Below are 72,089 nucleotides of genomic sequence, written 5' to 3' on the forward strand. Positions count from 1 at the left end.
ATTTTTGTACCAATTATAATGATTTTCCAAAAACAGAACAGGGGATTTCGGAGTCATTCCGACACTGTCCCGCACAACATTAAATATCGCTTTATAGGAAATTTCTTTGCTTCCACGGTCTCTTTTATAAGAAACTAGACCAACTAAGCTTTGATTACATATTTTATTCAGCCTATAATTCCACACCAAAAATTTATAGTGATTTTCTAAAATCACCTTACTGCTGCTGTCCAAGCAATTTATTACAATTTGCTCTTAAATTTCCAAGTCCAAACACTTATGAACTTACCATTTGGGTTTAAGACATATCATGGCCACATCATATCTTATCAAATCAACTCATTATGCCCTATTATGATTGAATTTACTCAACGATTTATCGCTTAAAACTTACCTCGAAAGTGGTCGACGACTAGATATCCACGGGTATTCGTTTACTTCCTCTTTTCCCTTATCCGACTTTGATCCTCTAGGCTCTTGAGCTAAATCAAACAATTTACTTCCCAATCAAACACCATCACACGGCATCCATATACATTTTAGAACCATTCTTAACATATTTACTACTCAAGCATGTAACTTAACAACTTAACCATTAGTTGTCGAACCACAAACAAAACATATTCATACGTCGATATCTCAAACCTTACCATAACAACCAATATGCAAGATATCACATATACATAACTTAGCCTATGAGAACATATGTATTACATCATAAACACATCTTTTACCAATTACCTCACTTAAGCCAAATTTTTTATAATCAATCACAAAGAAAATATACCACAATCACACTTCCAAAATGAGCTACCTCCATGGCCGATTATACTTCATCATTGACATATCTCATTTTCGAATCATATAATCAACATTTGTTCAAGACATCAAACCTCTTTAATTTCGCTATTACTAATATAAACATTCATAAATATTTTCTTAGGAAGACCGATTTCTTTCCATAACACATTCATCATCAATACACCATCACATGCACCATTACAAAGCTTCACTTTTAGCATGCAAATGATATCAACACAATCTTACCTTAGCCGAATATCATCTCCATGACATAGTAAGGATTGGAACCATGGCTAGTTAGAACTCAAGCTAACTACTAAAATATACATGAATCTCATGGCAAAACATCAAACTTACCTTAATAGTGACCTAGGATAGCCGAATGCTTCACTCCCTTCTTCCCTTTTTCCTTCAAATTTTCGCCAAAAGATGAATCAAAGGATGAACATTTTTTTTCTTCTTTGTTTTCTTTCTTCCATTCACGGCAAGGGGGGGGAGCATGGATGAGACCATTTTTTTTCTTTCTTTGCCCATGCTCTTTAATTTATTTTTCCACCCATGATGCACCAACAAAACATGTCTATGACATGTTTTGCCCATCATCCTTTGTCATGGGCAGCCACTAGCAATTAAAAGGGGAATTTGACATGCAAGTCCTCCTTTTGTTTACATGCACTATTAGATCCTTGTAGATTAGCCTATCACATTTCAAAAGTGTCACACAAGTCTTTTGACTAAATTCACATGCAATTTACTAAATCGAAGCTTAAGATTTTCGCACATTCATATTCACATATTTTAGACCATAAATATCACATCCAAATAATTTGGTTACTCGGTTTAGCGGTCCCAAACCGCTTTCCGACTAGGGTCACTTTAGGCTGTCACAACTCTCCCCACTTAAGAAATTTTCGTCCCTAAAATTTCTACCGATGCATAGTTTAGAATAACGTCCTCTTATTGAATTATATTCATATAAACATTAGCTCATCGATAGCAATTGTAATTCATTATTGATTTCACATCGATCTGTAAAATCATTTTCTTATCTCAAAACAAATACATAAACATTTCTACAAGTATTCACATATATCTCATTTCCTTGATTTCATAAGCAATAATCACTTAATTTAATTCACAATTGCATTTCAAACACATATCAAGCACATACTAACATGTATAATTCACATCATCAACCCACATATTTGTAACCCACATTTTCATCCATGTATAAGCTGTAACCTGGCCGAAAATACACATATACTCAAACATCCCAATAAATATCCTTTATAACTCCGTCGTATCTCAATATTCAACTTCCACACACCTGAACATTTAATTCATTCAGCACATACGAACATACCTCATTGCTGGAATTTTTGCAAGCGTATTAACTGAAATTTTTACAGCAAGATTGCTCATTTCCGAATCACGTACCTTCGGGATTTAACCGGATATAGCGACTCACTCGATTGTCCTCGGGACATAGCCCGGTTATAGTTATTCGCACAATTGCCTTCGGGAATTAGCCCGGATTTAGTAACTTAGCACAAAAGCCTTCGGGACTTAGCCCGGATACCATTTGAATAACCAAGCACATATATCAACAAATCAATACACATTCTTATTACATTCTCATTACCAAAGCTCAAACACAAGACACTCATCATATTTACAATTTCGGCTCAATAGCCACACACCAAGAGCGTGATTTCGATTTGCTTAAAACATGATCTAATCAAATCATAATTTAAGCTCTATTCACTCAAGAACTTACTTCACATTACCAACCCTTATGTTCATACACAAAGATCAATTTAGCCAAAGGCGGTGGCTCGTTTATCAACTGGCGAATACTTACTTGTAAAGGCTCAACTAATTCAAGCACATATAGCTTTACAATGCCATATCCTAGATATGGTCTTACATATTCTCACATCTCGAGCCGATGCCATGTCCTGCATGGTCTTACACATTATCTCAAATCAATGCCTTCGTCCCAGACGAGGTCTTACATGAGTCTCATTTCACACACTTAGTGCTCTGTTGAAAACTCGCACACACAAGGCCTCAATTCTCGATCTCGCACACATAGTGCCTCAACCATCGATCTCGCACACATAGTGCCTCAATTCGATCTCGCACACATAGTGCCTCGACATCGATCTCGCACACATGGTGCCTCGACATCGATCTCGCACACATGGTGCATCGACATCGATCTCGCACACATGGTGCCTCGACATCGATCTCACACACATAGTGCCTCGACATCGATCTCGCACACATAGTGCCTCGATTCATCGATCTCGCACACATAGTGCCTCGACATCGATCCGCACACATAGTGCCTCGACATCGATCTCGCACACATAGTGCCTCAATCATTCGCACACGTAATGCCCATATTCATTCGTTATTACCCATTGAAAGGACTTAACCAAGTCTATAAAACATCATATATGTACACTTTTAAACATATCATCTCATTTAAGTTTGAATTCAGATAGAAATGAACACTTAAACTTTGCTCAAATTACCGCACGAAGCCTACTAGGCACGAAGGCTGAATACACATCACTAGTATGATTGCTCTTGGGGCCTAGCAGGATACATCACTAGCACGAATGCTCTTTGGAACTTAGTCCGGATACATCACTCTCAATTCTCATGTACATATACACATATAGCAATACACATTTGTATATCATTTACATTACTTGAATACAAACACAACATGCTTATCGACCACTCAACTTCGGTTCCATAGCCACATACAAAAATCACATTTATAGTCATAACACTCTTTCAACATTGCATCGATTATACCCTTAGTTCAATCCAAATCGAAATTCAAATACGAGTACATGATACGTGCACTGATCAACTTAATAATTTAGGCGTATCTAAGTGAAGTTACATCACAAATTCTCATAGTCGAAGCTTGCTACAGCTCGATCGGGATCAAGATTCATTACAATACAAACAACCACATTTTAATAGTAAAAATCATCACACTATCATTTTATCACTTTATGGCATGTATAAATAGACTCACGCGTGCTACGTTAGTCCTAGAATCGACTAAACCGTAGCTCGATACCAATAAAATTGTAACACCCGTGCCGAGTCCGCTGCCGGAATCGGACACGAGGTTAACGGCTTAAACCATTCACTTTCACAGTCCATTTTAAAATTTTCCAGGCAGTTAGCTAACTGCGTCACTATCACTTTAAAAATCATATCTTGAGTTCCAAAACTCGAAAACCAGTTTTGTAATTTTTCCTGAAACTAGACTCATATATGCATCTACAAATTTTTTCTAGAATTATTGGTCAGGCCAATTAGTACAGTTTATTAGTTAAAGTCTCCCCTATTGCAGGGATCGACTACACTGACCTTCGAGCGTTACGAATTGGATATCTCCCTGTACAGGGCTTCAATACTGATGCCGTTTGTTTCTATAGAAACTAGACTCAAATAGGAATCTATACATATATTGCATGACTCCTAATTATCTCTGGTTAATTTACAAAGAATTTCCAAAGTCGGAACAGGAAATCCAGAAACCGTTTTGGCCCTGTCTCACGAAAACTTAAATATCTCTTAACATATTGTTCATCTGATTGTTTCGTTACTTTCCTACGAAAATAGATTCATCAAGGTTAGACTACATAATTTATTCACTATTTAATTCCCTTTCTACTATTTTTAGTGATTTTTCACATTCACGTCACTGCTGCTACCAGCATCTATTTTTAAGGTAAACTTTACCTATTTCATGATCCTCTATGGATCAACTAGAGTTTGTCATACATATACCAAAAGTGATCATGAATGACCATTCCCATGGCTAACCGTTACCAACATTTCCATACCTCTTGACAACCAACATACAACGATTATAATGCTGTGATCAAAGTATATCTAAGCCATTTTCGCATGGCTATCCGAATTTACACAAAACCGAAGGGTACATGACCTACACCAAAAGGGTAGTCCTATACATTAACCAAGATATCCTCTCACTAGTAGTCTATTCTATACATGCCATAAGATATTCCAAAACATAGCAGTACCAAACAGTGGATAGTGATAGTGTGACTAGTTCTTCGACGATCCCCGAGCCTGTAGCTTCCAAATGAGATCTATAAAACAGAGGAAACAAAGTACACGAAGTAAGCATTACAATGCTTAGTAAGTTTCAAGCAGTGTCAACAGATAACAATCAAGTTATAACATAGTTGTTTGTATTTTTATTTCACTCTTCCTTGGGCATACCACCCTTTATCCAAATATGCACATCTCATCATAATCATAGGAATAGTCTCATAGATTGCTCTCAGATACATCACATAACTACCTTATGGTTTAGTTTAAATCAAGCTCACATATAAGCTTGGAATACATACCTGTTTAACCTTTCGCATTGCGTAATTTTATAAGCAATTCTTATAAAAGAAGTCTTACCCGGACATAATCTCCACACGTAGTCATCGGGTCTTACCCGGTCATAATCTCCACACGTAGTCATCGGGTCTCACCCGGAACATATTCCAAGTTTCATGTACATTTAATTACATGTTACAACATTCACATTAGCCATTCGGCTTTACCACATATGCATATCACACATATATTTTACATTAGCCATTAGGCCTTATCACATATACATACACTTTCACATTCACCACATCGGCCATTAGGCCTCATCACATATACATACACTTTCACATTCACCACATCGGCCATTAGGCCTCATCACATATACATACACTTTCATATTCACCACATCGGCCATTAGGCCTTATCACATATACATACACTTTCACATTCACCACATCGGCCATTAGTCCTCATCACATATACATACACTTTCACATTCATCACATCGGCCATTAGGCCTCATCACATATACATCCACTTTCACATTCATCGCATTGGCCATTCGGCCTTATCACACATATATGTATATCATACATATTTCATATTTTCTTGTACATCAATTTCAGCAATAGCTTATAAGCAACTCAAATAGTTTCATCAAAGTTTACAACAAAATCACATATTCGCTACAAGCAGTTTTTCTGACCAACAGTCACTAAGTTGTTTATAACTGGAGCTACAAAATTCAAAATCAATTGCCGTTAATTTTCCCCGAATGTAGACTCATGTATCTTCAACCCATAAAATTTTCAGAATTTTAGGTTTGGCCAATCAATACCAGATTTTTCTTAAAGTTTCCCCTGCTTCACTGTTTGACTAATCTGACCACTCTTCACTACGAATCAAATTTTTCATTGTACAGAATTCATAATGTGTTCTATTTGACTCCATTTGAAACTAGACTCATTAAGGAGTCTAAGCATATAAATCTTATCTCATAACCATTTTTGTACCAATTATAATGATTTTCCAAAAACAGAACAGGGGATTTCGGAGTCATTCCGACACTGTCCCGCACAACATTAAATATCTCTTTATAGGAAATTTCTTTGCTTCCACGGTCTCTTTTATAAGAAACTAGACCAACTAAGCTTTGATTACATATTTTATTCAGCCTATAATTCCACACCAACAATTTATAGTGATTTTCTAAAATCACCTTACTGCTGCTGTCCAAGCAATTTATTACAATTTGCTCTTAAATTTCCAAGTCCAAACACTTATGAACTTACCATTTGGGTTTAAGACATATCATGGCCACATCATATCTTATCAAATCAACTCATTATGCCCTATTATGATTGAATTTACTCAACGATTTATCGCTAAAACTTACCTCGAAAGTGGTCGACGACTAGATATCCACGGGTATTCGTTTACTTCCTCTTTTCCCTTATCCGACTTTGATCCTCTAGGCTCTTGAGCTAAATCAAACAATTTACTTCCCAATCAAACACCATCACACGGCATCCATATACATTTTAGAACCATTCTTAACATATTTACTACTCAAGTATGTAACTTAACAACTTAACCATTAGTTGTCGAACCACAAACAAAACATATTCATACGTCGATATCTCAAACCTTACCATAACAACCAATATGCAAGATATCACATATACATAACTTAGCCTATGAGAACATATGTATTACATCATAAACACATCTTTTACCAATTACCTCACTTAAGCCAAATTTTTATAATCAATCACAAAGAAAATATACCACAATCACACTTCCAAAATGAGCTACCTCCATGGCCGATTATACTTCATCATTGACATATCTCATTTTGAATCATATAATCAACATTTGTTCAAGACATCAAACCTCTTTAATTTCGGCTATTACTAATATAAACATTCATAAATATTTTCTTAGGAAGACCGATTTCTTTCCATAACACATTCATCATCAATACACCATCACATGCACCATTACAAAGCTTCACTTTTAGCATGCAAATGATATCAACACAATCTTACCTTAGCGAATATCATCTCCATGACATAGTAAGGATTGGAACCATGGCTAGTTAGAACTCAAGCTAACTACTAAAATATACATGAATCTCATGGAAAAACATCAAACTTACCTTAATAGTGACCTAGGATAGCCGAATGCTTCACTCCTTCTTCCCTTTTTCCTTCAAATTTTCGGCCAAAAGATGAATCAAAGGATGAACATTTTTTTTCTTCTTTGTTTTCTTTCTTCCATTCACGGCAAGGGAAGGGGAGCATGGATGAGACCATTTTTTTTCTTTCTTTGCCCATGCTCTTTAATTTATTTTTCCACCCATGATGCACCAACAAAACATGTCTATGACATGTTTTGCCCATCATCCTTTGTCATGGCCACCACTAGCAATTAAAAGGGGAATTTGACATGCAAGTCCTCCTTTTGTTTACATGCACTATTAGATCCTTGTAGATTAGCCTATCACATTTCAAAAGTGTCACACAAGTCCTTTTGACTAAATTCACATGCAATTTACTAAATCGAAGCTTAAGATTTTCGCACATTCATATTCACATATTTTAGACCATAAATATCACATCCAAATAATTTGGTTACTCGGTTTAGCGGTCCCGAAACCGCTTTCCGACTAGGGTCACTTTAGGGCTGTCACACGGTTGGCCAATACATAGCCAAAGCCCATGGAATCGCTCATGGGTCCTCTGATAACCTATCAGTTTCCCTCTTATGAGTGTTCACGCACTCGCAAGACTATTGTAGCCAAACTTCAAGCTTTTCGACATTTTGGCTGTTCAACATTTCGGGATTTTGCCGATCTACTATGTGTGTGCAGTGTATGTACACAGCTGGTACTAAACGTGCTGTGATCTCCTTAGCCACGAACCTACAAATGATATCACTCAATGATTAATCACGCACTTATCAAATACAATCACCAAAAGCCGAAAATCTCACATTTGCCTTACCTTGAATGACAAGCATTAACAGCCCTTCCTTGATCACTAATGACGAGTATTCTTTAAGCCTGCATCAATCATAATCATCAAGAACTAACCAACAAGTGACTCACAATCATCTTAAGTCACTCTTAAAATATCCATGTCCATTCGACCAACCTTAACCAATAAAAGAGGAACACTTACAAAAACCCCAAAACGCCTAAGGAGCAATTCGGCATAGATTTGAAATCTGAGATTCAATACTAATCCCCTACCAAAACCGATTTAGAAAGAGTGAGGGAGAGAAGAAATTGGTACCAGGAAAATTGACTGAAAGAGCAAAGCACTTACACAAGAATCGGGCGAAGTAGACGGAGTAGTAGTGACACAGAGGGTCTTCAACCAAAGAGGAATTTAGCTTTTGAGATTTTTATGGTGAAAGGGGTTATTCGACACAGATAAGAAGAAAAGAAGAAGGAATCGGCTAAAACCATAGGTGAATCAAAAAGGAATTTGACAAGAGAAAGAATGGAAAATCGACAAGCAAGGAATAAGGAATTTGACTTCTGAGCACTTAGAGAGAAAAGTGTTTCGGCAACACAAAGAAAAAAAATGAGGAATTTGACTAAAGGAAGAGAAGCAATTTCGGCACCTATATATACTATAGCCGAATTTACCTATCCCCCAAATTCCCTATTCGGTTCCACTTCTCTGTACCCCTCATCTCCTAACTTTTCTCCCTGATAACTTCTTAATCCCTTCCTTAAATTTCTCTCTGATCACTCCCTTCAAAGTTCACATCCAACACCACTACTAGCCATTTATTGAGTAAAAATAAATCCTTCTTTTGAGCAAGGAGGGATTCGAACCCCAAACCTCCTTGCCATGCATGTGACGCCACCTCTAAGCCCTACACGTGACGCTACTTGCCACTCCAACACAAGGCTCCTTGTGTCCATTTCCTCCTTCATTTATTTAAAACCCAAACTACTTGCCATCAAGGTTCTTTTAATTATTAAACTATAACTTTCTTCACCCCAAAGTTTGAACTCTAAACTTAACCAAGGCCTAATATCACATAAATAACACTTGACTAGGAATATTAAGCACAACTTTTTATCAAAACCATCATAAAAAGAAAGTTCAGGATTTTTGGGGCGTTACAACTCTACCCCCCTAAAATAAATTTCGTCCTCAAAATTTCCAACTATCAGTATAGCTGCATAACACAGACTACCACACCACGCTCCCACTGTGCACTCTAATTCCAAACTAAGTAAATAACACACTCTGGGTAAAGTACACACCAGTATTCGCCTCTGGAGTGTCTCCGTCCTCTCGACGACATGCTGCATAAACCAACATTGGCTGTCTTGCCTCAGCATGAACAGTGCCTCTACCCGGTGCTCTCAACCCAAACCGTTTCCACCCCCGGCCTGACCATGGCCTCGAGGCAGCTATGACCACCCCTCGGTGGCTGTCAATTACCTCTACAAAATACTTGCCTCTGATTCGGTCTTCTGGGACATTCTCTGAGATGATGCACCATGGAACCACAACTCAGACAGGCTCCTGTTTTCCTCCAGCATTCTCCTGCATGACTTTTTCCACAAGTAGCACAAGGCGGCACCCCTAGATTGATATTAGAGGACATAACCAAATCAACAAGAACAACAACCACATTCTTTGTTATCTACCATGACCGAAACCCATATTCATTCACCAAATATCAAAAATTTATCATCAATTTGACATATAAGGACATAACCAAATGTTTCTTGCAACACAAACTCAAAAATTAACACATGGGTCATGTTATGAGCACCAAAACAAACTCAACTTCACAAAAATTCCAAAAGAATCACTTGATATCATACCTTAATTCCCCCCACACAAGATGGCCGAATGCCTTAGTTGTGCTTCCTTCCATTTCTTGGTTAATTTCGGCTTGAGAGAGGTAGGAGGAGAAGATGAACATTTTTTTTTCTTTTCTTTTGTTTTCTTTCTTCCATTCACAGCAATGGAGGGGGGAGAAACAATCTCTCCATTCTTTTCTTTTTTTCCATTTCTTTATTACTAACTTTAGTTTATTGTTTCCTCCCATGATGCACCAACACAACATGTCTATGACATGTTTTGCCCATCATCCTTTGTCCACCCTAATGTCATGGCCGGCCACTACTAGATGGGGGGGAAATTGACATGCAAGTCCCCCCTTTTTCAACATGCACTAATAGGTCCTTATGTTTTGATCTATCACATTTCAAAAGTGTCACACATAAGTCCTATTGACTAAATTCACATGCAATTTACTAAATCGAAGCTTAAAATTTTCACACATTTATTTTAGACAATAAATATCATATTCAAATAATTTAGTGACTCGGTTTAGCGGTCCCTAAACCGCTTTCCTACTAGGGTCACTTTAGGGCTGTCACACCATGTTCTACCTCTAACAAATATAAAGCATAAAAATAATAATAATCCTAATTTGAAATAATAACCATAGGAAAGGCCTTATTACATTCTAGACTGAAATAACTTTAAATACTAGAAATTTTATGTTTAAGAAAACAAGTCCAAGTCGTCTTGCTAGCTGGCCACCTCAAAGTCCCTCCAACCGTCGAACCACCTACTGAGGATCACCTGAGAAAAATAAAAGAGGGGGTGAGTTTTCGAAAACTCTGTGTGTACAACCATCGACAAGTAGAAAAGCACGCAATAGCAAGTCTTTTTGGGCCTGAGCCCAATTCAATTTCAGAACAAATGTAAAGCAATCAAATATGTACGGATCCCACCTATCCAACCGCCACACACCATCTCCATCCCCAGATACACACCATGTAGGGATATAAATATCGACCCACCCATCTGATACACTCCAATGGCAGCCCAGTTGCAGTACTACCTTCATTACAGCAAGCTGCTAATCAAATATTGGGCTTAATAGCCATCGGTGGATCCACGGTTGTCAAGCAACCATGCGATACTCATATACTTTCTCCATTCCATAATTCCCAACCCATATGCAACCTAAACAGAATATCATATGAATGCAGCAGATATATATGTAACATCCATAAATCTTACATTCCACATAGGGGTATTTTAGTCATTTCCGTCCTTAGGGGCATTTTCGATAATTTCTCTTTATTAGGGGTTCATTACTTACCTTGGCCCGTTAACAAGTCCTCACTGGCTAAAGTGACCAGATACCATGCACCAGGTAGGATTCTAGAGAAAAGGAGGTGAGTCATTAAGACTGCTTAAGTACCAAGCCCTCCCTAGATCCAATGTTAGACATGCATATACCCATTGCCACACCTTAACCTTATGACTCATCCACGGTTGCAATTAATTAATTATTTAAGTTTTATGCCTGGTTGAGTAGTTACCAAAAAATGGGTCCAGAACCCCTTACTAAACACTAACAAATCCATACTTTTTCATTTATTCATTTCGCCCCTTTAGGCCCAATCTCATTCATATGGCCCATTAGGCCTAAATCACTTTCATATGAACCATCGGCCCCAATCACATTCATATGACCCTTCAGCCCCAATCACATTCATAGTCATGCAATCATACAATTTTTCATCACTTAGTATCAAATTACCAATTTTGCCTACTATGGGACCTACAGCCCATCGGGCCCATTTAGCCCATTTTGGCCCGATTAGGCAAAACACAACCCAAGCCCATGGAATCGCTCATAGGGCCTCTGATAACCTATCAGTTTCCCCCTTATGAGTGTTCGCGCACTTGCAAGACTATTTGATGCAATCTCGGTCGCATCATGTTTCGATACATCTCGACGACATCGAGATTGGCCTAAACTCGAGGGGCCCAAATGCAAAATGAGACCTTTAAATTCATTTATGCTGTTGGAATAAATACTTGATTTATTTTAGTTACTTTAGTCTTTAATTATGTCTTATTTATTAAATACATATTTTAATTATGACATGCATTATGTGTTCGCATTTAATAAAGTCATACATTATGTGACTCGATGTTAGTTTAAGTCACTTCATTAAATTAAGTCTTGCATTAAGTAACTCATTTGTTCATTTAGTTTGCATTTTAAACCATGCATTTAAGCATCTTAGTTTAATAAATGAGTTGCTGGACATTTATTCAACTCATCTTAGTTTAATTAATAAGTGTTTTTGTTGAACTTTATTTAATAGTTGCTTCTTTAAATAATCTAGTTACTAGGATAATTTATTGATGCATGAATTTAAGTTCATTTAACAATGCTTCTCTTAATTAAACTAGTTGCCGAAATAAATGATGCATAAGTGTTAGTTCATTTATTTAAGTTAGTTGTTAATTTGTTTTAAGCTTAATAAATGAATAAATGTAACGGTTACATGTGTTAATTGCAGGTGACTTTTTAGCTCCCATCTATTATTATTAAAGGCTGTTATGCATTCAATAAGGTGACTTTTCAAGAGATTTCAGTTCCAAAAGAGAGGGCTGTTACAAAGAGGCTTTAAATATCATTAAGAAGTTGTTTCTATCAATTAAAGGAGAGCACTATTCTTCTTTCAATTGGGTAGCAACTTTGTTTCATCTTCCATAACCATTTGCTTCATGAGTAATCACTACATGCATTCAATTCTCCATCAAAGAAGCTGGTGTCTTTTCGGTTGCTCATGGAGACTTCAAAAGACTTTGAAAGCAACTTAATTGAAGAAGTAAATCACACTGAAGGCTGGAGTTACTTGGAATAGAATTTCTATAGTTGTGACTTTTCATTAGTCCTCATTATTAGCTTCATTAAAAGTGACCTTTTAGCTAGCTTTCCTTTTGACACTATAAATTCATGTAACCAGCCTTTTGAAGAAACACTTTAACACTTTTTGGAATATTTTTGTTAATGATATTCTGCCAAATTTGTGAGGCAACTTTTCTCTGTTTTCATTCAAAGATTTGTTGGCTACCTAGTGTTCTAGTTGTGTCATCCATTTTCTTTGTTGAAAACCGAACTTATCACTACCCGTAGTGTGGCGTTCAAACATACCAAGGTTCCTACTGTGCTAAGTAGCGGGTCGAGGTTCTCATATTCTCCATTCGACCACCTTAAAAACTTATAAACATTTGGGTCAATATTTTCTAATATTGGCTCGTGTTTGTTTTTGAGAACATTTTCATTTCCATTCCATTCCATCTTTTCGTTTCATTATAACCAAACCTACAAAATCTTTATATCCATAAACCCATCTACATAAACTTCATATCCATAAACCCATCTTTGAATCCTTTTACATAGCTTCCGCCATTATTTACGTTAAAACATCCTTTTGAACAAATCAAATGCTACTTCTTCGTAGACGATCGGGCAAACTCACATACGACTCGACTCACCTCGAGGCGGATCGTATCACTATTGTAGCCAAACTTCCAGCATTCTGGCATTTTGACTTTTCGGCATTTTGCGATTTTACCGATCTACTGTGTGTTTGTAGTGTATGTACATAGCTGGTACTAAACGAGCTACGATCTCCATAGCCACGAACCTACAAATGATATCACTCAATGATTAATAACACACTTATCAAATACGATCACCAAAAGCCAAAAATCTCACCTTTGCCTTACCTTGAACGACAAGCCTTAACAACCCTTCCTTGATCACTAATCACGAGTATTCCTTAAGCCTGCATCAATCTTAATCATTAAGAACTAACCAACAAGTGGCTTGCAATCATCTTAAGTCACTCTTAAAACATCCATGACCATTCGACCAACCTTAACCAATAAAAGAGGAACACTTACCCAAACCCCAAAATGTCTAAGGAGCAATTTGGCATAGATCAGAAATCCGAGATTCGATACTAATCCCCTACCAAAACCAATTTAGAAAGTGTGAGGGAGAGAAGAAAATGATACAGGAAAATTGACTGAAAGAGCAAAGCACTTACACAAGAATCTGGCGAAGTAGACAGAGTAGTGGTGATACAGAGGGTCTTCAACCAAAGAGGTATTTGGCTTTTGAGATTTGTATGGTGAAAGGGGTTATTCGGCACAAATAAGAAGAAGAGAAGAAGGAATCGGCTAAAACCAAAGGTGAATCAAAAGAGAATTTGAGAAGAGAAAGAATGGAAAATCGGCAGGCAAGGAATAAGGAATTCGACTTCTGAGCACTTAGAGAGAAAAGTGTTTCAGCAACACAAAAAAAATGAGGAATTCGACTAAAGGAAGAGAAGCAATTTCGGCACCTATATATACTATAGCTGATTTACCTATCCCCCAAATTCCCTATTTGGCTCCACTTCTCTGCACCCCTCATCTCCTAACTTTTCTCCCTGATAACTCCTTAATCCCTTCCTTAAGTTTCTCCTCTGAACACTCCCTTTAGAGTTCACGTCCAATGCCACTACTAGTCATTTATTGAGCAAAAATAAATCTTTCTTTTGAGCAAGGAGGGATTCGAACCCCAAACCTCCTTGCCATGCATGTGACGCCACCTCTGAGCCCCATATGTGACGCTACTTGCCACTCCAACATAAGGCTCCTTGTGTCCAATTCCTCCTTCATTTATTTAAAACCCAAACTACTTGCCATCAAGGTTCTTTTAATTATTAAACTATAACTTCCTTCACCCCAAAGTTTGAACTCTAAACTTAACCAAGGCCTAATATCACATAAATAACACTTGACTAGGAATATTAAGCACACCTTTTATCAAAACCATCATAAAAAGAAAGTTTGAGATTTTTGGGGCGTTACATTTTCTTTGTTACCCAATCCTAGCCGAATTTTACTTGTACTCATAATAGCCCATATTTTTCATAAAAATCAAATTTTATCACTTATTTTACACCTTTTACAAAATGGTCATTTTCAGATGTTTTCATGGAAAATCACTTTGTAAAAGATGTTTATCGCATACCAAACTTTCATATTCCTCCATTAAACATTAAAATACATGCATTTCATACATAGGTTTTAAACATAAACCTACTTTAAAATGAGGGTAGAAATAGGTAAATCAAGCTACGAGGATTTGAAAAATGTAAAGAACATTAAAAAAGGGGCTAATGAGCACTTACTATTGAGCTTGAAAATGTCAAAAACACTAGCTATGGAGAGCTTAGAAATTTCGGCAGCCACATGAAGAAGATGAGCCAATTTTTTTACCTTGGTTTTCCCTTTTTATTCTTTTAATTGCCAAATGACTAAACTGCCCCTAAGGCCTTTTTTTCAAATTTTCCTATGCATGTCCTTTTTGTCTAAAATTATAAAAATTGGTCAAATTGCTAGTTAGGACCTTCTAATTTATAATCTAAAGCAATTTCATGCTGAAAGCTTCTAGTACTCATATTTTGCAACTTGTTCAATTTGGTCCTTAAAGTTCAATTGGACATTTTATGCATAAAATTTCTTTATGAAATTTTCGCACAAGCATGAATACATATCATGGACCTTATAATAATCATAAAATAATTATTTCTATCTTGGATTTGTGATTTCAAAACCACTGTTCCGACTAGACCCTAATTCGGGATGTTATAGTGGCGATGATCTTAGACAACACGATAGAAGTGGAGAAATCGAAAAAAGATAGAGGGATGCCTTGGTGGGTTAAGTTTAGATCATTTAGAGGAGATAATAGGATTGAAGAATTTTATACTTTGCCTTTTAATCTTAATAGGTTTTTTCCACCAACCTAAATTTCCCAAAATTAGGCTTGGTAATTGTATATATTTTACCTGTATTTCCTTTGATAAATATAAGTAGTAGGAGACGACAATTTGTGTAATTTTTCAAAATAATTTATGAATTATTCAAACAAAGTATGATTTTCTTTTGTAATTCATTTTGTATTTACATCTTATTCGTACATTTATCTCGAGATTTGATCCTCACTTGTAATTTCTTTCATTGAATGGATATTATTTAAAAAAAAACCTTACCATTAAATTGAAATAAAATAAAAGCATACTTGCATATTATGCTTATTCTTTAAAAAACGAAAAACAAATAAACTTAGTAGCATTATAACTACACTTGTATACCATTGCTGATACATTAAATAATTATGTGAAATTGCAATGAGACTTTGAGTTCAAGTAATCTACCCAACAGAGTTGGTGCCCCTTGGCTTGTGATACCAACTCAATCAAGGTAGGCTCTATTTGTTTCATTGAAAATGGTTTTTGAAAAATATTTTCTACATTTTCTTGTATTTGTTTCACGGAAAATAGTTTGGTCAATGAAAAAATAACTTACAAGTCAACAAAAAATAAGCCCTTTTTTCTTTTCCTTTAGAATGACTTACCCTTTATGGGTGATTTTATTTTTATATCAAACTTAACTTAACTCAAGCTTAATATTATTATATTATTAATAAATTTTATTTTTAAAAATATTTAAAATTAATAAAATATTATAATTTTCAATATTATTAAACATACATATTTAATTATCTATATCTAACCATATAACAAATTATTAATATAATATAGAAAAGAAATTAATAATGGATAATTTTATTCATCGCTTTTTTTAAACAATGCCTAGAAGTACTCATAACTCCTCCCCAACCCTTAATATAAGAGAGCATTAATGCCCTTTAACATGCTCGAACCCACGGTCTCTTGCGTGTGCAACAAGGTCGATGCCAATCGAGCTAAGTCGACAATTTTATTCATCATTTTCATTTATACATAGAAACCTTAAATAGTTATATTGAGTCATGTGTTAGTTAATTATTTTTACTATATCAAGTTTGTTGGCAAATTAACAAGTTAATTCCTTCCAAAAAGAAAAAGAAGTGGTAATTATACTAAGTAAAACTTGGTCATATTATTTACCTACGCTAATTAAAATAGAAAATGTTTAGTTGGTTGTAATTTGGACTTACTCTATCTATATAAGATGGTTTGAAACAAAACAAAAGACAGAAATCATTCTCTCATTGAAGTAAATAAAAATAAAGTATGGCTATTCAAATTAATTTTGTTTCATCCATGTTAATACTACTACTTCTGTCCATATCATCCGTTGAAGGTCAAGGAGGAGGAGGTGGTGGTGTTATTGATGTTGTTGCAAAGTTTGGTGCAATGGCAGACGAGAAAACAGATTTGAGTAAGGTAAGCAAAATATCATATAACTTCATAGTTAGCAGATAAAAGTATGCATAACTATTTTCCAAATATCTTATCTTTATATGTATCTTTTTTATTTTTATTTTTATTTGGTTTTAGCCATTGTTGGATGTTTGGAAAGAAGCATGTGCCTCGACATCTCTGTCAAAAATTGTTATTCCTAAAGGGATATATTTTTTTAAGTACAGCTACCTTAGATGGTCCTTGTAAGGCTCCTATTGAGCTTCAAGTTGAAGGCACTGTGAAGGCTTTAGCAGACCCTGGTGCTTTCGAGGAGCCTAAATAGATTGCCTTCAATAGAATTGAAAATTTCAAATTGTCTGGCAGAGGATTTTTCAACGGCTGGGGAATCACTGCTTATAAAAGGGAAGGTTACAAATGTAACACTCCTAACCCGTATCAGTCACTGATTAGGGTTATGAGGCGATACCGATCATCCCAGTTCAAACCAATATGCATTATTACATTTTACAATTCAGTATTGTAACCACATCAATACTCATATCATTTTCAAATATCAAATCTTAAACTTCATATCATTCATTTGATAACATGATTAAAAATAATTCAGATATATATACCAAACAAATTAAAAATTAAAATATATAGAGAGAACATATAATGATCATCAATTTCATTAATTGAATATCGAACCCATTTTAATTATTATTATTATTTTCCTTATCTATTCGGCTAACTTATTTCCTTTCCACCTTTTACTAAACTCACAAGTAACTAACACTTTTGTATAATCATACACATGTACATATCAACCACAATATAAGCACACATAATTATATGTAATAACCAATAAGTACTCAACTAATATATCATGAACAAATACCAAGGTATACATCAAATACACACCATGCATAAGTCTTGAATTTTTACCTAACAAACACATGATCTACTTTAGCTCAATTAACAACCATTAAATACCATATGGTCTAATCATATGACAAGCTTCATAACCATCATACAAATTGGATACACTTTCGATATAAACTCAAACCAAGATCAAATATATATAACATAACTAATTCATCCATACCACCTCCGAATACAAGCATATAACACAACTTATAATCAACCATGGCACACAACATGATAATCGAAATAAACTAAAACTACAATTTGACCAACACCAAAACTCAAGCATAGAAATTAAGCCATTTTCGCATGGCTTCCATTAAAACACAAACCAAAATACAATATTCCAAAACATAATCTAGTCTATACATGCCATAGGTTCAAAAGCTCACTTATTAAAATATTGAAGAAAGCCGATAGTGTGATAGGCTTGACTGACGATCCCCAAGCTCGTAACTCGAAACCAAAATCTATAAAACAGAAACACACATATACACAGAGTAAGCTTTTATAGCTTAGTAAGTCGTAAGCAAATATCAACTCAATAATTTATTCAACTCCTTAAAATTTAAACTAAACTAATTTACTATATCAATGTCTCGTTTAATTTCAACTTATTCAATCCATAACCACACATGTTTAACATAACTATCCCTTTGGCTAAATACTTATAAGGTTAACATTTTACAAATTGTTATTCAACTTTCAAAGCCAAATATCATTATACATTCAAATATACTTCCACACATTTACACAGGCTCACAAAACAAAATTTAACTTCATATATCAACATTACTCATTTGGCCGAATACATAAAATCAAATATATAACATCACATATGTACATATCTATATGGCCGAATATGCAAGATAAAATATAACATCACATATGTACATACCTATGTGGCCGAATATACATGGTCATTTAGCTCAGTTTACTTACTAAATTACCACCTCAATATGAAGTCTTATAGGCATAGGCTTAAAATAAATCACCGGCATAAGCCTTCTAGGCATAAGCCTGAATTGCACACCGGCACAAGGCTTGCTAGACTCAAAGTCTGATTTTATTCACCGGCATTAAGCTTGCTAGGCATAAAGCCGAATCAAATTCACTAGCACAAGGCTTGCTAGGCTCAAAGCCTGAATATCACTATTATAAAACTATCTCATACACAATTCATATAACAAAAACTCTAGATATTTCATATAGATCATACGGACTTTCAAATTATACAACTCAGTTGAATTAAACTCAATACAGTATTTCTTTATTTAAACACATTCAGCTAGTTCTTTTATGAATCTATAGAATCCAAAACAACATATTAAACTAAGTTACATTCAAGATAAACAATGTTTAATTGCTTAAAGACTTACCTCAGATATCGACGAACGTTGTAAATCGGCTATTCGACGATTTTTGTTTTTCCCTGATCCAAGTCTGATTCCTTTTGTTCTTGATCTATATAATTTCAAATTAACCTCATTCAAACACAATTTCATTCAATTTAATCCAACTACACATAAACAGGAAAATTACCATTTTACCCTTAATATTTCATACTTTTACAAATTATTCCTAATTGCACAAAACCCAAAACACAAAATACACAAAATCTCACCACATCATAGTTAGACTGAATATTCCTTATGCTTATACTAATCTATGTATTTCATTTTTTTCACATTTTAGTCCCTCAATTTATTATTTTTGGAATTTAGTCCTAATTACTCAAAATTATCAAAAACTCCAATACAAAACATATTAATCCAAAACATATCTTTCATAATTTATCATCAAACATCACAGAACACAAATATTCATCAATGGCTTAACTCAAAATATTCACCAAAATTAGAAATTTGAGCATGGGTCGGATAATATTCGAAGCAACGATCTCAAAAATGTAAAAATTATCAAAAATCGAAACAAAAACATACCTTGATTTAGCTTCCAAATTGTCGAATATTCAACGCTTTCTAGACCTTATTTTTCTTCAAGTTTCGGTCATGCAAAATAAAAGTATGAACACTTTCTTTTATTTTATGTTTTTTTAATATATTAACATTTTAATAAGTTTAAATTTTTAACGTTTAAAATAAAATTATGAAATTATTATACACAAGGCCACTACCGTCCATAACATTTAAATATGGTCAAATTGCCACTTAAATGCTTCAACTTACAAAGCCATTAACAATTTGCCCCTTATGCTATTAGCTATCAAGTTTTCAATTTATGCGATTAATCCCTTTTTATTAAATTAAGCACACAAACAATCAAATTTTCGTACGAAACTTTCACACATGCAAATTTACATATAATAAATATGAAAAAATTATTTAAGTATTTTTATGACTCGGATTCGTGCTCCTAAAACCATCATTCCGATTAGGGTCTAAATCAGGCTGTTACAACTCTCCCCCTTAGGGATTTTCGTCCCCGAAAATCTTACCAGTGAATAGGCTCGGATAAAGCTCTTTCATTGTATCCTCTGGCTCCCACCTTGTTTCCTCAACTCCATGTTTATGCCATAATACTTTAAGAAACATAATTTTCTTATTTCACAACTCTTTAATCTCACGAGCCAGAATACGAATCAGTTCTTCCTCGTACGTCATATCAGACTTAATCTCAACTTCGGTCAGACTAATCACCTGTGAAGGATTGGATCGATATCTACGAAGCATTGAGACATGGAATACATTGTGGATCTTTTCCAGCTCATGTGACAACAACAGTCTGTAAGCAACTGGCCCGATATGCTCTATAACCTCATATAGCCCAATAAATCTCGGACACAATTTGCCTTTACAATCGAATCTAAGTATTTTCTTCCATGGTGAGACTTTTAGAAATACTTTATCCCCAATTTGAAACTCTATATCTTTTCGTTTCAAGTCCGCGTATGATTTCTGATGATCTGATGCTGCTTTCAGACTTTCACGAATCACCTTCACTTTCTGTTCAGTTTCTCTGATCAAATCGACGCTTGTATCTTATTTTCTCTAAGTCCAATCCAATACAATGGTGTACGGCATTTATGGTGTGACAGCCCAAAATTGACCCTAGTCGGAAGGTGGTCTCGGGACCACAAAACCGAGGCATAAAAATAATTTAAAATTTATTTCGATGCCTATAATATGTGTGTATTCATGTATGACATTTTTTGATGATTGGTTTAGTGTTATAAAGGTGAATTTCACTAGAAAGGACCTAGTAGTGAACTTTGAAAGTATGATGGGGAAATGTGTGATGACTAATTAAAGCATGCATGCAAAATAAAGGACTTGCATGTCAAATTCCCCCTTTTATAGGTGGTGGCCGGCCATGACAAGGGAGGATGGGCTAAACATGTCATGAAACATGTTTTGTTGGTGCATTAGGGTGAAATAATAAACAAAGGTGTATGGGTGATAAAAAAAAATGAAAAAAAAATGTGTGTGAGTGTGGTAATCCCCCCTTGCCGTGAGTTGAGAAAGAGGAAGAAAAAATTTTGTTGTGTTCATCCTTTCTCATCCTTTTTGGCCGAAAATCATAAGGGGAAGAAAGAGGATTTTTGCTTCATACTTGGTTTAGAAGAGATCTAGAAGGTGATTTGGCTAAATTGGCATCAAGATTAAGGTATGTATGAGGTTGTGTTAGGAGTTTCATGCATGTTTTGGTTGCTAACTTGATGTGCATGTTAGCCATGGCTCAAATCTTTGTTATGCCATGGAAATGGTATTTGGCCAAAGTTGTTATGGTGATAAAGCCATTGCATGCTAAGTGTGAAGCTTGATGATGATGCATGCAATGAGGGATTGTCTACTCTTGAGTAAGATTTTGAGTTTTCTTTTTGTGTTGAACCATGATTGAAGTTGAATGGAGCATGATTTTCATATTCAGCCATGATGCATTTGTAACACCCCGAACCCGAGACCATTGCCGGTGTCGGACACGAGGGGTTAACAAGCCAAGTTCACATGGTTTGCCCACCAATTTGACATTTCCAGTCAGGCTGGAAGACTGCATCACCGTCGCCTTAAAAATCATATCTCGAGTTTCACAACTCGGAAACTGGTTTCGTAAATTTTCCCTGAATTTAGACTCATATATCCATCCATGGATTTATTTCTAGAATTTTTGGTCGGGCCAACTAGTACAGTTTATTAGTTAAAGTCACCCATGTTACAGGGATCGACTGCTCTGACCTTCGCGCGGTATAACTTGAATATCTCTCTGTACAGGGCTTTAATGCTGGTGTCATTTGTTTCTAATGAAACTAGACTCAAAATGGAATCTGTACATATAAGGTATGTCTCCTAATTATTTTTGGATAATTTATAGTGAATTTTTAAAGTTGCGACAGGGAACCCAGAAACCGTTCTGGCCCTGTCTCACAATAGCTTTAATATCTCTTAACCTGTAACTCCTATGACCATTTCGTTTCTTCCATAAGAAAATAGACTCATCAAGGTTCATTTACATAGCTTATTCACTATTTAATTCCATTCCTATGAATTTTGGTGATTTTTCACATTCACGCCACTGCAGCTGGCAGCATCTGTTTTTAAGGTAGGTCTTACCTATTTGGTAGTCTCCATGAACCAACTAGTCTTGCCATACATAGGTTCATATATGATCATTTTAACCATGCCAATGGCTGATCATATGACCAACATTCCCATTTCCAATCCATAGCCACATCATGACACCAAATATATACATACAAACCACAATTAGTCTAAGTTCATGCTTCCCTTTTCGAGCCATTTTCGCATGGCCGTACATACTTACATTACAACATATTTAACAAACAAGAGGTAGTCCTATACATGCCATCTCAAGTTCAACCAAAATTTATACCAAAATGGAGGCTTGATAGTGTGAATGACTTCGACTTCAACGATCCCGAATCCGATTGCTATCGGCGAAATCTAGAAAGCGAGAGCCAAAGCAATGAGTAAGCATTTTTATGCTTAGTAAGTCTCAAGGAATATAATCAACTCTAATTACAGCAATACATTCACATAGTTAAATGCATCATTTCATTAATGCACATTCACATAATCATACTTACTTCACCATCCCAACTCTTATGTTCATACACAAATAACGGCTTCATTAAGGCCGATAACTCGCTCCATCATAGGAGCGGATATTCATACGCTCTTACTCCTAGCGCGCAAAGAACACACCGCACTTACCTTATCATTGGGAAATTTCACAAGTGCATTAGCTGAAATTTTCCAGCAAGCTCATAATTTTCAAATTACATACCTTCGGAGTTTATCCGGATGTCGGTACTCGTTCAATCGCCTTCGGGACATAGCCCGGTTATGGTAACCCGCACCAAGGCCTACGGGACTTTACCCAGATATCACGATTTGCACAAATGCCTTCGGGTCTTAGCCCGGATTTAACAACTTGCACGAATGCCTTGGTCTTAGCCCGGATATAGCTACTAGCACAATTGCCTTGGTCTTAACCGGATATAAATTTCAGCATAATTGTCTTGAGGCTTAGCCGGATATCATTCAATTTCTCATGCACACATACATCAATAATCATTGGACATACATATTTCATTTTCGTTACTAAGGCTCAAACACAATTATAATCATTAGCATATTCGCTTGGGACTTAGCCGGGTGGAATTCAAATACTCATACACACATGATCAATAATCATACACATCCATGTTTCATCTTACATAATTCAAGTAAGGTCACTTCTTGAGGACTTACCTCGGATGTTGTCGAACGGCTTTTTCGGCTATTCGATCACCTTTTCCTTCCCTTGTCCAATTGTGGCCCTCTTAGCTCTTGAGCTAATTCAAACAAATTCGATTTATTAAAACCTCATTGTGCTTGCTTATGGCGAATATGACAAGGATTTTAAATGGTCATATGGCCACTCTTTAGCTTGAATACACAATGGTCATGCACATTTTATACTACATCAAGCAATTCAATACAATTTATTTGAGCATCAAGGAAATGCTAAGGCCTTCAATAGGCTACCCAAGGCGAATATTCATGTACATGTTGAGGTCAATTTTGCACTTAATACCTCACAAAACAGCATGCCATTTACTAATTAATGCTTTGCACATTGTGGCTCAAAACTTATAATATAGCATCAAGCACTTATATGTGTGCTAGGCGAATTGTGCTTGCAATTTCACAAGCATTCTTCCACATTTTCTTCTTTAAACCAATATATTCATCACTTAGTTCATAACCAAACATAATGTGCAATCATATATATGCATATATGAGCATGGCGAATTTTCAAGGTGTCCATAGCCATCCAAAACACAAATTTTAACTAACATGCAAGAAGCATGAATCATGCTCAAGAATGCATCATGGCGAATATGACAATCATGCTCCTTTTCAATTTCAATCATGATAAAACAAAGAGAAAACTCAAAATCTTACTCAAGAGTAGACAATCCATCATTGCATGCATCATCATCAAGCTTCACACTTAGCATGCAATGGCTTTATCACCATAACAACTTTGGCCAAATACCATTTCAATGGCTTAACAAAGGTTTGAGCCATGGCTAACATGCACATCAAGTTAGCAACCAAAGCATGCATGAAACTCCTAACACAACCTCATACATACCTTAATCTTGATGCAAACTTAGCCAAATCTCCTTCTAGATCTCTTCCAAACCAAGCATGAAGCAAAAATCCTCCTTCTTCCTTAGTTTTGGCTCAAAGAAAGGATGAACAAAATTTTTTTTCTTTCCTTCTCTAGTACTCACGGCAATGGGGGGGATTACCACACTCACACACATTTTTTTTTCATTTTTTTATCACCCATACACCTTTGTTTATTATTTCACCCTAATGCACCAACAAAACATGTTTCATGACATGTTTAGCCCATCCTCCTTGTCATGGCCGCCACCACCTATAAAGGGGAATTTGACATGCAAGTCCATTATTTTGCATGCATGCTTTAATTAGTCATCACACATTTCCCTATCATACTTTCAAAGTTCATTACTAAGTCCTTTCTTGTGGAATTCACCCTTATAACACTAAATCAATCATCATAAAATGTCATACATGAGCACACACATATTATAGGCATCAAAATAAATTTTAATTATTTTTATGCCTCGGTTTTGTGGTCCCGAGACCACCTTCCGACTAGGGTCAATTTTGGCTGTCACAAGATTCATGAACATGGTTCATGCTTCTTGCATGTTAGTTAAAATTTGTATTTTTGGATGGCTATGGACATCTTGAAATTCGGCCATGCTCATATTGTATATATATGTTTGCACATGATGTTTTGGCTATGAAGTAAGTGATGAATATATTGGTTTAAAGAAGAAGATGTGGAAGAATGCTTGTGAAATTGCAAGCACAATTCGCCTAGCACACATATAAGTGCTTGATGCTATATTATAAGTTTTAATACAATGTGCAAAGCATTAACTAGTAAAATGCATGCTGTTTTGTGAGGTATTAGTGCAAAATTGACCTCAACATGTACATGAATATTCGCCTTGGGTAGCCTATTGAAGGCCTTAGCTTTTCCTTGATGCTCAAATAAATTGTATTGAATTGCTTGATGTAGTATAAAATGTGCATGACCATTGTGTATTCAAGCTAAAGAGTGGCTATATGACCATTTAAAACTCCTTGTCATATTCGCCATAAGCAAGCACAATGAGGTTTTAATAAATTGAATTTGTTTGAATTAGCTCAAGAGCTAAGAGGGCCACAATTGGACAAGGGAAGGAAAAGGTGATCGAGTAGCCAAAAAGCCGCTCGACAACATCCGAGGTAAGCCCTCAAGAAGTGACCTTACTTGAATTATGTGGAATGAAATATGGATGTATTGATTATTGATTTATGTGTGTATGAGTATTCGAATAATGCCCGGCTAAGTCCCAAGGCGATTATGCTAGTGATTATAATTGTGTTTGAGCCTTAGTAACTAGAATGAAATATGTATGTCCAATGATTATTGATGTATGTGCATGAGAAATTGAATGATATCCGGCTAAGCCCCAAGACAATTATGTTGAAATTATATCCGGTTAAGACCAAGGCAATTGTGCTAGTGGCTACATCCGGCTAAGACCAAGGCATTCGTGCGAGACATTCTATCCGGCTAAGACCAAGGCATTTGTGCACGTGGTTATATCCGTTATATTCAAGAATCTTGGGCTGGAGGTGAGTGTTGGTTGCTGTAATAAATTCAATTAGTACACTCGAGAAGCCCAAAGAATAAGGTACGTTTATATGTGCTTTGGAAAGTCGACATGTTTGAGCAACATTCGCTCAATCGACTAATGAATTTCAGTTATTGAATTGATTGATACTTTGTGAAATTATATAATGATGAAGTGTGAAGTAAGAATGTGTATTAATGAAATGATGCATTTGGCTATGTGAATGTATTGCTGTAATTAGAGTTGAATATATTCCTTGAGACTTACTAAGCATAAAATGCTTACCCGCTGCTTTGGCTCTCGTTTTCTAGATTTCGCTCAAGCAATCGGATTTGGGATCGTTGAAGTCAAGTCATCCACACTATCAAGCCTCCATTTTGGTATAAATTTTGGTTGAACTTGAAATGGCATGTATAGGACTACCCTTGTTGGTTAAATATGTTGTGATGTATATATGTACGGCCATGCGAAAATGGCTCAAAAAAAGAAGCATGAACTTAGACTAATTGTGGTTTGTATGTATATATTTGGTGTCATGATGTGGCTATGGCTTGAAATGGGAATGTTGGTCATATGATCAGCCATTGGCATGGTTAAAATGATCATATATGAACCTATGTATGGCAAGACTAGTTGGTTCATGGAGACTACCAAATAGGTAAGACCTACCTTAAAACAGATGCTGCCAGCTGCAGTGACGTGAATGTGAAAAATCACCAAAATTCGTAGGAATGGAATTAAATAGTGAATAAGCTATGTAAATGAACCTTGATGAGTCTATTTTCATATGGAAGAAACGAAATGGTCATAGGAGTTACATGTTAAGAGATATTAAAGCTATTGTGAGACAGGGCCAGAACGGTTTCTGGGTTCCCTGTCGAAATTTTAAAAATTTACTATAAATTATAAAAAAATAATTAGGAGATATACCTTATATGTACAGATTCCATTTTGAGTCTAGTTTCATTAGAAACAAACGACACCAGCATTAAATCCCTGTACAGAGAGATATTCAAGTTATACCGCGCGAAGGTCAGAGCAGTCGATCCCTGTAACATGGGTAACTTTAACTAATAAACTGTACCAATTGGCCCAACCAAAAATTCTAGAAATAAATCCATGGATGGATATATGAGTCTAAATTCAGGGAAAATTTACGAAACCAGTTTCCGAGTTTTGAAACTCGAGATATGATTTTTAAGGCGACAGTGATGCAGTTTTCCAGCCTGACTGAAAATGTCAAATGGATGGGCAAAACAAGTGAACTTGGCTTGTTAACCCTCGTGTCCGGCTAACGGCGATGGTCTCGTGTTCGGGTGTTACAATTTTATTGGTATCAGAGCCACGGTTTAGTCGATTCTAGGACTACCGTGATGTGTTGGGGTCTAGCTATACATGCCATTAAATGATGAATCGATAGTGTGGTGATTTCTGACAATTTGACTTTGTGTTTGTTTATAGCAATGGATCCCGATCCCAACCGAGCGATAGTGACGATGTGGAGAGTGTGGCACCTGCTCCGCGCAAGGGACAGCGCCGCGGACTCTCAACCTATGGCCAGCAATCCTAATGACGAGGCTAGGCAAGCCTTTTATAGTGTGATGAACGAATGGTTTAATCAATACATTCGAACCAACACTACTGTTCCACAACCTCCATTCCCGACAAATGCAACCCCGCACCTACAATACCTCCGTGATCGACCAAATAAGGTCAAGTAAGCCACCAATCGATAGGATTCAAAACATGGGGCCACTGAATTTAAGGCTACGGATGATGATGATGCCGAGCGAGCTGAATTTTGGTTAGATAACACTATCCGGGTGCTTGATGAGCTATCCTATACACCGATGAGTGCTTAAAGTGTACCATCTCCTTGCTACGCGAGTCCGCCTACTATTGGTGGAGTACTCGACTTGTGGTGCCTAGAGAGCAAGTGACTTGGGAATTCTTTCAAACCGAGTTCAAAAAAGTATATCGATCAGAGATTCATCGACCAAAAGCGGGGAATTCCTTGATCTTAAGCAAGGTTCGATGTCGATTCCGACTACTGAACGAAAATTTGTGAGGCTTAGCGATGCTGCGAGAATGCATTTCGTCCAAGCTATTATTATGTAAACGCTTCGAGGATGGGCTGAATGATGATATAAGGATGTTTGTTGGCATCCTCGAGATACGAGAGTTCGTAGTACTTGTTGAGCGAGCTTGTAAAGTCAAGAGCTTAGAAAAGAGAAACAAAAAGCTGATGTGGGAACCGGAGAATTCGAAGAGGTCCTCGGAAAGTCTCTTCAACAAGCATCGAAGAGATTTCGAGATGATGTGAGCCGGTCTAGAGGCGTTTGGGCTTTTCTAGACGAGGACGCGATCGACTGTGACCACCACGAGTCACCTCGATCGCCGGTGGTGGAAATGATCGCCGAGAGAGGCGGAGTGTCCACATTGTGGCAAATGGCATTCGGGAGCTGTTGGTTTCGTGATCGCTCTGCTATAAGTGTGGATCGGCCGACCACTTTATGAAGGATTGCCCGAGGATGCATGAGCAGAATGTAAGTCGAGTGCAAACCCGGGTGCTACCATCGCCGAGGTAGGCCACCTAGAAATATGGGCAATGTCGTTGGCGGTCGAGAGGATCTAGAGATGCTACCATCGGATCGAGGCTCGTGCTCTGCTAGGACTTATGCCATACGCGCACGCGCGAGGATCTTGCCTCTCCGGATGTTATACCGGTACTTTCACTCTTTTCAATACAAATGTGATTGCTTTGATTGACCTGGTTCTACTCATTCATATATATGTGAAACCTTAGCATCCAAAGAAGACTTTGCCCATTGAGTCTCTCGAGTTTGTAATTCGGTGTCAAACCCCATGGGTCATTACGTGCTTGTCAACAAAGTGTGCAAGAAAAGTCCCCTAGTGTTCCGAGGTTCTTGTTTTCGGCGGACTTGATGCTTTTGCCGTTCGATGAGTTCGATGTTATTCTTGGTTTGGATTGGTTGACCATGCACGATGCGGTTGTAAATTGCAAGAGCAAGACTATCGATTTGAGGTGCGCGAATAATGAAATAATTGGGTTGAGTCTACGGACTTAAAGGGTTGCCGGTGTAATATCGCCGATGTTGGCCCGTAAATATGTAAGAAAAGGGTGCGGCGTACCTTGCGTCGTGCTTTCGATGACAAGGAATCGAGAAGAAACCCGAATCTGTGCGCGTGGTTTGTGAATACCGGATGTTTTCCCGAAGAATTGCGGGTTTACCACTGTTCGGAAATAGAATTTGGCATCGAATTGGTACCTGGTACCACTCCAATTTCGATAGCTCCGTATCGTATGGCACCAACGGAATTAAAGGAGTTGAAAGCTCAGTTGCAAGAATTGGTGGATAGAGGTTTTGCTCGCCCGAGTTTTTCGCCTTAGGGTGCGCCGGTGTTGTTCGTGAAGAAGAAGGATGGAACCATGCGACTGTGCATCGACTATCGTCAGCTTAATAAAGCGACGATAAAGAACAAATATCCGTTGCCACGTATTGATGACTTGTTCGATCAACTGAAGGGAGCCTCGGTGTTCTCAAAAATAGATTTGAGATCGGGCTACTATCAATTGCGAATCCGAGATTCGGACGTGCCCAAGACTGCCTTCAGAACGAGATATGGTCACTATGAGTTCCTAGTGATGCCGTTTGGGCTCACTAATGCCCCTGCGGTATTTATGGATTTAATGAATCGGATCTTTAGACCATATTTGGATCGATTCGTAGTCGTGTTCATTGATGACATCTTGGTCTATTCAAGAAATGAGACCGAACATCTTTGAACACCTGCGGTTAGTTTGCAAATTTTACGGGATAAGCAATTATATGCTAAGTTCAGCAAGTGTGAGTTACGGTTAGAGAGGTTAGCTTCTTGGGTCATGTGGTATCTGATCGGGTATTCGAGTCGACCGAATAAAATTTCAGCCATACTTAATTGGAAGCCTCAGAAATATTCCGAGGTTCGAGACTTTTGGGGCTTGCCGGTTATTACCGACGATTTGTAAAAGGCTTCTCAACGATAGCCACGCCGATGACGGTTACTCCAAAAGGACGTTAAGTTGAATGGACGGAGAAATGCCAAAAAGTTTCGATCAATCGAAAACTTATTTGATCGAAGCCCCAATTCTAGTGCAACCCGAGTCCGCAAGGAGTTTGTCATCTATAGCGACGCCTCTCTACTTGGGTTAGGGCGTATTAATGCAAGAAGGTCGAGTTGTGGCCTATGTGTCGAGGCAATTAAAGCCACATGAGAAAAATTATCCGACTCATGATCTCGAATTGGCCGCCATCGTATTCGCCTTAAAGATTTGGCGACATTACTTATTTGGTGAAAGGTGCCATGTATACTCGGATCACAAAAGTCTCAAATATTTGATGACCCAAAGAGACTTAAATCTGCGACAAAGACGTTGGCTTGAGCTGTTAAAGGATTATGAGCTGATCATTGACTATCACCCGGGAAAGGCGAATGTGGTTGCGGATGCCTTGAGTCGTAAATCGTTATTCACTTTACTGCGATGAATGTGCACTTATGCGTCCGATCCGACGGTGTGTTAGTGGCTGAATTGAAAGCCAAATTCGAGAAGCTCGAAAGTCGACGACGAGTTGGTTGCAAAAGCGGCTGCGTGTGTTCGAACAAGGACTCGGAGTTTCAAATCGACGATGACGATTGTTTGAGATTCAAAAGTCGTCTGTGTGTCCCAAAGAATTGAACTCATTTCGATAATTGAATGAAGCCCATTGTAGCCGAATGGCAATCCACCCGGGAGTAATGAAGATGTACAATGATTTGAAACGTCGGTTTTGGTGGCATGGTATGAAGCGAGACATCTCCGACTTTGTTTGAGATGTTTAATATGTCAACAAGTGAAAGCGGAACATCGGTGCCTTGAGGATTACTTCACCAATCACGATACCCGAGTGGAAATGGGATCGAGTCACAATGGACTTTGTATCCGGACCGCCATTGTCGCAAGTAAGAAGGATGCGGTTTGGGTCGTGGTAGATCGATTGACTAAGTCGGCCCACTTTGTCCCCGTACGTACGGATTTTTCAATGGACAAATTAGCGGAATTGTACATTTCTCAGATTGTGAGATTACACGGGGTGCCTATTTCCATCGTGTCGGATAGAGATTCGAGATTTACCTCGCGATTTTGGAAAAAGTTTCAAGAAGCTTTGGGTACCAAGTTGCATTTCAGCACCGCCTTTCACCCCCAAACCGATGGTCAATCCGAGCGGATAATTTAGATACTTGAGGATATGTTAAGATGTTGCGTCCTCGAGTTTAGTGGTTCATGGGAACGGTATTTGCCGTTGATTGAATTCGCTTACAACAACGACTTTCAATCAAGTATTAAGATGGCACCTACGAGGCCTTATGCGGTCGTAAATGCCGTACACCATTGTTTTGACCGAGCTCGGTGAAAGCAAGATTTTCGGGTGGATTTGATTAGGGATGCTGAAGCGAAGTGAAAGTAATCCGTGAAAGTCGAAGATAGCCTCCGATCGCCGTAAGTCGACGCGGATCTGAAGCGTAAGGATATCGAGTATCGTGGGTGATAAAGTGTTTCTCAAGGTATCGCCTTGGAAAAAGATACTCGAGTTGGTAGTAAGGGCAAGTTGAGCCCGAGGTTAATTGGGCCATATGAGATATCGAGCGAGTCGGTCCGGTGGCATATCGTTTGATTTTGCCCCGAACTCAAAAGGTTCACGATGTCTTTCACGTTTCGATGCTTGACGCTATAGATCCGATCCATCGCACGTGATTAGTCCATCGAAATTGAAATTCAAGCTAATATGAGTTATGAGGAAGAACCGATTCGTATCCTATCACGAGAAGTGAAAGAGTTGCGAAACAAGCGGGTTTCGCTAGTGAAAGTGTTATGGCTCAAGCACGGGATAGAAGAAGCTACTTGGGAGACCGAGAACTCTATGAAAGAGCGATATCCAAGCCTATTTACGGTAAGATTTTCGGGACGAAAATTTCTTAAGTGGGGAGAGTTGTGACACCCAAAATTGACCCTAGTCGGAAGGTGGTCTCGGGACCACAAAACCGAGGCATAAAAATAATTTAAAATTTATTTCGATGCCTATAATATGTGTGTATTGATGTATGACATTTTTGATGATTGGTTTAGTGTTATAAAGGTGAATTTCACTAGAAAGGACCTAGTAGTGAACTTTGAAAGTATGATGGGAAATGTGTGATGACTAATTAAAGCATGCATGCAAAATAAAGGACTTGCATGTCAAATTCCCCTTTTATAGGTGGTGGCGGCCATGAGAAGGAGGATGGGCTAAACATGTCATGAAACATGTTTTGTTGGTGCATTAGGGTGAAATAATAAACAAAGGTGTATGGGTGATAAAAAAAATGAAAAAAATGTGTGTGAGTGTGGTAATCCCCCCTTGCCGTGAGTTGAGAAAGAGGAAGAAAAAAATTTTGTTGTGTTCATCCTTTCTCATCCTTTTGGCCGAAAATCATAAGGGAAGAAAGAGGATTTTGCTTCATGCTTGGTTTAGAAGAGATCTAGAAGGTGATTTGGCTAAATTGGCATCAAGATTAAGGTATGTATGAGGTTGTGTTAGGAGTTTCATGCATGTTTTGGTTGCTAACTTGATGTGCATGTTAGCCATGGCTCAAATCTTTGTTATGCCATGGAAATGGTATTTGGCCAAAGTTGTTATGGTGATAAAGCCATTGCATGCTAAGTGTGAAGCTTGATGATGATGCATGCAATGAGGGATTGTCTACTCTTGAGTAAGATTTTGAGTTTTCTTTTTGTGTTTAACCATGATTGAAGTTGAATGGAGCATGATTTTCATATTCGGCCATGATGCATTCATGAACATGGTTCATGCTTCTTGCATGTTAGTTAAAATTTGTATTTTGGATGGCTATGGACATCTTGAAATTGACCATGCTCATATTGTATATATATGTTTGCACATGATGTTTTGGCTATGAAGTAAGTGATGAATATATTGGTTTAAAGAAGAAGATGTGGAAGAATGCTTGTGAAATTGCAAGCACAATTGCCTAGCACACATATAAGTGCTTGATGCTATATTATAAGTTTTGGGCCACAATGTGCAAAGCATTAACTAGTAAAATGCATGCTGTTTTTGTGAGGTATTAAGTGCAAAATTGACCTCAACATGTACATGAATATTCGCCTTGGGTAGCCTATTGAAGGCCTTAGCTTTTCCTTGATGCTCAAATAAATTGTATTGAATTGCTTGATGTAGTATAAAATGTGCATGACCATTGTGTATTCAAGCTAAAGAGTGGCCATATGACCATTTAAAACTCCTTGTCATATTCGCCATAAGCAAGCACAATGAGGTTTTAATAAATTGAATTTGTTTGAATTAGCTCAAGAGCTAAGAGGGCCACAATTGGACAAGGGAAGGAAAAGGTGATCGAGTAGCGAAAAAGCCGTTCGACAACATCCGAGGTAAGTCCTCAAGAAGTGACCTTACTTGAATTATGTGGAATGAAATATGGATGTATTGATTATTGATTTATGTGTGTATGAGTATTGAATAATGCCGGGCTAAGTCCAAGGCGATTATGCTAGTGATTATAATTGTGTTTGAGCCTTAGTAACGAGAATGAAATATGTATGTCCAATGATTATTGATGTATGTGTGCATGAGAAATTGAATGATATCCGGGCTAAGCCCGAAGACAATTATGCTGGAAATTATATCCGGTTAAGACCGAAGGCAATTGTGCTAGTGGCTACATCCGGCTAAGACCGAAGGCATTCGTTCGAGACATTCTATCCGGGCTAAGACCCAAGGCGTTTGTGCGTGGTTATATCCGGTTATATTCGAAGAATCTTGGGCTGGAGGTGAGTGTTGGTTGCTGTAATAAATTCAATTAGTACACTCGAGAAGCCCAAAGAATAAGGTACATTTATATGTGCTTTGGAAAGTCGACATGTTTGAGCAACATTCGCTCAATCGACTAATGAATTTCAGTTATTGAATTGATTGATACTTTGTGAAATTATATAATGATGAAGTGTGAAGTAAGAATGTGTATTAATGAAATGATGCATTTGGCTATGTGAATGTATTGCTGTAATTAGAGTTGAATATATTCCTTGAGACTTACTAAGCATAAAATGCTTACCCGTTGTTTAGCCTCTCGTTTTCTAGATTTCGCTCGAAGCAATCGGATTTGGGATCGTTGAAGTCGAAGTCATCCACACTATCAAGCCTCCATTTTGGTATAAATTTTTGGTTGAACTTGAAATGGCATGTATAGGACTACCCCTTGTTGGTTAAATATGTTGTGATGTATATATGTACGGCCATGCGAAAATGGCTCAAAAAAGGAAGCATGAACTTAGACTAATTGTGGTTTGTATGTATATATTTGGTGTCATGATGTGGCTATGGCTTGGAAATGGGAATGTTGGTCATATGATCAGCCATTGGCATGGTTAAAATGATCATATATGAACCTATGTATGGCAAGACTAGTTGGTTCATGGAGACTACCAAATAGGTAAGACCTACCTTAAAAACAGATGCTGCCAGCTGCAGTGACGTGAATGTGAAAAATCACCAAAATTCGTAGGAATGGAATTAAATAGTGAATAAGCTATGTAAATGAACCTTGATGAGTCTATTTTCATATGGAAGAAACGAAATGGTCATAGGAGTTACATGTTAAGAGATATTAAAGCTATTGTGAGACAGGGCCAGAACGGTTTCTGGGTTCCCTGTCGCAACTTTAAAAATTTACTATAAATTATAAAAAAATAATTAGGAGACATACCTTATATTTACAGATTCCATTTTGAGTCTAGTTTCATTATAAACAAACGACACCAGCATTAAAGCCCTGTACAGAGAGATATTCAAGTTATACCGCGCGAAGGTCAGAGCAGTCGATCCCTGTAACATGGGTAACTTTAACTAATAAACTGTACCAATTGGCCCAACCAAAAATTCTAGAAATAAATCCATGGATGGATATATGAGTCTAAATTCAGGGAAAATTTACGAAACCAGTTTCCGAGTTTTGAAACTCGAGATATGATTTTTAAGGCGACAGTGATGCAGTTTTCCAGCCTGACTGAAAATGTCAAATGGATGGGCAAAACAAGTGAACTTGGCTTGTTAACCCCTCGTGTCCGACACCGGCGATGGTCTCGGGTTCGGGGTGTTACATATGGTCATATAAAGCCTCGTAAGGTACCATTTTAATACTCGATTGAAAGCTGTTATTATATGCAAATTCAATCAAAGGTAGGTATTGTTCCCACGTACCTTCAAACTCGAGAATGCAACATCTCAACATATCCTCAAGTATCTGAATGATTCGTTTGGACTAACCATCTGACTGGGGATAAAAGTAGTGCTAAAATGTAATTTCGTACCTAGTGCATCTTGCAATTTCTTCCAAAACCGTGATGTAAACCTCAGATCTCTATTTCAAATAATAGAAATAGGCACACCGTATAATCTCACAATCTGAGAAACATACAATTCAGCCAGCTTATCAAGTGATTAATTTGTACGAACCGAAACAAAGTGAGCTGATTTAGTCAATCTATCCACAATAACCCAGATTGCATCTTTCTTGCTTGGTGTCAATGGTAAACCGGATATAAAATCCATCGTGACTCTATCCCATTTCCATTCAGGTATCATGATTTGCTGAACCAATCCAGAAGGTACCTGATTTTCAGCTTTTACTTGCTGACAGACTAAACATTTCGATACAAAGTCAGAAATGTCTCGTTTCATACCTTGCCACCAATAGTTCTGTTTCAGATTATTATACATCTTCGTACTACCCAGGTGAATAGATAGCCGACTGTTATGAGCTTCGTTCAAAATCATCTGAATCAACTCTATATTTCTTGGAACGCATATTCAGTTTCTAAACTGCAAACATCCCTCGGCATCCACTTGAAATTCTAAATCAATGTTCAAATCACATTGAGCCCGCTTTACTATCAAATCATTATCGACCTTCTGAGCTTCACAAATCTGCTGAATAAATAATGGTCTTGCTTTTAACTTGGCTATTATCACACCAACATCTGACATAACCATATGTGCATTCATTGCACGCAAAGCAAACATGGATTTTTGACTTAGAGCATCAGCAATAACATTATCCTTTCCCGGGTGGTAGTCAATCACAAGCTCCTAGTCTTTTAACAATTCTAACCATCAGCATTGTCTCAAATTCAGATCTTTATGAGTCATCAAGTACTTTAGGCTTTTATGATCAGAATAAACATGACATTTTTCACCAAACAGATAGTGACACCATATTTTCAATGCAAACACAATAGCTGCCAACTCTAAATCGTGTGTCGGATAGTTCTTTTCATACGGCTTTAACTTCTCGAGGCATAAGCTATAACTTTTCCTTCTTGCATTAAAACACAGCCCAAACTGTTTAAAGATGCATCACTATAAGTAACAAATTCTTTACCCGATTCTGGCTAAACTAGCACTGGACCTTCTGTTAAAAGGGCTTTCAACTGATCAAAACTTTTTTGGCACTTTTTTGACCACTCAAATTTAACATCTTTTTGCAGTAGCTTGGTCATCGGGGTTGCAATCATCGAGAACCCTTTCACATATACTCTATAGTAACCAACAAGTCCTAGAAAACTTCAGACTTTAGAAACGTTTCTCGGAGGTTTCCAATCAAGTATTGCTGAAATCTTACTTGGATCAACCCAAATACCTGATGCTGAAACAACATGTCCCAGGAAGCTAACTTCATGTAACCAGAACTCACATTTATTAAACTTCGCATATAACTGTTTTTCTCGCAAAGTCTATAACAAAGTCTCAAATGCTCAGCATGTTCAGTTTCATTACGGGAGTAGATTAATATATCATCAACAAAAACAACCACAAACCGATCCAAATACTGTCTGAAGATCCGATTCATCAAATCCATAAAAACAACATGTGCATTAGTAAGTCCAAAAGGCATAACCAGAAACTCATAATGTCTATACCTTGTTCAGAAAATAGTTTCGGCACATCGGAGACTCTGACTCGTAACTGATAATAACCCAATCTCAAATCTATCTTCGAAAACACTAAAGCCCCTTTCAACTGATCGAACAGGTCGTCAATCCTTGGTAACAAATATTTATTCTTTATAGTCACCTTATTTAGTTGGCGATAATCAATACACATTCTCATAGTTTAGTCTTTCTTTTTCACAAATAGAACTGGTGCACCACAGGGAGAAAAACTCGGTCGTGCAAAACCTCTCTCTGTTAACTCTTACAACTATGCTTTCAACTCTTTTAATTCAGTAGGTGCCATTCGATACAGAGCTGTTGAAATCGGAGTCGTCCCCAGTACTAACTCAATACCAAACTCTACCTCTCGGATAGGTGGCAAACCCAACAATTTTTCAAGAAACACATCTAGATACTCGCACACAACTGGTATGGATTCAATCTTCTTTTCAGTCACTTTATTATCAAGCACATAAGCAAAGTAACCATCTCAACCTTTTCTCACATACTTCCGAGTTAACATCGAAGATATTACTACTGGTAAACCACTCAAATCATTAGATTCAATCCAAATAATCTCGTTGTCTAACATCTCAAATCAATAGTCTTTCGTTTGCAATTAACAACGGCATTGTGGAAAGTCAACCAATCCATACCCAAAATTATATCGAACTCGTTGAAAGGTAACAACATCAAATCGGCCAAAAAGCATGAATCTCGAATCATCAACGGGCAATTTTTACACACTTTGTCAACCAAAACACAAAGGCCCAGGGGGTTTGATACTTGAATCACAAACTCAGTAGACTCAATAGGCAAAGTCTTACTGGATACTAATGTTTCACACACATAAGAATGAGTCGAACCAGGATCAATCAATGCAATAACACTAGTATCATAAAGAGTGAAAGTATCGGTAATAACATCTGGGGAAGAAGCGTCCTCACGAGTGCGTACAGCATATGCTCTGGTAGGTGTATGAGCTTCAGATAAAACTGTTGTATCTTTCGTTCCTCTCTGACTGCCACCTACATTACCCGAATGCTTGGGTGGTATGCCTCTCACTGACATATTACTCGGTCTTGCATTCTAAACAGTGTTTTGCTTGGCTAACATCGGGCGATCTCGGATAAAATGATCCATCGATCCACATTTAAAACAAGATCATTGCAATCTGCAATCTCTAGAATGCCATTTACCATAATGCTTGCACTTGACTCTGTTCTGTCGAACATTGCCAACACTAGCTATCGAAGTAGCTCGTGAACTCATAGGGGGTCGGTCTCGATCTCGTCTAGAAAAGCCCGTAGTATCCTTAGATCGAGTAGAATCATCTCTGAACTTCTTCGATGTTGAGTGAAAAGTCTTACCCGATGATCTTTTACGAGAATCTCTGGCTTTAAAATCAGCTTTTGTTTTCTCTTTTCCAAGTTCTTCGGCTTTGCAAACTCGCTCAACAAGTACCACAAACTCTTTTATCTCAAGTATGGCTATTAGTAATTTAATGTCTTCATTCAAACCGTCTTCGAAGCTTTTACACATGATAGCTTCGGTTGAAACACATTCACGGGCATATCGACTAAGTCTCACGAATTTCCGCTCATACTCTGTTACGGTCATATGACCCTGTTTGAATTCCAGAAATTCTTTGCGTTTCTGATCGATAAATCTCTAGCTGATGTATTTCTTATAGAACTCAGTCTGAAAGAATTCCCAAGTCACTCACTCTTTTGAAACCACCGATACTAGTGTATTCCACCAGTGATATGCGGTGTCTTGTAGCAGGGATATGGCACATTTTAAGCACTCATCCGGGGTACAAGATAACTCATCAAACACACAGATAGTATTATCAAGCCAGAATTCAGCTCACTCAGCATTATCATCATCAGTAGCTCTGAATTCTTCAGCCTTGTTTTTTCTAATTTTATCAACAGGAGGCTTGTTAAATCTCATCAGATTAATCATCTGAGGTACCACAAGTATCGGAGATAGATTATTTGGGGGTGGAGGTTGTTGTCTGGCCGAGTTAGTTCAGATATATTAAGTGAACCACCCATTCATCATTTGATAGAAGGCTTGCTTAGCCTCCCCCTCAGGACTACTCGAGACTGGGAAAGATTCAACTGGCGCTATCCCATGCGCGAGAGTAGGCACTACACTCTCGACATCATCAGCTACAGCTCTATCGGGATCCATTCACTATACGAAAACACATTTCAAATGTCAGAAGTCATCACACTATCGCAGTAAATATTATGGCATTTATAGCTAGACTCACACAAGCTACATTAGTCCTAGAATCGACTAAATCGTAGCTCTAATACCAATAAAATGTAACACCCCTAACCCATATTCGTCATCGGATTAAGGTTATGAGGCAATACCGATCATCCTAGTTCAAACCAATATGCATTACATTTTACAATTCAATATTGTAACCACATCAATACTCATATCATTTTCAACTATCAAATCTTAAACTTCATATCATTCATTTGATAACATGATTAAAGCATAATTCTATATATATATGCACCAAATAAATTAAAATTAAATATATATATATATATATATATATATATAGAACATATAATGATCAACAATTTCATTAATTGAATATCTAACCCATTTTAATTATTATTATTATTATTTTCCTTATCTATTCGGCTAACTTAGTTCCTTTCCACCTATTAGTAAACTCACAAGTAACTAACACTTTTGTATAATCATACACATGTACATATCAACCACAATATAAGCACACATAATTCTATGTAATAACCAATAAGTACTCAACTAATATATCATGAATAAATACCAAGGTATACATCAAATACATACCATGCATAAGTCTTGAATTTTTACCTAACAAACACATGATCTACTTTAGCTCAATTAACAACCATTAAATACCATATGGCCGAATCATATGACAAGCTTCATAAACATCATACAAATTGGATACACTTTCGATATAAACTCAGACCAAGATCAAACATATATAACATAACCAATACATCCATACCACCTCCAAATACAAGCACATAACACAACTTATAATCAACCATGGCACACAACATGATAATCAAAATAAATTAAAACTACAATTTAACCAAAACCGAAACTCAAGCATAGAAATTAAGCCATTTTCGCAAGGCTCCCATTAAAACACAAACCAAAATACAATATTCCAAAACATAATCTAGTCTATACATGCCATAGGTTCGAAAGTTCTCTTATTAAAATACCAAAGATAGTCGATAGTGTGATAGGCTTGACTGATGATCCCTAAGCTCGTAACTCGAAACCAAAATCTATAAAACAGAAACACACATATACAAAGAGTAAGCTTTTATAGCTTAGTAAGTCGTAAGCAAAAATCAACTCAATATTTTATTTAACTCCTTAATATTTAAACTAAACTAATTTACTATATCAATGTCTCGTTTAATTTCAACTTATTCAATCCATAACCACACATGTTCAACATAACTATCCCTTTGGCCAAATACTTATAAGGTTAACATTTTACAAATTGTCATTCAACTTTCAAAGCCAAATATCATTATACATTCAAATATACTTCCACACATTTACACAGGCTAACAAAACAAAATTTAACTTCATATATCAACATTACTCATTTAGCCGAATACATAAAATCAAATATAAAACATCACATATGTACATATCTATATGGCCGAATATGCAAGATAAAATATAACATCACATATGTACATACCTATGTGGCCAAATATACATGGTCGTTTAGCTCAGTTTACTTACTAAATTACTAAATTACCACCTCAATATGAAGTCTTATAGGCATAGGCTTAAAATAAATCACCGGCATAAACCTGCTAGGCATAAGCCTGAATCGCACACTGGCACAAGGCTTGCTAGACTCAAAATCTAATTTTATTCACCGGCATTAAGCCTGCTGGGCATAAAGCTTGATCAAATTCACCAGCACAAGGCTTGCTAGGCTCAAAGCCCAAATATCACTATTATAAAATTGTCTCATACACAATTCATATAACAAAAACTACAGATATTTCATATAGATCATACGGACATTCAAATGATACAACTCAGTTGAATTAAACTCAATACAATATTTGTTTATTTAAACACATTCGGCTAGATCTTTTATGAATCTATAGAATCCAAAACAACATATTAAACTAAGTTACATTCAAGATAAACAATATTTAATTGCTTAAAGACTTACCTCGGATATCAACGAACGTTGTAAATCGTCTATTAGACTATTTTTGTTTTTCCCTAATCCAAGTCTGATTTCTTTTGTTCTTGATCTATATAATTTCAAATTAACCTCATTCAAACACAATTTCATTCAATTTAATCCAACTACACATAAATGGGAAAATTACCATTTTACCCCTAATATATCATACTTTTACAAATTAGTCCAAATTGAACAAAACACAAAATACACAAAATCTCACCACATCATAGTTAGGCTGAATACTCCTTATACTCATACTAATCCATATATTTCATTTATTTCACATTTTAGTCCCTCAATTTATTTTTTTTGCAATTTAGTCCTAATTACTCAAAATCATCAAAAACTCCAATACAAAACATATCTTTCATAATTTATCATCAAACATCACAAAACAAAAAATATTCATCAATGGCATAACTCAAAATATTCTCAAAAATCAGAAATTCGAGCATGGGTCGGATAGTATTCGAAGCAACGATCTAAAAAACGTAAAAATTATCAAAAATCTAAATAAAAACATACCTTGATTTAGCTTCCAAATTCCTGAATATTCAAAGCTTTCTAAACCTTATTTTTCTTTAAGTTTCGGTCATGCAAAATAAAAGTATGAACACTTTCTTTTATTTTATGTTTTATTAATATAATAACATTTTAATAAGTTTACATTTTTAACCTTTAAAATAAAATTATGAAACCATTATACACAAGGCCACTACCATCCATAACATTTAAATATGGTCAAATTGCCACTTAATTGCTTCAACTTACAAAGCCATTAACAATTTGGCCCTTATGCTATTAACTATCAAGTTTTCAATTTACGCGATTAATCCCTTTTTATTAAATTAAGCACAAAAACAATCAAATTTTCATACGAAACTTTCACACATGTAAATTCACATATAATAAATACGAAAAATAATATTTAAGTATTTTATGACTCAGATTCATGGTCCCAAAACTACCGTTCCGATTAGGGTCTAAATCGGGCTGTTACAGCAAAGGTTATTATTATTGTGGTTCACTTCCGATTGTAAGTTATTTTCTTATTGAGAAGTTATGACTTTTGTTTTTATCAATAGAATTAAGTAATTATTAATTTTTGTTTCATTCTAGAATTAAACAGAACCTAAGGTTTGATTTTTTAACCAACGCAATGATACAATATATAACTACCAAAGATAGCAAGCAGTTCCACGTTAATGTTCTAGGATGCAAAAACATTACTTTCGAACATTTCACCTTATCTGCACCTGACGAAAGCCCAAACACAGATGGGATTCACATTGGGAGATTAGATGGGGTCAATGTTCTTAACTCGGAGATAAAAACCGGTGATAATTGTGTTCCAATTGGGGATGGTTCCAAAAATTTGGTTATCAATGGAGTAACTTGTGGACTAGGACATGGTATCAGTATTGGCAGTCTCAAATTATTTAAAAATGAAGAACCCGTTGATAGAGTTACAGTAAAAAACTACACCATGACTAATACTTCCAATGGTGTTAGAATCAAAAGTTGGCTAGGTGCTGAAGCTAGCACTTGTTCAAACATTCACTTTGAGGATATTATCATGACCAATGTCAGTTCTCCTATTATAATTGATCAGAAATATTGCCCATGGAACAAATGCAAAATAAATGTTTGTACATATTTATAAAAATCGTAAGAGAGCAAAAAGAGTTAATCACTCATTGAATCCTTATTTTGTTGATGCAGGAAGAATCAAAAGCTAAACTAAGCAACATTAGTTTCAAAAACATTCACGGCACTTCTGCGCGTCCAGAAGCTGTCAAGATTATTTGTAGTTCTACTATGCCTTGTGAAAATGTGGAACTTGCAGACATTGAAATTACGCATAGTGCACCGACTAGACCTGCAGTATCACAATGTTCAAATGTGAAGCCTAAAGTTAGTGGCAAACAAAATCTAGCTGCATGTTCCGCCCCTATCCCAGCAAAACCTACCCCGACCACTTAATCAATAGCATAGGTATAAATTTTTTTAATGACATTGTAACTCCTATAATTATATTTATTTTGCAAACAATTTTTCTTTTGTTTTACATTCTATGTTATTAAGAATATTTTTCTTAAACTTAATTATTTTTAAAATACACTTCAACAAAAATATTGCAATGTGATAACATTTTATGCATTTAGGCTTACGATATAATTATTTTAGAATCTTCTTGAACCATATAATATTTAATTATTTTGTTTTTATATATATAAAATTTTGTTTTTATTTATATAATTGGCATAACAAAATTTTAATAATCAATATTTATGCATTGTATCAATTTAGTTTTGATTCTAAAATAACCTTTAATTTTTACACCTTGTATAATTTGATTTTTCTTTTTAGTTTTGTTTTTTATGACTCTTTCACCTTAAAATCTAAAAAATAAATTTATCAATTAAATTTGATCCAAAATATATTAAAAATAAAAATATAAAAATTTATCTTTTTTTATTGTTTTAAATTTAACCTTGAATGTTACAAATGAAAGCAAAACGTAAAAAATACCAAATTGCACTATATAAATGTTAGGGAGTTGAATTTTTTAGAATAAAGATTAAATTGACACAATGTATAAACGATGAGAGCTAAAATTACTATTATGTCAATATTAAAAGCTGTCAAAGTTTTACAAAATGTTTGATGATGGAATCCATCAAACTGGTTGAAAAAAACGATGGTTTAACCTAATAGCCTATATACTAAATGACCCATCATTGCAACGAATTAGTGAGTCCTCCTTTGGCTTACGTACTAAGCCGTGGAATTAGCTAGCAGGTACAATAGTTTAACATAACTATCAATCAAACAGGCCCTTCTAGAGGAAAACTGAGAACAAGTTACCCAAAAACCATCGTATAAGTCCTAGGATAATTGCTGGTGCTATCATAGTTATGTTTCAGGGAAAACGTCAGACTCTTAGGATTAACCCGAGTTGGAAGTCACCGAGTTGATAAGATAACTACTGGCTGCATGTTGTTTTTATCTATATTTGGTATAAGTCCAACATTGATATGCTTGATCTTTATATATATATATATATTTGAACAATCATACTTATATTCATATATTCATATATGTTGAAAAGAAATAAAAAGTTAGGTAATATAAAGGGTTAAATTACTTTTTGATATCTGAACTTGACAAATTTTCCCATATTGTGGAAGTCTAAACCTTAAATTTGACAATTGATTCCACTTTGGGGCTTGGATTTTTTTTATCTAAATTAAACCTTGAATTTTGTAGTTGTTCTCACAATGGGGTTTGAAATTGTTTTGGTTCAAGTTAGTCCTTAAAAACCCTAGAGTTGAGGCCTTAATGTGGGAACAATTGTCAAGTTCAAGGACTAACTTGGACAAAGAAAAGTTCAAGCCCCAAAGTGGGAACGATTACCTAATTCAAGTCTCAATGTGACAACAATTTACTAAGCTCAGAACCTAACTTTGGCAAAAAAAATTTCAGTCTCCAATGTAAAAAAGTTACTAAATTAGATCCAAATAGTGATTTAATCTTAACATATATGATATTTTGTGCAGGAAAATTTGGAATAGTGTTTGCATCCATTCCTCTCCCCATCTTTGCAGCACTTTATTTTATACTTTTCGGCCTTGTAGGTATGTATTAATTTTTAACCATACCTATCCATTTTTATCTCAACCTTAGATTGTCACATCCTAGAAACCAAACCGATGGTATTGACATTACATTATAGATTAATGTTAGAGTAAATAGAAATCACGTTAGTAATTAGGACTAAATAGGAATAATAGCAAAGTAGGGAACTTAAATAGGTAAATTAGGACTAATGGTTAGTGGGGGATTTATTAAAACAAGGGTAGAATTAGGAGGGATCTATAGGATAAATAAACCAAGTTTATAATTGAATTTCGCTATATAAGCTGTCACTGCTCATTTGCTTCTCATGTTGTAATTTCCTTTTTTATTATTTTCTTTCTTTTTACACTTTCTTCATTTCAAAAGTTGTTACATTTGGTAGTTAATTTTCCTTCAAAATTTTATTGCGCATTACATTTCTAAGAAACCAAGCACCATTTTCTTTTTTAAATTCTCAAGTAAAACACCAACTTTTTCTTCTTAAACTTTGGACACCTTAGTGTCGAACTTACCCTAGCGATAGTTAAAAACCTTCCAGTACTTTTTTTATAAAGCCATGGTTTCTATTGTTATCTTTGGAAAATGTCCACCTACTTAGTCCAACCCTGCTTAGGTCAAATTAGTGAATTAGATGCGTGTCATGCATGCATGAAAAACCCCAAAATCTCGAACAGTCCCCAACCACAATTTAAAGAAACTTTACAATCCAAAATAGAATAATAATAGTAAAATAACCTAGAAATATAATTAAATTAAAATAATATGACGAAGTAAAGTCTGAATGTAATATCCTGAATTAGGGCTTAATCGGAATAGTAGTTTCGTGACCACAAATCCGAGATAGAAATAATTATTTTATAATTATTTTGATGATTATGATATGATTGCATGATTGTGTGAAAATTTCATGATGAAATTCTATGCCTAAAGTGCTTAAATTGAAAGTAGGGACTAAATCGAATAAGTTGCAAAATTTGCATTCTAGAAGTTTTTAGTATGAAATTGCATTGAAATATTAATTAGGAGATCTTAATTAGAAATTTGACCAATTTTAAGTTCATGGACAAAATTAGGACATGGAAGGAATTTTTGGAAAGTTTAGTAGTAAGGGCATTTTGGTCATGTAGTTTTTAAAATGAATTAAAAACAAAATTAAAAGCCAATTTTTGTCCATCTTCTTCATTAGGCCAAAATTTCAAGGTTCTCCATAGTTAGGGTTTGTTTCAAGCTTCCAAGCTCCATAGTAAGTGATTCCAAGCCCCGTTTTTAATGTTCTTTATGTTTTTGGAATCCCGGTAGCTCGATTAAGCTTATGTTAGCAATAATTCAACCTAGGGTTTATATTTGGAAAAATACCTATAGGTGAAATTTGTGTATTTTGATGTTTTATGATAGAATATGGGGTTTTAAATTATGTTAGACAACTTGTGCTACTCGGTTTTGAGTGAAAACGAGTAAAAGGGCTTAATCGGCAAAAATACCTAATAGTCACAAGTATATGTTAGAGTAAGAATTTGATGTTGCCATAGAAGGGAAAAATGATCAGCATGTTATAAAACATAAGAATAAGGAATAAAGTTTAATTCCCGAGCCTAGGGGCAAAAGTGTAATTATGCAAAAGTTTAGGGGCAAAAGTGTAATTTTTCCAAAGTTCGTATTAAATGCTGTTTCGATGAATGTATGTATTGAATAAGATTAATTTGACATTATAGATCAAGAGAAACGAGATTCAAGTCGCGATCGAGGAAAAGAAAAGATTGTGGACTAAATTGCAAAATCTTTATATTTTGGTACCAAGGTAAGTTCATGTGTAAATAATGTAGCATAAATGTTATTTTAAGTTATTAATGCTAATTATATGATATGCTGATTTTAATCGTGAAATATTATGCTTTGTGGTTAATATTGAGTAATATGCAAATTATGTTTACTACTTGATAAATATGAATTGCTACTGAGTATCGGATTCGATATTCCATGGAAGACGGCAAATGTGAGATCGAGGGAAAAGCCCGTTTGAACCTTAGGAATAGATTAGGATACAAGTGACATGTCACTAGGATGGTTGAGCATCCGAACTCGTTGAGTTGAGTCCGAGTTCACTTATGGATGCGAATGTCCGAACTCGTTGAGTTGAGTCCGAGTTCACTTATGGATACGAACGCCCGAGCTCATTGAGTTGAGTCCGAGTTCACTTAGGGGCGGGTTACATGATTTCTTGATTACATATGAGGCACTTCTGTGCAAATTATCCGTGTATCTGAGTTGTATTTTGATGTGTTTAATGGGTGAAATTTCTAGTGAAATGAAAGAACACTTAAGATGCAAGCGACGTATTGGTAAGTGTTGTGAAATTGACACTTTGGATAGGTATGTTCTTAACCCTCGGGTTGATAATAGATACAACAACGATAAGGTGGTAAGATGATGAATGATGTTTAGAAATATGACATATGTTTTGGTGATACCATGCTAAAGTTGTTCGGTATATTTGTATTGTTATGTTACTTGTTATTTACATATGAACTTACTAAGCATTTATGCTTACTCCCTCCTCTTTATTTACTGTAGTTTTGAACAAGCCACTCGTGAATCGGGACGGTCAAGGTTCGATCACACTATCTAAAGGACTTTTATCTGGGTAAATGGCTTGTAAAACTTAAGTATGGCATGTATAGCAATATACTTATTTTGTGTAAATAATTTTATGATATAGCCATGATTGGTTGAGAAAATGTTTGATATTGATAAGTCATGGTGATGGTTAAATTTATATCATGTTTGATATCATGGAAGTTTAATAGGTTATCTAGTTCATAACAACTCATGAAAAGATGAAACTTGCCTTAAAATAGAATATTGCTGCAACAATGACATGAATTTGAAAAATGGCTAAAAATAGCATAAATGGAACTAAATGATGATTAAGCTATTAATTTAAGCTTAATGAGTCTATTTTCATGTGGATTGAACAAAACAGGCATATAAATTATATTTCATGAGATATTTAAACTTTTGTGAAACAGGGCCAGAGTAATTTCTGGATCCCCTGTTCTGATTTTAAAAATTCATAATAAATTTTAAAAACATAATTAGAATTTTTTATTTATATGTACAGATTCCTTATTGAGTCTAGTTTTAAGAGAAAGAAACCTCATAGTCATTGAAATTCTTTATGGAGAGATATCTAATTTGTAATACACAGAGGTCAGAGCAGTCGAACCCTGAAACAGGGGATACTTTAACTAATAAAATGTACTAATTGGCCCAACCAAAAATTCTATAAAACAATTAGTAAATAGATATATGAGTCTAGATTTAGGGAAAATTTAAGGATTTTGATTTTGAGTTTCGTAACTCGAGATATGATTTTTCTTGTAACTGTGACGCGGGTAGCTAGAAAGCTGTGAATGTAGAAACAAATGATTTGAAGTTCTTAATTTGATAAATTATGTTCGGTAACCCCTCAAGCTCGACTCCAGCGATGGCTTCGGGCATGGGAGAGTTACATTTAATGGTATCAGAGCAGGTTTAGTCAGTTCTCAGACTACGTGTTGCATGTACGGATTTTGCTATACATGCCATATGTATGAATTGTGATAGTGTGACGACTTCTGACCTTCTTAAATGGTTTTTATATAGTAAATGGATCCCGATCCAGTGTGGCAGATGAAGTAGAGAGTAATCGCCGCTTCAATTTGAAGGGCAGCGCCGATGAAAACCCACCTCCTCTTGTTGGTCGTGGAGGAGGAGAAAGGGATCAAAAGCCTTTCTCCAAATGATGAGTGCATGGTACATCGAGTTCGCTCAGACGAACCAAAATGTACAACCTCCCCCACCTCCCCCAATTCCTCAACCTATGCCTCCGATGCCTCAGGGAGTGGATATGATAAAATTTCACAGAACCCCTGTAACACCCCTTACCCATATCCGAGGCCGGGCTAAGGTACGAGGCGTTACCAGACAAATATACAAACATTAAACTGAAATACGAGCCATAAAATTTTATTCATATTTCAAAGCGTTCGTTCCCTTACACATAGTCCCTTATTTGAGTCTACGGAGCCCAAATCATACTTTAGAAAGGGTTTGGGACTAAACCGAGAACTTACGAAAATCTTGGAAATTTCATGCTTTAAGGCTCCACATGCCCGTGTCCCAAAGTCGTGTTCCATACACGGCTGAGACACATGGTCGTGTCTCTGCCTGTGTGGAATATACCTAGGCTATTTTCCAAGCTTTGTCAACCTTGATCTCTTACACACTTATACAAAATCAAAAGCATATAACATTGTATTCATTTAATGATTAAACATCCTCAATTAAACCACAAACATAGCATTTGTATGTCATCATACATGTGTCTCTCATACTTATTTTACCTTGTTTATTATAGTACCACTTATACATTTATACCAAGATTATCATCTTACCAAATATCTTCACTTAATCATCAAGCATTCATATTTAAAGCTAGATCATATCTTTATAAAATACCAAGATTCAGATCATGTGAGAATAACATGTTTGCTGAAACATTTCAATTCAATTCCATACCCAACAAGCATTACATTGAGACTAGTCATATATATATATATATATACATGTCATGATACATAACATTCTCTTTTGTTTTCTTATAAACACATATCATTTATTTCATTATATCAATATTTCATATACCATAGTTTCCATGTATTCCACATATATTTACTTTCCTCCTCCTCCTCTCCATTCCACATCCTTAATGTATATAGCATTCTTGTAAGTACGATTTCACAATTTACTAATAAATGTTCACATCAAACTGTCCACACGAGTCATAGTCACTTAATTATTTATAATTCGAGCTACAGAGATCAAAATTAAGATCCGTAAATTTCCCCTGAAACTAGACTCACATATCTTTCCACCATAAAATTTTCATAATTTTTGGTTTAGCCAATTAGTACAGTTTATTCATTAAAATTTCCCCTGTTTCACTTTCTGACAGTTCTGACCTCTCTTCACTAAAAAATAATTATCTCACAGTACAGAACTCGGATAATGTTCTTGTTGATTTATCTTGAAAATAGACTCATTATGGATTTTAAAAATATAATTTTGAGCCTCTAATTATTTTTATCCAAATTTTTGTGATTTTCCAAAGTCAGAACAGGGGATCACATAATCATTCTGAATCAGTCTCACAAAAAATAGATATCTCAAAATATATAACTCCTTTTCTTTCTATATTTCTTTTATATAAAACTAGAATCATTAAGCTTTAATTTGATATCTCATTCAGTCTCTGATTCAATTTATACTATTTTTGGTGATTTTTCAAAATCACGTCACTGCTACTGCCCAAAACAGTTTTATTGCTAATTCACTCTTCCACACTTTCTTTGTATTAACCTCATTTTAACATACATATCACAAATCATTTTCACCACATTTCATACATCACAAGTATAGGCCCATGATCACAAGGTCACCATAAAATCATCCTCATGTATAACTTACTTGTTTATAACCTTACCACATCCTGGTCACTTAATGAACACATCATTCAAATAACCAAGTTCCTGCACTTATTCATCACAAAACTCACAAAGCAATACATAGAGAGTCTCCCGTTGAACACTTCGGATCAATCCTCGATACTTGGTGGTTTCAGCACATAGCTCCACCCATCATATAGTTCAGCTCTCTTGTACACATGGTGAACACTTAGTACCACCCATGTGACCTAGCCAGTTTATCTCGTAGCTCTCTTGTCTACATGGTGTCCTTCACTTGGAACCACGCATGCTACCTAGCTACATATATCCCGTAGCTCTCTTGTCTACATGGTGTACACATAGTATCACCCATGCGACCTAGCTACATCATAATGTCTTGTAGCTCTCTTGTACACATGATGTGCACTCAAAGACTATACATGTGACCTAGCTACATACCATCTCAGATCATCCAATCTTTCAGAAGGTTCAACCGGATTTCTCTCTTTTCCAACAATTTCACCAATCAAGTAATTATCCACAAACATATTTCCAATATTTTTATAAAATATCATAATACAAGTAATAGTGATGTATTACTTACATATAAACTTACATCTCATTTAATATCAATGCAATAACATTAAATTACACATTGTCTTATTAAAATCATATGAACTTGCAATTTCCCATAATATCCGTAATCATAGAAATCACATTTATGTATGATAATTCAATGCACTTCATGTACCATAGACATATTTTAAATCAATTCATAAACTTGGCACCATAATCATTTAATTTAACATAATTCAATTAATTCACTAAATTTAACTTTCAAATATAAATTACAAGATTATTGTTGTATTATTATCATACCAACTTACATACTTTTAACACCTCAAGATCATAGTAAATATATCAATTTTACATTGAAACATGCATAAATTAATGCTTATTATACATGAACTTACCTTGATATTAAAACGGCCATTTTACCAACTTTCCCAATTTTCGATTTTTCTCTCATTCTAGGTTCAAATCTCGTTTTCCGGGATCTAAAACATCATATTTTACTTATTTAATTAATCTACTATTCAAAACAGTCCTTAACTCAAACTTTGGAAAAATTACAATTTTGCCCCTAAACTTTTGCATATTTACACTTTTGCCCCTAGGCTCGGGAATTAAATTTCATCCCTTATTCTTATGTTTTATGACATGACGATCACTTTTCCCTTCTATGGAAACATCAAATTCTCACTCTAACATATACTTATGACTATTAGGTATTTTTACCGATTAAGCCCTTTTGCTCGTTTTCACTTAAAACCGAGTAGCATAAGTTGTCTAACATAACTTAAAACCTCATATTGTATCATAAAACACCAGAATACACAAATTTTACCTATGGGTATTTTTCCAAATATGAACCCTAGGTTGAATTATTGCTAGCATAAGCTAAATCAAGTTACCGGGACTCCAAAAATGTAAAGAACTTAAAAAACGGGGCTAGAACGGACTTACAATTGAGCTTGGGAAGCTTGAAAACCCTAGCCATGGAGTCTCCCTTGGTATACACGTCCATGGTGAAGAAGATGAGCAAAATTGGCTTTTAATTTTGTATTTTAATTCATTTTACCCTAAATGACCAAAATACCCTTACTACTAAACTTTCCAAAATTCCATCCATGTCCAATTTTGTCCATAACTTAGAAATTGGTCAAATTGCTATTTAAGACCTCCTAATTAATATTTTAAATCAATTTCATACTAGAACCTTCTAGAATGCAAGTTTTGCAACTTATTCAATTTAGTCCCTAACTTCGAATTAAGCACTTTATGCATAGAATTTCTTCACGAAATTTTCACACAATCATGCAATCATATCATAGACCTCAAAATAATCATAAAATAATTATTTATATCTCAAATTTTGTGGTCCCGAAACCTCTGTTCCAACTAGACTCAATTTTGGGCTATTACAACCCCCATTGACAGAATTCGTAAACAATGGGCTGAAGAATTTAGAGCAAATATTGATGATGATGCAGAGAAAGCAGAGTTCTGGCTTGAAAATTCTATCCAGGTATTTGATGAATTATCTTGTACACCTGAAGAATGTTTGAGATGTGCTACCTCTTTGTTGAGAAATTCAGCCTATAATTGGTGGAAGACTTTGATTTCGGTGGTACCAAAAGAGAGGGTAACAAGGGAATTCTTTCAAGAAGAGTTTCAGAAGAAATATATTAGTGAAAGATTTATTGATCAGAAATGTAAAGAGTTTCTTGAGTGAAGCAAGGTAATATGACAGTCTCAGAATATGAAAGAGAGTTTGTTCGATTGAGTAAGTATGCCAGGGAATATGTTCCTACAGAAGCCAAGATGTGCCGACGATTTGAAGATGGGCTTAACGAAGACATTAAGGTATTTGTTGGGATCCTTGAACTAAAAGAAATGGTGGTACTTGTCGATCGAGCTTGCAAGGTGAAGAATTATCAAGGAAAAGAAAAGGTAGAATCAAACACGAAATTGGAAGAAAAGACCAATGAGTAATGCACCCTCACAAAGAAACCGAAAAGTCAAGAAATATGAATCCTCGTTCCCAAGTTTTAGCTGGGCAATCATATGGAAATTTTAAGAAGCGAAATGTGAGTCCTAAATCTCAGACTACTTCTGCGGCTAGTGTGGGAAATAAGGGATTTGTTAAACCCGAGTGCCAGCGGTGTGGTAGAAATCATTTTGGTCTGTGCAGAGAAATGAATGTTTTCGATGTGGTTCTCCGAATCATTTTATTAGAGACTGCCCAGAGAGAGCTGAGAAAGAAAAATTTCAGAGTGTAAAAGCTAGTAGTGCAGACTCGAGCGGAAAGTATCTGAGAAAAGCTGGAAGTGAAACAAGTAGTAAGAATGTAGCCAGAGATGCAACAGTTAGATCTGAAGGAAGAGCCCCGGCTAGAACTTATGCTATTAAAGCGCGTGAAGATGCTTCCTCACCCGATGTGATTACCGATACATTTTCTCTTTATGATATTAATGTTATTGCTTTGTTTGATCCTAGTTCTACTCATTCATATGTATGCATGAAACTGGTGTCTAGTATGAATATACCTGTTGAGAACACAGAATTTATGATTAGAGTGTCGAATCCACTAGGCAAATGTGTGATAGTTGATAAAGTATGCAAGAAATGCCCTTTAATGATTCGGGGTCATTACTTTCCGGCCGACTTGATGTTGTTGCCGTTTGATGAATTTGATGTTATTTTGGGTATGGATTGGTTGACATTGCATGATGCTGTAGTAAATTGTAAAGAAGAGGTTATAGAATTAAAGTGTGAAAACGGTGAAACTCTGTGGGTTGAATCAGATAAATCAGAGGCATTGTCTAGTGTGATTTCTTCGATGTCGGCTCAGAGATATTTGAGAAAGGGTTATGAAGCTTATTTGGCGTATGTAATTAATACAAAAGAAGTTGAAAAGAAAGTTGAATCAATGCCGGTTGTGTGTGAATTTGCGGATGTATTTCCAGAAGAATTGTCGGGTTTGCCTCCAATCAGGGAAGTCGCAGTTGCAAGAGTTGACTGATAAAGGCTTTGTGAGACCAAGTTTTTCACCTTGGGGTGCTCCTGTGTTATTTGTGAAAAAGAAGGATGGTTCTATGAGATTATGTGTTGATTATCGGCAGTTAAACAAGGTGACAATCAAAAACAAGTATCCATTGCCGAGAATTGATGATTTGTTTTATCAGCTAAAAGGAACGACATGGTTTTCAAAGATTGACTTGAGATCTGGGTATTATCAGCTACGAGTGAAAGAGTCAGATGTGCCTAAAATTGCTTTTAGAACAAGGTACGGTCATTATGAATTTTTAGTTATGCCATTCGGGTTGACAAATGCTCTTGCTGTGTTTATGGACTTAATGAATCGCATATTTCGGCCATACCTGGACAGATTTGTTGTGGTGTTTATAGATGATATTTTAATTTATTCAAAAGATGAGACAGAGCATGCTGAGCATTTGAGGATAGTTTTGCAAACTTTGAGATATAAGCAGTTGTATGCTAAGTTTAGTAAAAGTGAATTTTGGCTCCGAGAAGTTGGATTTTTGGGTCATATTGTTTCAGGTGATGGTATACGGGTTGATCCTAGTAAAATTTCAGCCATTGTTGATTGGAAACCACCAAAAAATGTAACTAAAGTTAGGAGATTCTTGGGGCTAGCTGGGTATTATCGGTAGTTTGTAAATGGATTTTCTATAATTGCTGCTCCTATGACTAGACTACTCCGAAAGGATGTTAAATTTGAATGGATGGAAGAATGTCAACAGAGTTTCAAAGAATTGAAAAAGTTATTAACTGAAGCACCAATGTTGATACAACCCGAATCAGGTAAAGAATTTGTGATGTATAGTGATGCTTCTCTAAATGGTTTGGGGTGTGTACTCATGCAAGAAGAAAAAGTGGTGGCTTATGCTTCGAGGCAGTTAAAACCTCATGAGTGGAATTATCCTACTCACGATTTGGAATTGGCTGCAGTGGTGTTTGCTTTGAAGATTTGGCGACATTATTTGTATGGTGAAAAGTGCCGAGTATATACCGATCACAAAAGTCTTAAATACTTGATGTCACAAAAAGACTTGAATTTGAGACAGCGAAGATGGTTAGAGTTATTGAAAGATTACGAGCTTGTTCTTGATTATCATTCGGGAAAAGAGAATATGGTTGCCGATGCTTTAAGTAGAAAGTTGTTGTTTACTTTGAGAGTTATGAACACTTAGTTGAAAATGTCAGATGACGGTTTGATTCTAGCAGAGTTAAGAGCAAGACCGATGTTTTTACAAGAGAATTTTGAAGCTCGTAAAATGATCAAGATTTGCTAGCCAAGAGAAAATAAAGGTGAAGTCGACACGGGATCGATTTCGTAATCGATTCGATGGTTGTTTGATGTTTAAAATCGGATTTGTGTACGTAAAAATGATGAGTTGATTCAAAAGATTTTGCATGAAGCACATAATGGTTGTTTGGCGGTTCATCCAGCAAAGTACAAAGATGTATAATGACTTAAAGAAAATGTACTAGTGGAGTGGAATGAAAGAGATATTTCCAAGTTTGTATCAAAGTGCTTAGTTTGTCAACAAGTGAAAATCGAACACCAAGTACCTTGAGATTACTTCACCTATTATGATTCCCTGAATGGTAATGGGATCGGATTACTATGGATTTTATATCGTGGTTACCGTTAACTCTGGGAAGAAAAATGCCATCCGGGCAATAGTTGATGATCGACTAAATCGGCTCATTTTATTCCAATGCGTCATGATTATTCTCTTAATAAGTTGGCTAAATTGTATATCCAGAGATTGTTAGACTTCATGGGATACCTTTGTCAATCATTTCGGATAGAGATCCGAGGTTTACCTTACGGTTTTGGCAAAAGTTGCAAGAGGCATTAGGTACAAAGTTAAATTTCAGACCGCCTTTCATCCGAAACCGATGGACAATCGAGAGTAGTAATTGATTCTTGAAGACATGCTCAGATGTTGCGTATTGGAAATTCAAGATAGTTGGGAAAGGTACTTACCATTGGTAGAATTTGCTTATAATAATAGTTATCAGACGAGTTTGAAGATAGCACCTTATGAAGCATTATATGGTCGTAAATGTCGGACGCCATTGTATTGGACTGAACTCAAGGAAAATTAGATTTATGGAGTTGATTTAATAAAAGAAACCAAAGAAAAGGTGAAAGTGATTCGAGATTGTTTGAAAGCTGCTTCAGATAGACAGAAATCTTATGCGGATTTGAAACGAAAAGAAATGGAATTTCAAGTTGGTAATAAGGTATTTTTGAAAGTGTCTCCATGGAAGAAAGTCCTTAGATTTGGACGAAAGGGCAAGTTAAGTCCACATTTTATTGGACTGTATGAAATAATTGAAAAAGTTGGACCGGTAGCATATCGGCTAGCATTACCACCTGAATTAGAGAATATTCATGATGTGTTTCACGTATCTATGTTACGTCGGTATCGTTCAAATCCTTCACATATAATTTCACCGACAGAAGTTGAACTACGACCGGATATGACTTATGAAGAAGAACCGATTAAGATTTTAGCTCGAGAAGTCAAACAACTAAGAAATAAAAGTGTTGCACTTGTGAAAGTGTTGTGACAAAAGCATGGGGTAGAAGAGACTACATGGGAACCTGAAGAAACTATGAAAAACCAATACCCACACCTGTTTATCGGTAAGATTTTTGAGGACGAAAATCCTTAAAAGGGGGGGAGAGTTGTAATATCCTGAATTAGGGCTTCATCGGAATAGTGGTTTTGTGACCACAAATCCGAGATAGAAATAATTATTTTATAATTATTTTGATGATTATGATATGATTGCATGATTGTTTGAAAATTTCGTGATGAAATTCTATGCCTAAAGTGCTTAAATTGAAAGTAGGGACTAAATCGAATAAGTTGCAAAATTTGCATTCCAGAAGTTTTTAGTATGAAATTGCATTGAAATATTAATTAGGAGATCTTAAATAGCAATTTGACCAATTTTAAGTTCATGGACAAAATTAGGACATGGAAGGAATTTTTGGAAAGTTTAGTAGTAAGGGCATTTTGGTCATTTAGTTATTAAAATGAATTAAAAACAAAATTAAAAGCCAATTTTTGTCCATCTTCTTCATTAGGACAAAATTTCAAGGGGTCTCCATAGTTAGGGTTTGTTTCAAGCTTCCAAGCTCCATAGTAAGTGATTCCAAGCCCCGTTTTTAACGTTCTTTACGTTTTTGGAATCCCGATAGCTCGCTTAAGCTTATGTTAGCAATAATTCAACCTAGGGTTTATATTTGGAAAAATACCCATAGGTAAAATTTGTGTATTTTGATGTTTTATGATAGAATATGGGGTTTTAAATTATGTTAGACAACTTGTGCTACTCGGTTTTAAGTGAAAACTAGTAAAAGGGCTTAATCGGCAAAAATACCTAATAGTCACAAGTATATGTTAGAGTAAGAATTTGATGTTGCCATAAAAGGAAAAAATGATCAGCATGTTATAAAACATAAGAATAAGGAATAAAGTTTAATTCTCGAGCCTAGGGGCAAAAGTGTAATTATGTAAAAGTTTAGGGGCAAAAGTGTAATTTTTCCAAAGTTCGTATTAAATGCTGTTTCGATGAATGTATGTATTGAATAAGATTAATTTGGCATTATAGATCAAGAGAAACGAGATTCAAGTCGCGATCGAGGAAAAGAAAAAATTGTGGACTAAATTGCAAAATCTTTATATTTTGGTACCAAGGTAAGTTAATGTGTAAATAATGTAGCATAAATGTTATTTTTAAGTTATTAATGCTAATTATATGATATGTTGATTTTTAATCGTGAAATATTATGCTTTGTGGTTAATATTGCGTAATATGCAAATTATGTTTACTACTTGAAAAATATGAATTGCTACCGAGTATCGGTTCCGATATTCCATGGAAGACAGCAAATGTGAGATCGAGGGAAAAAGCCCGTTTGAACCTTAGGAATAGATTAGGATACAAGTGACATGTCACTAGGATGGTTGAGCATCCGAACTCGTTGAGTAGAGTCCGAGTTCACATATGGATGCGAATCTCCGAACTCGTTGAGTTGAGTCCGAGTTCGTGAGATGTAACTAGGCATCCGAACTCGTTGAGTTGAGTCCGAGTTCACTTATGGATGCGAACGCCTAAGCTCATTGAGTTGAGTCCGAGTTCACTTAGGGGCGGGTTACATGATTTCTTGATTACATATGAGGCACTTATGTGCAAATTATCCGTGTATCCGAGTTGTATTCCGATGTGTTCAACGGGTGAAATTTCTAGTGAAATGAAAGAACACTTAAGATGCAAGCGACGTATTGGTAAGTGTTGTGAAATGGACACTTTGGACAGGTATGTTCTTAACCCTCGGGTTGATAATAGATACAACAACGATAAGGTGGTAAGATGATGAATGATGTTTAGAAATATGACATATGTTTTGGTGATACCATGCTAAAGTTGTTTGGTATATTTGTATTGTTATGTTACTTGTTATTTACATATGAACTTACTAAGCATTTATGCTTACTCCCTCCTCTTTATTTACTGTAGTTTTGAACAAGCCAGCTCGGGAATCGGGACGGGTCGAAGGTTCGATCACACTATCTAAAGGACTTTCATCTGGGTAAATGGCTTGTTAAACTTAAGTATGGCATGTATAGCAATATACTTATTTTGTGTAAATAATTTTATGATATAGCCATGATTGGTTGAGAAAATGTTTGATATTGATAAGTCATGGTGATGGTTAAATTTATATCATGTTTGATATCATGGAAGTTTAATAGGTTATCTAGTTCATAACAACTCATGAAAAGGTGAAACTTGCCTTAAAATAGAATATTGCTGCAACAATGACATGAATTTGAAAAAAGACTAAAAATAGTATAAATGGAACTAAATGATGAGTAAGTTATGAAATTTAAGCTTAATGAGTCTATTTTCATGTGGATTGAACAAAACAGGCATATAAATTATATTTCATGAGATATTTAAACTTTTGTGAAACAGGGCCAGAGTGATTTCTGGATCCCCTGTTCTGATTTTAAAAATTCATAATAAATTTTAAAAACATAATTAGAATTTTTTATTTATATGTACAGATTCCTTATTGAATCTAGTTTTAAGAGAAAGAAACCTCATAGTCATTGAAATTCTTTATGGAGAGATATCTAATTTGTAGTACACAGAGGTCAGAGCAGTCGAACCCTAAAACAGGGGATACTTTAACTAATAAAATGTACTAATTGGCCCAACCAAAAATTCTATAAAACAATTAGTAAATAGATATATGAGTCTAGATTTAGGGAAAATTTAAGGATTTTGATTTTGAATTTCGTAACTCGAGATATGATTTTTCTTGTAACTGTGATGCGGGTAGCTAGAAAGCTGTGAATGTAGAAACAAATGATTTGAAGTTCTTAATTTGATAAATTATGTTCGGTAACCCCTCAAGCTCGACTCCGGCGACGGTTTCGGGTGTGGGGGCGTTACACTGAAGTCAGTTGTACGTCCTCATGCCAATTCTGATCCTAAGTTCGATCATTACCTGAGAAGTTGAGGTAATGGGGTGAGCTTAACTAGCTTAGTGTGAGACTAACCAAGTATTAAACATTCATACATGCAATTTCATAGAGTACCAAAAGCACAATCAAACATTAACAATAAAAATTTTGAAATGCACATGATCATGAAAAATGCACATGTGAGATCCTACCCATACCATCCGCTACACACCATGAGTTCCCCAGAACTCGTCTGCCAAACTCCAACATATATGAGCAATGCTCGATGTGGTAAAACCACCAATAATCAATAATGCAGTAAAACTGCCAAATATATAATGCGATATAATCGCCAATCCCCTCGGTACTCCAAATGCAGTGTACTGACTAAAAATGTATGCAGACTTAATATGCCGTCATTACTCCCCAGAACTCCTTTGTTAACCCCAAAATCCCATCCCAATGCACATGCAATATGTCATACAAATTCATAGACAATCACATTTCAATCCTTTTCACGTTTATTCGACATGCTCAACACGTCCTCAATAATCACATACTTTCAGGAGAAGGAAACAATGTTTCAAATTGTCAAATTACCATTAAAATGATATTTATCAATATCGTTTAATTCACATGCTTTACAAATTTCATTGTGCATCATTAGCAACCTCACGTATATATATATCATAGTAAATATTTCATGCATAAAACTAATATTTCAAAATTTCATACCATTCCATTAAACATTCTCATACCAAATAATATAACTATGTATAAAAATCTCAGTTACACATGCATACAGTCAAACTAGCAATTTGCCAACACACCAATCTTTTAAGGCTCGAAACGTACCTGGTTCGGCCACTCGCAAAACTAATATTTTGGCTACTATGCCAAACCAATCAACAAGCTAATTATCAAATATATCATAACATTTATCATTATCAAACAAATTTTACAAGTTTAGGATCTACAACTTATTTTTTTTGCTTTCTCATAGCACCTTAGTAAATCTTCCAATTTCCCTTAATAACCCTTTATACGATCCTAAACCAAAATTCAGTATAAACTAAATCAATTTATCACTTAATCAACTCTCAATTACCCACTTATGGGTTCAAACCAATTGTCGAATTAATAACTATTTTACGAATTCAACTAGTTTGATTCCTTACCTTATATCGATGCTAATCATATGTACGATTGTTCTTCGGCTTTACGGTTGACTCGAGGTGTTTGGATCAGCACCTAATTCCATAATATACTAGAAAATTAGTAGCTAATAATTATTCAATTCTTTCATTTAATCAATCCGTAAGATTTACCCTACAACTATGTCAAAGCAACAATTAATTTTTACACTTAACCTTACTTATGCTTCCCGACTTGTGAGATTCGAATACCCAAATGATCAATAAAGTTTTTTCCCTAATTTATATGGGTTTAATAGATTATTAGGAGGGTTCAAGAACTCAAATTAAGACTGAAATTAATTAGGCAAGATTCAAGAAACAAAACAGCCCCTTATTCTACATATATGCACACGCACCACCGCCTATGGTGGCCGAAATGGGGGATGAAATTTAAAATGATTTTCCTTATTAAAATCTGGAAAAATAAATTTAAAAAAAATTTAAATCCCCTAAATTCCAGATCTGGAAATTTAGGTTTTTAATGGACAAGACCAATGAAGGAATTGAAGAGAGAAGAGACCTTACAGAAGCTAGTCGAGAGAAATGACAATGGCACTTTCTAGGCGATGTTTGGGATCGATCTTGGAGTTCAAAATTCCAGATTTGAGGCTGATTTAATTGAGGAAAAATTGCAGCAATATATTAACGGAGATGGTACACAATATTGATGCAAGAAGAAGAAGAAGATGATGATAAAAGGGGCGGTGTAGGCAACGGCAATAATGGAGGAAAAAGGGAAATGAAAAAAAATAAAGGTGAAGAGAGGGAGAAAGGGTTAGGGATGGCTAAGGTAGAAGAAAATAGGTTAAAAGGTGGATTATTTTGATAAAAACATGTATTTATACGTAGCTTACTAAGCTTGGACGCCAACACATAAAAAAAATAAGGGAATTAAAAAAAAAGAATTTATTTTGTAAGAGTTGAGACTTGAACTTGGGACCTCCAACCAACATTCAAGCTTTCACATTTAATCACTATCCAATAGATCAATTCCCTATTTTTGATATATTTCTAAATTTTATGGAGCTAAATTTGGGATGTTCAAAGTGGACCACTCGAAAGTCACAAAGGATAGCAAGATCGAAGGTAAACAATCTATTTTCATATCAAATATGCATGAAATGCTTTTGACTAAAGTATCAATGGTTTAGTTAGAAAATATAAATATTCTTTTTTTTTTATGATTTATCTTTATGAAAATGGTAGATTGAAGCTGGTGAAGCTAAGAAATGTTGTTTAAAATGGTTTTGTTCTTGAGAAAGACGATGGACAGTGACTGATTCTTAAAGGAAAGAGTTTGGTGAGACTAACATTTAATTGACAGTCTAGATCTATAAATATATGTATGTTAGGAGGGTTAAAAGTTAGGAAAAGGGGTAAGTATTAGAATAATATAACGCCCTGATTTTCGGGATTTTCCTGGTTTCTGTGATTTTTGGTAAATTTTGAAATTTTGGTGTTCTGAATATTGGAATTGTGTTTAAATGTGTTAGTGGGCCTTTAGAATGCCCAAGCCTAAGTTAAACACGGTAAAATATCAAGGTTTGATTTTAAGTGAATAGGAGACTTGGTTAAGGGGGCTTTTAAGAAGAACTTTGTAAATTACGACACAAATAAGGCCTTGGTAAAGTGGCAAGGTGGTGCCACTAAGTTCCTAAAAAAAATGGCATCTGGGAAGGAATTAAAGGTCCAGGGTTCAAGTTGCAAGATAGGCATATTGTTACTTTTTAATTTTAGGCATGTGCCGGGCATGTGATCACTTAAGTGAATTTCGGCAAGGGCCTTAGGGAGGTTGGGCCGATTGTTTTAGTTGATATTAAGGTTAGGTTCTTTTCTTTTTCTGTCTTGGAGAATTAGGGTTAGCCACCTGAAAGCTTTCACTATCTATGACAACCCTAATTTGACCCTAGTCGGCAAGTGGTTTTGGGACCACAAAACCGAGTCATAAAAATAATTAACTGTTAAATTCTGTGTTTATTATATATGTAAATGCATGTGTGAAAGTTTCATGCTTTGATCTGGTCATTTGTATGTGAAATTTATAAGATAGGACTCATGTGATAAAACTTGAAAGTGTGATAGGTAAATTTTAAAGTACCAAATAATGCATGAAATGATGACATGAGGGATTTGCATGTCAAATGGACCAATTTTGTTTAGAGGCCGGCCATAAATGATGGTTGATGTATAATATATGTTTTATTTTAGTATTATAATAAGTGATGGCTTTATTTTTGAAATAACTTAATTAGTAAAACAATAAAAGATGATAAAAAAAAATAGATGTTCATCTTTCTTCTTGATTGCCGAATTTGGGAAAGAAAATATTGAAGAAGAAACCAAGGCATTCAGCCATGGCTATCCCAATTTAAGGTATACATTGTGATTTTTTATTTTAATTGATTATGAGATTAAATTGGTAAGTACATAGTTTATTTAACCCATGGTTTAAATTCATGAATCAATGAATAAATGTCCATTCGGCAAGTGCTAAATTGGTGTTATTTTGATAAGTCTTTTGGAAGATGTTAGTTATTTGTTAAGTAGCTTAAATGATGGTTGAATGAGTAGAATTCATGGTTGAAAAGTACAAATTGAAATTTGTCGTATGAGTGTATATGCATTTTGGAAAGAAAAAAAATGTTGTTGTTTAGTTGAGTTTTCATTTGATATATATATTCATTCGGTCAAAAGGGGGAGGAATAAGATGAATTTAAAATGTTGTGGTTTATTTTTTTTTTTAGTTGGTTAAATGATTGTGGTCATTGCCGAATACAATTGTCTTAGGGGAAATAGGATTGTTAGGGGAAATAGGATTAAATATCGGTTTGATGAACTAAATAAATATAGATATATTCGACTATATAGATTTGATGTGTACTTGAAAAGATAATAAGCCTTGAGAGATTGTGCTTGTGTATGTGAGCTAAATGTTTAATGAATATTAGGCTAAAAGGAGTAAAAGGTTAAGTCATAAGAAAATTTGAGTGATATTCATATTTGGACATTGGGGTTATATGAACTTTGGTTATTTGAGTTATGTGTTATGTGAACTATTTATTTGATATACATAATCAGTCATTGTTTGGCAATAATGTAACCTATGTGTAATTTGCTACAATTGATCATGAGATGGAATTTGTATATGAAAGCTAAGTTTGAGTGGTTAGGGCCGAATGAGATATATAAGATATTAAAGCATGTTATAATTATACATTGGTGTATACGTGGTAGTAATTAATCCTCTACTTGAATTCGGTTAGATATGGTCATGGTATGAGTTTAGTAGGGTTAATATCTTAAAATTGGATGGAGTTTTAGTTAACCTCATGTGTCATGTGCGTTAAAAATAGTTGATGATTTGGGTGTTATTATATGCATTTATGCTAAGGATTTTTCAGCTATGTTTTATATCTATGAAATGATTATAATGGATAATTTAAGAGTAATTTCGGCTTGTTAAATATGTGGTACGTGTATGACAAATTGTATAAACATGATGTATTGAAGTTACCCTATAAGATCGAAATGGGTAATTAAATTATTGGTGTGTATGTATTTTTATTCATTGTAACTTGGCATGTGAAATGGGTGTATGATAGTTAATATGTGTGCTTAAGGTGATATGATAAAATAATTAGGTATATGGTTTGGTTTCATTATTGAGTATAAGGGTTAAGTGCTTTAAAAGGCCTTTGATGTTCGAAATGATTAAACAAATTCATTTGTTTAAATTAAGCTCAAGAGCAAAGAGGAACTAGACCAGATAAGGGAAAGGAGAAAGCGAATGAGTAGCCTATCCGCAACTGTTCAAAAATATCCGAGGTAAGTTTTGAGTAATTACAGTTATTAGATATTTGATGTAATAAGATAAGTATGATAAATGAATTGCAATCTATTGTCTCTACTTGAATAAGGTTGTTTAATAAATAACTTGAGTATATGGAATGTAATCGAATGGATATTAGGAGTTAAGCTGAGGTAGTGAAATGGTTATGTGTTCTTGCATAAAAGTGTTGAATCGAAAGTTATATTGAAAGTGTGTTTTCGTTGTGTGCTCATACTCGAATGAAGAAAGTGAAGTACAAATGTGATATGTTATATGAGCCGAATTATAATGTGGGTAAATATGCTTAGCTCTCGATATATTAAATATCCGGGTTAAATCCCGCAGGCTTCGTGCTGGTAATGTATATCCGGGTTAAATCTCGCAGGCTTTGTGCTGATAATATATATCCGGGTTAAATCCCGCAGGCTTAGTGCTAGTACTATATCCGGGCTTAAAGTTCCACAGGCTTTGAGCTAGTAATTGGATTCGGGTTTTGAAACCTAGCAGGCTTAACGCCGGCAATTTGAATAAGATTACAAATTCAAATGTTCAAAGTAAACTATTATCGAATATGTATGATACATGGTAATGACCAGGTACGTATTATGTACTGTTATGTGAATTGATTGCGAAGTGAGTCATTAGTATCAAACAACGATATAACTATGTGAATGATTAATATATCTATGAATAAGAGAAATGACCTATTCGATCGATGTCTGCCATTATATGAAAATATGTGAATTAAATTAGTTGTATGAGCCATAAAGTAAAGTGAAGCATGTGCTGAAAATTTCTTTGTGTATTTATATTCGGCCAATAGTCTTTATGTGTGGTATACTTGTGTATATTTGGCCTAGTGATTGTAATTAGAATACGAATTTGGTAATATTCATTGTTCGATTTAAATGACATGTTTTAATTGTTGAAATGCTTAAAACTTACTAAGCCTCGAAAGCTTACTCTGTTTCTTATCTCTCTGTTTTATAGATTGTTGATTTTGGCCACCGACTCGGGGATCGTCAGTAGTTCATCGTACTATCGATCTTGTTGGTACAGTTATATTTTGGTCTCGATATGGCATGTATAGGTTGGACTATTGATAAAATATGTTTTGTAATTGTAAATATTTTGGCCGTATGAAAATGGCATTTATAACTTATAAATTTGTATGTATCCAGTTCGATTTCTACTTTTGTTGATAGATTATGTGATTGAAAAATTAAATGTCCAGCTTGGTAATACCTCATAGCCAAAACCGGCGATCGGACTCGGGCTAGGGGTGTTACACTGTCATTCATCCATTTTGAGTTCTCACAAAAGCCGAAAACGCAAATTCCTTCTCCTTGGTGTCGATTTCTTCTTCCTCTCTTTTTCCTCCATTTTCTTTCTTCCTTTTTGCTTTTTCTTCTAGTAAAAACCTTCTGATCACCTTACTCACCTCCTCTGTCAATCCCATCCTCCACAAAACCTCCATAGCCGGTTGCCATAAAAGCCGAAATCCTGAAAACTCACTTCTTGTGCCAATTTCTCCAAGCCAAAATCCTTCAGTTATTTTTGTTCTTTTTGATAAACTTTCATCTTCTCTAAACCCTTAGTATCTTTCGGTAACATTACTTCAAAGTTATAGCTTCAAATCGTCATCTTCTTCATCACTTAAAAAGCCGAAATACCATAGATTTAGGACTTATAGCCGAAACTTCAAATTTCCTAGATTCGAGTTCTACTATCTTTTAGAGGATAGATTTGTATCAGATCTGCATAGAAATCAAAGAGGAATAAGTGGTAAGTGCTCGTCACCTCATATCTAGTCTTATTTTACAATTTAGAAAAGCAGAAGTCCCTAAAATCTAGGGAGGCTGTTGATTTGGGCATAGGGCTTTAAGGGTCTTTAACTGACGATTTCTTTTGGTGATTAGTGTCTTCTAGAGGTTTGATCGAGGGCTTGGATCTTTGGAACAACTAGACTTAGATCTAGTCATCGGTTTTCGACAAAAATGTAAGATTCTAAAGGCTTTAGGGGAATGGTTCGAATATGGGTTGCTGAATATTGGGATTGGTTGTCGTGGGTTGCAATCTAAGAATTGTGGTAATCAATTGTAGGACATCGTAAGGGATCTGAGTAGCAGTCGTCGCGAAACAGGTGTGTATCAAACACCCTCTCATAGTTCCATTCGGTAAAAGCTGAAATGCCAAAATTTCGGCATTTCGTGGGCTTGTGAGTGTGCGAGTGCTCAAAAGACGTCTAGAAATCATTAGATTTGAAATCACAAGTGGTAAGTTAGTTGTGTGTGAAGTTTTGTGCACTTCGGTTATTGGGCCTCGATAGGCTAAAATTGGGCCCAATGGGCTTACGGGCCCATACGGGTAATAATAATAATAATATATATAATATAAAAAAATAGGAATAAGTATGTTCTGTTAGATTGTAGAATCGAAACTGCTTAAACTGGTAAACTGGTCATAAAACTTGAGTTAAATGGGCTTAAATTGGTAATGGACACTGTAGGGCCCATTAGGGGCTTTAGGGCCCAATGGCCAAAATTTTGAAATTGATATAAATAAAATACTGTAACACCCCGAACCCGAGACCATCGCCGGTGTCGGACACGAGAGGTTAATAAGCCAAGTTCACATGTTTTGCCACCAATTTGACATTTCCAGTCAGGCTGGAAAACTGCGTCACCGTCGCCTTAAAGATCATATCTCGAGTTTCAAAACTCGGAAACTGGTTTCGTAAATTTTCCCTGAATTTAGACTCATATATCCATCCATGGATTTATTTCTAGAATTTTTGGTTGGGCCAATTGGTACAGTTTATTAGTTAAAGTCGCCCATGTTACAGGGATTCACTGCTCTGACCTTTGCGCGCTACAACTTGAATATCTCTCTGTACAGGGCTTTAATACTGGTGTCGTTTGTTTCTAATGAAACTAGACTCAAAATGGAATCTGTACATATAAGTCATGACTCCTAATTATTTCTGGATAATTTATAGAAAATTTTTAAAGTTGCGACAGGGGACCCAGAAACCGTTCTGGCCCTGTCTCACAATAGCTTTCATATCTCTTAACCTGTAACTCCTATGACCATTTCGTTTCTTCCATATGCAAATAGACTCATCAAGGTTAATTTACATAGCTTATTCACTATTTAATACCATTCCTACAAATTTTGGTGATTTTTCACATTCACGTCACTGCAGCTGGCAGCTTCTGTTTTTAAGGTAGGTCTTACCTATTTTGTAGTCTCCATGAACCAACCTGGTCTTGCCATACATAGGTTCATATATGATCATTTTAACCATACCAATGGCTGATCATGTGACCAACATTCCCATTTCAATCCATAATCACATCATGACACCATATATATACATACAAACCAAAAATAGTCTAAGTTCATGCTTCCTTTTACGAGCCATTTTAGCATGGCCGTATACATATACATCACCACATTTTTAAACCAACAAGGGTAGTCCTATACATGCCATTTCAAAGTTCAAACAAAATTTATACCAAAATAGAGGCGTTGATAGTGTGGATGACTTGACTTTATTGATCCCGAATCCGATTGCTATCGGCGAAATCTATAAAACAGAGAGCCAAAGCAACGGGTAAGCATTTTATGCTTAGTAAGTCCCAAGGAATATAATCAGCTTTAATTAAAGCAATACATTCACATAACCAAATGCATCATTCCATTAATACACATTCACATAGTCATTCTTACTTCACACTTCATCATTATATACTTTCACAAAGTATCGATCAATTCAATAGCTGAAATTGTTAGACGATTGAGCGAATGTTGCTCAAACATGTCGACTTTCCAATGCACATATAAACGTACCTTATTCTTGGGCTTTTCGAGCGTACTAATTGAATTCATTACAGCAACCAACACTCACCTCCAGCCCAAGATTCTTGAATATAACCGGATATAACCACGTGCACAAATGCCTTGGTCTTAGCCGGATAGAATGACTTCATACGAATGCCTTCCGGTCTTAACCGGATGTAGCCACTAGCACAATTGCCTTGGTCTTAACCGGATATAATTTCAGCATTAACGTCTTCGGGCTTAGCCGGATATCATTCAATTTCTCATGCGCACATACATCAATAATCATTGGACATACATATTTCATTTTCGTTACTAAGGCTCAAACACAATTATGATCACTAGCATAATCGCCCGGGACTTAGCCGGGTATCATTCAAATACTCATACACACATAATCAATAATCAATACACATCCATACATCATTTCACATAATTCAAGTAGGGTCACTTCTTGAGGACTTACCTCGGATGTTGTCGAACGGCTTTTACGGCTATTCGATCACTTTCTCCTTCCCCTTGTCCAATTGTGGCCCTCTAAGCTCTTGAGCTAATTCAAACAAATTCAATTTATTAAAACCTCATTGTGCTAGCTTATGGCGAATATGACAAGGAGTTTAAATGGTCATATGGCCACCCTTTAGCTTGAATACACAATGGTCATGCACATTTTATACTACATCAAGCAATTCAATACAATTTATTCGAGCATCAAGGAAAAGCTAAGGCCTTCAATAGGCTACCCAAGGCCGAATATTCATGTACATGTTGAGGCCAATTATGCACTTAATACCTCACAAAAACAGCATGCATTTTACTAGTTAATGCTTTGCATATTGTAGCTCAAAACTTATAATATAGCATCAAGCACTCATATGTGTGCTAGGCCGAATGTGCTTGCAATTTCACAATTATTCTTCAACATCTTCTTCTTTAAACAAACATATTCATCACTTCCTTCATAACCAAAACATCATGTGCAACCATATATATACATATATGAGCATGGCAATTTCAAGGTGTCCATAGCCATCCAAAACACAAATTTTAACTAACATGCAAGAAGCATGAATCATGCTCATGAATGCATCATGGCGAATATGACAATCATGCCCTTTTAACTTCAATCATGGTTGAACAAAAGAAAACTCAAAATCTTACTCAAGAGTAGACAATCCATCATTGCATGCATCATCATCAAGCTTCACACTTAGCATGCAATGGCTTTATCACCATAACAACTTTGGCCAAATACCATTTCCATGGCATAACAAAGATTTGAGCCATGGCTAACATGCACATCAAGTTAGCAACCAAAACATGCATGAAACTCCCAACACAACCTCATACATACCTTAATCTTGATGCAATTTAGCCAAATCTCCTTCTAGATCTCTTCTAAACCAAGCATGAAGCAAAAATCCTCCCCCTTTTTCCTTAGTATTTTCGGCCAAGAAGTGAAAATGGATGGACAAAAATTTCTCCTCTCTTTTCCTCTACTCACGGCAACAAGGGGCATCCAAGCTCATCTTTCTCTTTTTTTTTTCATTTTTTTATGCCTATTTTTATTATAATACTTCCTACATAACTCACTAGCCAAACATGTTGGAAACATGTTTTTCCTTGCCCATAATTTGTCATGGCCGGCCATCCACCTTAGGAAATGGGATAATTGACATGCAACTCCATTTATTTCACTTCATGCATTATTAGGCCACTTAAAAATACACCTATCACATTTTCAAGTCCTAGCACATGGGTCCTTTCTTATAAATTTGCACCTAACTAATAAAAATCAAGACACGAAATATTTACGCATACAAATTCCACATACAATAAGCACGAATATAACACCTAATTATTCTTGTGACTCGGTTTCGTGGTCCCAAACCACTCTCCGACTAGGGTCACATTAGGGTGTCACAACTCTCCCCCACTTAAGAGATTTTCGTCCCGAAAATCTTACCGTAAATAGGTTTGGATATCGCTCTCTCATAGAGTTCTCGGTCTCCCAAGTAGCTTCTTCTATCCGTGCTTGAGCCATAACACTTTCACTAGCGGAACCCGCTTGTTTCGCAACTCTTTCACTTCTCGTGATAGGATACGAATCGGTTCTTCCTCATAACTCATATTAGCTTGGATTTCAATTTCTGATGGGCTAATCACGTGTGATGGATCGGATCTATAGCGTCGAAGCATCGAAACATGAAAGACATCGTGAACCTTTTTGAGTTCAGGAGGCAAAATCAAACGATATGCCACTGGACCGACTCGCTCGGATATCTCATATGGCGCAATGAACCTCGGGCTCAGCTTGCCCTTACGGCCGAATCTGAGTATCTTTTTCCAAGGCGATACCTTGAGAAACACTTTATCACCCACCTGATACTCGATATCCTTACGCTTCAGATCCGCGTACGACTTCTGACGATCGGAGGCTATCTTCAGACTTTCACGGATTACTTTCACTTTCTGTTCAGCATCTCTAACCAAATCCACCCCAAAAATCTTGCTTTCACCAAGCTCAGTCCAAAACAATGGTGTACGGCATTTACGACCGTACAAAGCCTCGTAGGGTGCCATCTTAATACTTGATTGAAAGCTGTTGTTGTAAGCGAATTTAATCAACGGCAAATACCGTTCCCATGAACCACTAAACTCGAGGACGCAACATCTCAACATATCCTCAAGTATCTGAATTATCCGCTCGGATTGACCATCGGTTTGGGGGTGAAAGGCGGTGCTGAAATGCAACTTGGTACCCAAAGCTTCTTGCAACTTTTTCCAAAATCGCGAGGTAAATCTCGGATCTCTATCCCACGATGGAAATAGGCACCCGTGTAATCTCACAATCGAGAAACGTACAATTCGGCTAGTTTGTCCATTGAAAAATCCGCACGTCACGGGGACAAAGTGGGCCGACTTAGTCAATCTATCTACCACGACCCAAACCGCATCCTTCTTACTTGCGACAATGGCGATCGGATACAAAGTCCATTGTGACTCGATCCCATTTCCACTCGGGTATCGTGATTGGTGAAGTAATCTGAAGGCACCGATGTTCCGCTTTCACTTGTTGACATATTAAACATCTCAAACAAAGTCGGAGATGTCTCGCTTCATACCATGCCACCAAAACCGACGTTTCAAATCATTGTACATCTTCGTACTCCCGGGTGGATTGCCATTCGGCTACAATGGGCTTCATTCAGAATTATCGAAATGAGTTCAATTCTTTGGAACACATGACGACTTTTGAACCTCAAACAATCGTCATCATCGATTTGAAATTCGAGTCCTTGTTCGAACACACTCACTGTTTTGCGACCAACTCGTCGTCGACTTTCTCGAGCTTCTCGAATTTGATGTATCAATAGTGGT

General features: G+C 35.8%; 1 pseudogene; it reads left to right on the forward strand.

Moving 5' to 3' along the window:
• The first annotated feature begins 17,113 nt into the window (after window positions 1-17,113).
• On the forward strand, window positions 17,114-43,618 carry LOC108466178 (polygalacturonase-like; annotated as a pseudogene).
• Window positions 43,619-72,089: the final 28,471 nt, after the last annotated feature.

This window comes from Gossypium arboreum, chromosome 2 (genome assembly GCF_025698485.1).
Source record: "Gossypium arboreum isolate Shixiya-1 chromosome 2, ASM2569848v2, whole genome shotgun sequence".
Classification (NCBI taxonomy): Eukaryota; Viridiplantae; Streptophyta; class Magnoliopsida; order Malvales; family Malvaceae; genus Gossypium; species Gossypium arboreum.